We start from the raw sequence: 72,089 nt of genomic DNA, 5'->3' as shown, positions 1-72,089 counted from the left end.
CATTTCCACTCGGGTATCGTGATTGGCTGAAGTAATCTGAAGGCACCGATGTTCCGCTTTCACTTGTTGACATATTAAACATCTCGAAACAAAGTCGGAGATGTCTCGCTTCATACCATGCCACCAAAACCGACGTTTCAAATCATTGTACATCTTCGTACTCCCCGGGTGGATTGCCATTCGGCTACAATGGGCTTCATTCAAAATTATCGAAATGAGTTCAATTCTTTGGGACACACAGACGACTTTTGAACCTCAAACAATCGTCATCGTCGATTTGAAACTCCGAGTCCTTGTTCGAACACACGCAGCCCGTTTGCAACCAACTCGTCGTCGACTTTCTGAGCTTCTCGAATTTGGTGTGTCAATAATGGTTTGGCTTTCAATTCAGCCACTAACACACTGTCGGATCGGACAGACAAGTGCACATTCATCGCTCGTAAAGTGAATAACGATTTACGACTCAAGGCATCCGCAACCACATTCGCCTTTCCCGGGTGATAGTCAATGATCACTCATAATCTTTTAACAGCTCGAGCCAACGTCTTTGTCGCAGATTTAAGTCTCTTTGGGTCATCAAATATTTGAGACTTTTGTGATCCGAGTATACATGGCACCTTTCACCAAATAAGTAATGTCGCCAAATCTTTAAAGGCGAATACGATGGCGGCCAACTCGAGATCATGAGTCGGATAATTTTTCTTATGTGGCTTTAATTGCCTCGACGCATAGGCCACAACTCGACCTTCTTGCATTAATACGCAACCTAACCCAAGTAGAGAGGCGTCGCTATAGATGACAAACTCCTTGCGGACTCGGGTTGCACTAGAATTGGGGCTTCATCAAATAAGTTTTCAGTTGATCGAAACTTTTTGGCATTTCTCCGTCCATTCGAACTTAACGTCCTTTTGGAGTAACCGTCATCGGCGTGGCTATCGTTGAGAAGCCTTTACAAATCGTCGGTAATAACCTAAGAAGCCCCAAAAACTCGAACCTCGGTAATATTTCTGGAGGCTTCCAATTAAGTATGGCTGAAATTTTATTCGATCAACTCGAATACCGATGAGATACCACATGACCCAAGAAGCTAACCTCTCTTAACCGAACTCACACTTGTTGAACTTAGCATATAATTGCTTGTCCCGTAAAATTTACAAACACTAACCGCAGTGTTCAGCATGTTCGGTCTCATTTCTTGAATAGACCAAGATGTCATCAATGAACACGACTACTAATCGATCCAAATATGGTCTAAAGATCCGATTCATTAAATCCATAAATACCGCAGGGCATTAGTGAGCCCAAACGGCATCACTAGGAACTCATAGTGACCATATCTCGCTTACGAAGGCGGTCTTGGGCACGTCCGAATCTCGGATTCGCAATTGATAGTAGCCCGATCTCAAATCTATTTTCGAGAACACCGAGGCTCCCTTCAGTTGATCGAACAAGTCGTCAATACGTGGCAGCGGATATTTGTTCTTTATCGTCGCTTTATTGAGTGACGATAGTCGATGCTACAATCGCATGGTTCCATCCTTCTTCTTCACGAACAACACCGCGCACCCAAAGGCGAAAAACTTCGGCGAGCAAAACCTCTATCCACCAATTCTTGCAACCGAGCTTTCAACTCCTTTAATTCCGTTGGTGCCATACGATACGAGCTATCGAAATTGGAGTGGTACCAGTACCGATTCGATGCCAAATTCTATTTCCGAACAGTGGTAAACCCGCAATTCTTCGGAAAACATCCGGTATTCACAAACCACGGGCACAGATTCGGGTTTCTTCTCGATTCCTTGTCATCGAAAGCACGTCGCAAGGTACGCTTCGCACCCTTTTCTTACATATTTCGGGCCAACATCGGCGATATTACAATGGCAACCCTTTAAGTCCGTGGACTCAACCGGATTATTTCATTATTCGCGCACCTCAAATCGATAGTCTTGCTCTTGCAATTTACAACCGCATCGTGCATGGTCAACCAATCCAAACCAAGAATAACATCGAACTCATCGAACGGCAAAAGCATCAAGTCTGCCGGAAAACAAGAACCTCGGAACACTAGGGGACTTTTCTTGCACACTTTGTTGACAAGCACGTAATGACCCAAGGGTTTGACACCAATTACAAACTCGAGACTCAATGGGCAAAATCTTACTGGATGCTAAGGTTTCACATATATATGAATGAGTAGAACCAGGGTCAATCAAAGCAATCACATTTGTATTGAAAAGAGTGAAAGTACCGGTAATAACATCTGGAGAGGCAGCATCCTCGCGTGCGCGTATGGCATAAGTCCTAGCAGGAGCACAAGCCTCAGATCTGATGGTAGCATCTCTAGATCCTCTCGACCGCCATGACATTGCCCATATTTCTAGGTGGCCTACCTCGGCGATGGTAGCACCGGGTTTGCACTCGACTTACATTCTGTTCATGCATCCTCGGGCAATCCTTCATAAAGTGGTCGGCCGATCCACACTTATAGCGGAGCGATCACGAAACCAACAGCTCCCCGAATGCCATTTGCCACAATGTGGACACTCCGCCCTCTCTCGGCGATCATTTCCACCACCGGCGATCGAGGTGACTCGTGTGGTCACAGGGGGTCGATCGCGTCCTCGTCTAGAAAAGCCCGAAACGCCTCTAGACCGGCTCGCATCATCTCGAAATCTCTTTGATGCTTGTTGAAGAGACTTTCCCGAGGACCTCTTTCGGAATTCTCCAGTTCCCACATCAGCTTTTTGTTTCTCCTTTCTAAGCTCTTGACTTTACAAGCTCGCTCAACAAGTACTACGAACTCTCGTATCTCGAGAATGCCAACAAACATCCTTATATCATCATTCAGCCCATCCTCGGCGTTTACACATAATAGCTTCGGACGAAATGCATTCTCGCACAGTCGCTAAGCCTCACAAACTTTCGTTCGTAGTCGATAACGGACATAGAACCTTGCTTAAGATCAAGAAATTCCTCCGCTTTTGGTCGATGAATCTCGATGATATACTTTTTGAACTCGGTTTGAAAGAATTCCCAAGTCACTTGCTCTCTAGGCACCACGAAGTCGAGTACTCCACCAATAGTAGGCGGACTCAGCGTAGCAAGGAGATGGTACACTTTAAGCACTCATCGGTGTACAGGATAGCTCATCAAGCACCCGGATAGTGTTATCTAACCAAAATTCAGCTCGCTTCGGCATCATCATCATCCGTAGCCTTAAATTCAGTGGCCCCATGTTTTGAATCCTATCGATGGGGGCTTACTTGACCTTATTTGGTCGATCACCGGAGGTATTGTAGGGCGGGGTTGCATTTGTCGGGAATGGAGGTTGTGGAACGCCTTGTTGGTTCGAATGTATTGATTAAACCATTCGTTCATCACACTATAAAAGGCTTGCCTAGCCTCGTCATTAGGATTGCTGGCCATAGGTTGAGAGTCCGCCGGCGCTGTCCCTTGCGCGAGCAGGCGCCACACTCTCCACATCATCAGCTATCGCTTCGGTTGGGATCGGGATCCATTGCTATAAACAAACACAAAGTCAAATTGTCAGAAATCACCACACTATCGATTCATCATTTAATGGCATGTATAGCTAGACCCCAAACACATCACGGTAGTCCTAGAATCGACTAAACCGTGTCTCTGATACCAATAAAATTGTAACACCCCGAACCCGAGACCATCGCCGGTGTCGGACACGAGGGGTTAGCAAGCCAAGTTCACTTGTTTTGCCCATCCATTGGACATTTCCAGTCAGGCTGGAAAAACTGCGTCACTGTTGCCTTAAAAATCATATCTCGAGTTTCAAAACTCGGAAACTGGTTTCGTAAATTTTCCCTGAATTTAGACTCATATATCCATCCATGGATTTATTTCTAGAATTTTTGGTCAGGCCAATTGGTACAGTTTATTAGTTAAAGTCACCCATGTTACAGGGATCGACTGCTCTGACCCTCACGCGGTATAACTTGAATATCTCTCTGTACAGGGATTTAATGCTGGTGCCGTTTGTTTCTAATGAAACTAGACTCAAAATGGAATCTGTACATATAAGGTATGTCTCCTAATTCTTTTTGGATAATTTATAGTGAATTTTTAAAGTTGCGACAGGGAACCCAGAAACCATTCTGGCCCTATCTCACAATAGCTTTAATATCTCTTAACCTGTAACTCCTATGACCATTTCGTTTCTTCCATAAGAAAATAGACTCATCAAGGTTCATTTACATAGCTTATTCACTATTTAATTCCATTCCTATGAATTTTGGTGATTTTTCACATTCACGCCACTGCAGCTGGCAGCATCTGTTTTAAGGTAGGGCTTACCTATTTGGTAGTCTCCATGAATCAACTAGTCTTGCCATACATAGGTTCATATATGATCATTTTAACCATGCCAATGGCTGATCATATGACCAACATTCCCATTCCCAAGCCATAGCCACATCATGACACCAAATATATATATACAAACCACAATTAGTCTAAGTTCATGCTTCCCTTTTTGAGCCATTTTCGCATGGCCGTACATACTTACATTACAACATATTTAACAAACGAGAGGTAGTCCTATACATGCCATCTCAAGTTCAACCAAAAATTTATACCAAAATGGAGGCTTGATAGTGTGGATGACTTCGACTTCAACGATCCCAAATCCGATTGCTTGACGAAATCTAGAAAACTGAGAGCCAAAGCAACGGGGTAAGCATTTTTATGCTTAGTAAGTCTCAAGGAATATAATCAACTCTAATTACAGCAATACATTCACATAGCCAATTGCATCATTTCATTAATACACATTCTTACTTCACACTTCATCATTATATAATTTCACAAAGTATCAATCAATTCAATAACTGAAATTCATTAGTCGATTGAGCGAATGTTGCTCAAACATGTCGACTTACCAATGCACATATAACGTACCTTATCCTTTGGGCCTTTCGAGTGTACTAATTGAATTCATTACAGCAACCAACACTCACCTCCAGCCCAAGATTCTTTGGAATATAACCGGATATAATCACGTGCACAAATGCCTTCGGGTCTTAGCCCGGATAGAATAACTCGCACGAATGCCTTCGGGTCTTAGCCCGGATATAGCCACTAGCACAATTGCCTTGGTCTTAACCGGATATAAATTCCAGCATAATTGTCTTGAGGCTTAGCCGGATATCATTCAATTTCTCATGCACACATACATCAATAATCATTGGACATACATATTTCATTTTCGTTACTAAGGCTCAAACACAATTATAATCATTAGCATATTCGCCGGGACTTAGCCCGTGGAATTCAAATACTCATACACACATAATCAATAATCATACACATCCATATTTCATCTCACATAATTCAAGTAAGGTCACTTCTTGAGGACTTACCTCGGATGTTGTCGAACGGCTTTTTCGGCTATTCGATCACCTTTTCCTTCCCCTTGTCCAATTGTGGCCCTCTTAGCTCTTGAGCTAATTCAAACAAATTCAATTTATTAAAACCTCATTGTGCTTGCTTATGGCGAATATGACAAGGATTTTAAATGGTCATATGGCCACTCTTTAGCTTGAATACACAATGGTCATGCACATTTTATACTACATCAAGCAATTCAATACAATTTATTTGAGCATCAAGGAAATGCTAAGGCCTTCAATAGGCTACCCAAGGCCGAATATTCATGTACATGTTGAGGTCAATTTTGCACTTAATACCTCACAAAAACAGCATGCAATTTACTAATTAATGCTTTGCACATTGTGGCCCAAAACTTATAATATAGCATCAAGCACTTATATGTGTGCTAGGTCAATTGTGCTTGCAATTTCACAAGCATTCTTCCACATTTTCTTCTTTAAACCAATATATTCATCACTTAGTTCATAACCAAACATAATGTGCAATCATATATATGCATATATGAGCATGGCAATTTTCAAGGTGTCCATAGCCATCCAAAACACAAATTTTAACTAACATGCAAGAAGCATGAATCATGCTCAAGAATGCATCATGGCGAATATGACAATCATGCTCCTTTTCAACTTCAATCATGATAAAACAAAGAGAAAACTCAAAGTCTTACTCAAGAGTAGGCAATCCATCTTTGCATGCATCATCATCAAGCTTCACACTTAGCATGCAATGGCTTTATCACTATAACAACTTTGGCCAAATACCATTTCCATGGCATAACAAAGATTTGAGCCATGGCTAACATGCACATCAAGTTAGCAACCAAAACATGCATGAAACTCCCAACACAACCTCATACATACCTTAATCTTGATGCAAATTTAGCCAAATCACCTTCTAGATCTCTTCTAAACAAAGGAAATGAAGCAAAAATCCTTCTTCCTCTTAGTATTTTCGCCAAAAGGGAGAGAGCAAGCATGAACAAATTTTTTGTTTTCTCTTCTTGGTTGCACGGCAATGGGGTATGCTACTCTCTCACACATTTTTTTTTTCATTCTTTTCTTACCCATGCTTATTTGTTTACTATTTCTCCCTAATGCCCAACAAAACATGTTTCATGACATGTTTAACCCATATCTCTTTGTCATGGCGGCCATTACTTGTAAAAGGGGAATTTGACATGCAAGTCCATTATTTTGCATGCATGCTTTAATTAGTCATCACCCCTTTCCTATCGTATTTTCAAAGTTCACTACTAAGTCCTTTCTAGTGGAATTCACCTTTATAACACTAAATCAATCATCAAAAATGTCATACATGAATACACACATATTATAGGCATCAAAATAAATTTTAAATTATTGTTATGCCTCGGTTTTGTGGTCCCGAAACCACATTCCGGCTAGGGTCTATTTTGGGCTGTCACAACTCTCCCCCTCTTAAGAAATTTTCGTCCCCGAAAATCTTACCGGTAAATAGGTTTGGATATCGCTCTTTCATAGAGTTCTCGGTCTCCCAAGTAGCTTCTTCTATCCCGTGCTTGAGCCATAACACTTTCACTAGCGGAACCCGCTTGTTTCGCAACTCTTTCACTTCTCGTGATAGGATACGAATCGGTTCTTCCTCATAACTCATATTAGCTTGAATTTCAATTTCTGATGGACTAATCACGTGCGATGGATCGGATCTATAGCGTCAAGCATCGAAACGTGAAAGACATCGTGAACCTTTTGAGTTCGGGGGCAAAATCAAGCGATATGCCACCGGACCGACTCGCTCGATATCTCATATGGCCCAATGAACCTCAGGCTCAACTTGCCCTTACGGCTGAACCTGAGTATCCTTTTCAAGGCGATACCTTGAGAAACACTTTATCACCCACCGATACTCGATATCCTTACGCTTTAGATCCGCGTCGACTTCTCGACGATCGGAGGCTATCTTCAGACTTTCACGGATTACTTTCACTTTCATTCAGATCCCTAATCAAATCCACCCGAAAATCTTGCTTTCACCGAGCTCGGTCCAAAACAATGGTGTACGACATTTACGACCGTAAAGGCCTCGTAGGGTGCCATCTTAATACTTGATTGAAAGCTGTTGTTGTAAGCGAATTCAATCAACGGCAAATACCGCTCCCATGAACCACTAAACTCGAGGACGCAACATCTTAACATATCCTCAAGTATCTCGAATTATCCGCCGGATTGACCATCGGTTTGGGGTGAAAGGCGGTGCTGAAATGCAACTTGGTACCCAAAGCTTCTTGCAACTTTTTCCAAAATCGCGAGGTAAATCTCGGATCTCTATCCGACACGATGGAAATAGGCACCCGTGTAATCTCACAACCGAGAAACGCACAATTCGGCTAGTTTGTCCATTGAAAATCAGACGTCGGGGATAAAGTGGGCCGACTTAGTCAATCGATCTACCACGGCCCAAACCGCATCCTTCTTACTTGCGACAATGGCGGTCCGGATACAAAGTCCATTGTGACTCGATCCCATTTCCACTCGGGTATCGTGATTGGTCAAGTAATCTCAAGGCACCGATGTTCCGCTTTCACTTGTTGACATATTAAACATCTCAAACAAAGTCGGAGATGTCTCGCTTCATACCATGCCACCAAAACCGACGCTTTCAAATCATTGTACATCTTCGTACTCCGGGTGGATTGCCATTCGGCTACAATGGGCTTCATTCAAAATTATCGAAATGAGTTCAATTCTTTGGGACACACAGACGACTTTTGAACCTCAAACAATCGTCATCGTCGATTTGAAACTCCGAGTCCTTGTTCGAACACACGCAGCCCGCTTTGCAACCAACTCGTCGTCGACTTTCTCGAGCTTCTCGAATTTGGTGTGTCAATAATGGTTTGGCTTTCAATTCAGCCACTAACACACCGTCGGATCGGACAGACAAGTGCACATTCATCGTCAGAAGTGAATAACGATTTACGACTCAAGGCATCCGCAACCACATTCGCCTTTCCCGGTGATAGTCAATGATCACTCATAATCTTTTAACAGCTCGAGCCAACGTCTTTGTCGCAGATTTAAGTCTCTTTGGGTCATCAAATATTTGAGACTTTTGTGATCCGAGTATACATGGCACCTTTCACCAAATAAGTAATGTCGCCAAATCTTTAAGGCGAATACGATGGCGCCAACTCGAGATCATGAGTCGGATAATTTTTCTTATGTGGCTTTAATTGCCTCGACGATAGGCCACAACTCGACCTTCTTGCATTAATACGCAACCTAACCCAAGTAGAGAGGCGTCGCTATAGATGACAAACTCCTTGCGGACTCGGGTTGCACTAGAATTGGGGCTTCACCAAATAAGTTTTCAGTTGATCGAAACTTTTTGGCATTTCTCCGTCCATTCAACTTAACGTCCTTTTGGAGTAGCCGTCATCGGCGTGGCTATCGTTGAGAAGCCTTTACAAATCGTCGGTAATAACCTAAGCAAGCCCCAAAAAGCTCGAACCTCAAGAATATTTCTGAGGCTTCCAATTAAGTATGGCTGAAATTTTATTCGATCAACTCGAATACCCGATGCAGATACCACATGACCCAAGAAGCTAACCTCTCTTAACCGAACTCACACTTGCTGAACTTAGCATATAATTGCTTGTCCCGTAAAATTTACAAAGACTAACCGCAGTGTTCAAGATGTTCGGTCTCATTTCTTGAATAGACCAAGATGTCATCAATGAACACGACTACGAATCGATCCAAATATGGTCTAAAGATCCGATTCATTAAATCCATAAATACCGTAGGGCATTAGTGAGCCCAAACGGCATCACTAGGAACTCATAGTGACCATATCTCGCTCAAGGCGGTCTTGGGCACGTCCGAATCTCGGATTCGCAATTGATAGTAGCCCGATCTCAAATCTATTTTCGAGAACACCGAGGTTCCTTCAGTTGATCGAACAAGTCGTCAATACGTGGCAACGGATATTTGTTCTTTATCGTCGCTTTATTGAGCTGACGATAGTCGATGCACAGTCGCATGGTTCCATCCTTCTTCTTCACGAACAACACCGGCGCACCCCAAGGCGAAAAACTCAAGCGAGCAAAACCTCTATCCACCAATTCTTGCAATCGAGCTTTCAACTCCTTTAATTCCGTTGGTGCCATACGATACGGAGCTATCGAAATTGGAGTGGTACCAGGTACCGATTCGATGCCAAATTCTATTTCCCGAACAGGTGGTAAACCCGGCAATTCTTCGGGGAAAACATCCGGGTATTCACAAACCACGGGCACAGATTCGGGTTTCTTCTCTGATTCCTTGTCATCGAGCACGTACGCAAGGTACGCTTCGCACCCTTTTCTTACATATTTCTGGGCCAACATCGCTGATATTACAGCTGGCAACCCCTTTAAGTCCGTGGACTCAACCCGGATTATTTCATTATTCGCGCACCTCAAATCGATAGTCTTGCTCTTGCAATTTACAACCGCATCGTGCATGGTCAACCAATCCAAACCAAGAATAACATCGAACTCATCGAACGGCAAAAGCATCAAGTCTGCCGGAAAACAAGAACCTCGGAACACTAGGGGACTTTTCTTGCACACTTTGTTGACAAGCACGTAATGACCCAAGGGGTTTGACACCAATTACAAACTCAGAGACTCAATGGGCAAAATCTTCATCGGATGCTAAGGTTTCACATATATATGAATGAGTAGAACCAGGTCAATCAAAGCAATCACATTTGTATTGAAAAGAGTGAAAGTACCGGTAATAACATCCGGAGAGGCAGATCCTCGCGTGCGCGTATGGCATAAGTCCTAGCAGAGCACAAGCCTCGGATCGATGGTAGCATCTCTAGATCCTCTCGACCGCCAACGACATTGCCCATATTTCTAGGTGGCCTACCTCGAGCAAATGGTAGCACCCGGGTTTGCACTCGACTTACATTCTGCTCATGCATCCTCGGGCAATCCTTCATAAAGTGGTCGGCCGATCCACACTTATAGCAGGAGCGATCACGAAACCAACAGCTCCCGAATGCCATTTGCCACAATGTGGACACTCCGCCTCTCTCGGCGATCATTTCCACCACCGGCGATCGAGGTGACTCGTGTGGTCACAGGGGTCGATCGCGTCCTCGTCTAGAAAAGCCCGAACGCCTCTAGACCGGCTCGCATCATCTCGAAATCTCTTTGATGCTTGTTGAAGAGACTTTCCGAGGACCTCTTTCGAATTCTCCGGTTCCCACATCAGCTTTTTGTTTCTCCTTTCTAAGCTCTTGACTTTACAAGCTCGCTCAACAAGTACTACGAACTCTCGTATCTCGAGAATGCCAACAAACATCCTTATATCATCATTCAGCCCATCCTCGAAGCGTTTACACATAATAGCTTCGGACGAAATGCATTCTCACAGTCGGCTAAGCCTCACAAACTTTCGTTCAGAGTCGGTAACGGACATAGAACCTTGCTTAAGATCAAGAAATTCCTCCGCTTTTGGTCGATGAATCTCGATGATATACTTTTTTGAACTCGGTTTGAAAGAATTCCCAAGTCACTTGCTCTCTAGGCACCACAAAGTCGAGTACTCCACCAATAGTAGGCGGACTCGCGTAAGCAAGGAGATGGTACACTTTAAGCACTCATCGGGTGTGCAGGATAGCTCATCAAGCACCGGATAGTGTTATCTAACCAAAATTCAGCTCGCTTCGGCATCATCATCATCCGTAGCCTTAAATTCAGTGGCCCCATGTTTTCGAATCCTATCGATCGGGGCTTACTTGACCTTATTTGGTCAGTCACCGGAGGTATTGTAGGGCGGGGTTGCATTTGTCGGGAATGGAGGTTGTGGAACAGCCTTGTTGGTTCGAATGTATTGATTAAACCATTCGCTTCATCACACTATAAAAGGCTTGCCTAGCCTCGTCATTAGGATTGCTGGCCATAGGTTGAGAGTCCGCGGCGCTGTCCCTTGCGCGGGAGCAGCGCCACACTCTCCACATCATCAGCTATCGCTTCGGTTGGGATCGGATCCATTGCTATAAACAAACACAAAGTCAAATTGTCGAAATCACCACACTATCGATTCATCATTTAATGGCATGTATAGCTAGACCCCAAACACATCACGGTAGTCCTAGAATCGACTAAACCGTGTCTCTGATACCAATAAATTGTAACACCCGAACCCGAGACCATCGCCGTGTCGGACACGAGGGTTAGCAAGCCAAGTTCACTTGTTTTGCCCATCCATTGGACATTTCCAGTCAGGCTGGAAAAACTGCGTCACTGTTGCCTTAAAATCATATCTCGAGTTTCAAAACTCGGAAACTGGTTTCGTAAATTTTCCTGAATTTAGACTCATATATCCATCCATGGATTTATTTCTAGAATTTTGGTCAGGCCAATTGGTACAGTTTATTAGTTAAAGTCACCCATGTTACAGGGATCGACTGCTCTGACCCTCACGCGGTATAACTTGAATATCTCTCTGTACAGGGATTTAATGCTGGTGCCGTTTGTTTCTAATGAAACTAGACTCAAAATGGAATCTGTACATATAAGGTATGTCTCCTAATTCTTTTGGATAATTTATAGTGAATTTTAAAGTTGCGACAGGGAACCCAGAAACCATTCTGGCCCTATCTCACAATAGCTTTAATATCTCTTAACCTGTAACTCCTATGACCATTTCGTTTCTTCCATAAGAAAATAGACTCATCAAGGTTCATTTACATAGCTTATTCACTATTTAATTCCATTCCTATGAATTTTGGTGATTTTTCACATTCACGCCACTGCAGCTGGCAGCATCTGTTTTTAAGGTAGGGCTTACCTATTTGGTAGTCTCCATGAATCAACTAGTCTTGCCATACATAGGTTCATATATGATCATTTTAACCATGCCAATGGCTGATCATATGACCAACATTCCCATTCCCAAGCCATAGCCACATCATGACACCAAATATATATATACAAACCACAATTAGTCTAAGTTCATGCTTCCCTTTTTGAGCCATTTTCGCATGGCCGTACATACTTACATTACAACATATTTAACAAACGAGAGGTAGTCCTATACATGCCATCTCAAGTTCAACCAAAAATTTATACCAAAATGGAGGCTTGATAGTGTGGATGACTTCGACTTCAACGATCCCAAATCCGATTGCTTGAGCGAAATCTAGAAAACCGAGAGCCAAAGCAACGGGTAAGCATTTTATGCTTAGTAAGTCTCAAGGAATATAATCAACTCTAATTACAGCAATACATTCACATAGCCAATTGCATCATTTCATTAATACACATTCTTACTTCACACTTCATCATTATATAATTTCACAAAGTATCAATCAATTCAATAACTGAAATTCATTAGTCGATTGAGCGAATGTTGCTCAAACATGTCGACTTACCAATGCACATATAACGTACCTTATCCTTTGGGCCTTTCGAGTGTACTAATTGAATTCATTACAGCAACCAACACTCACCTCCAGCCCAAGATTCTTTGGAATATAACCGGATATAATCACGTGCACAAATGCCTTCGGGTCTTAGCCCGGATAGAATAACTCGCACGAATGCCTTCGGGTCTTAGCCCGGATATAGCCACTAGCACAATTGCCTTCGGGTCTTAACCCGGATATAAATTCCAGCATAATTGTCTTCGGGGCTTAGCCCGGATATCATTCAATTTCTCATGCACACATACATCAATAATCATTGGACATACATATTTCATTTTCGTTACTAAGGCTCAAACACAATTATAATCATTAGCATATTCGCCTTGGGACTTAGCCCGTGGAATTCAAATACTCATACACACATAATCAATAATCATACACATCCATATTTCATCTCACATAATTCAAGTAAGGTCACTTCTTGAGGACTTACCTCGGATGTTGTCGAACGGCTTTTTCGGCTATTCGATCACCTTTTCCTTCCCTTGTCCAATTGTGGCCCTCTTAGCTCTTGAGCTAATTCAAACAAATTCAATTTATTAAAACCTCATTGTGCTTGCTTATGGCCGAATATGACAAGGATTTTAAATGGTCATATGGCCACTCTTTAGCTTGAATACACAATGGTCATGCACATTTTATACTACATCAAGCAATTCAATACAATTTATTTGAGCATCAAGGAAATGCTAAGGCCTTCAATAGGCTACCCAAGGCGAATATTCATGTACATGTTGAGGTCAATTTTGCACTTAATACCTCACAAAAACAGCATGCAATTTACTAATTAATGCTTTGCACATTGTGGCCCAAAACTTATAATATAGCATCAAGCACTTATATGTGTGCTAGGCAATTGTGCTTGCAATTTCACAAGCATTCTTCCACATTTTCTTCTTTAAACCAATATATTCATCACTTAGTTCATAACCAAACATAATGTGCAATCATATATATGCATATATGAGCATGGCCGAATTTTCAAGGTGTCCATAGCCATCCAAAACACAAATTTTAACTAACATGCAAGAAGCATGAATCATGCTCAAGAATGCATCATGGCGAATATGACAATCATGCTCCTTTTCAACTTCAATCATGATAAAACAAAGAGAAAACTCAAAGTCTTACTCAAGAGTAGGCAATCCATCTTTGCATGCATCATCATCAAGCTTCACACTTAGCATGCAATGGCTTTATCACTATAACAACTTTGGCCAAATACCATTTCCATGGCATAACAAAGATTTGAGCCATGGCTAACATGCACATCAAGTTAGCAACCAAAACATGCATGAAACTCCCAACACAACCTCATACATACCTTAATCTTGATGCAAATTTAGCCAAATCACCTTCTAGATCTCTTCTAAACAAAGGAAATGAAGCAAAAATCCCTTCTTCCTCTTAGTATTTTCGGCCAAAAAGGGAGAGAGCAAGCATGAACAAATTTTTTTGTTTTTCTCTTCTTGGTTGCACTAAGAATGGGGTATGCTACTCTCTCACACACATTTTTTTTCATTCTTTTCTTACCCATGCTTATTTGTTTACTATTTCTCCCTAATGCCCAACAAAACATGTTTCATGACATGTTTAACCCATATCTCTTTGTCATGGCGGCCATTACTTGTAAAAGGGGAATTTGACATGCAAGTCCATTATTTTGCATGCATGCTTTAATTAGTCATCACCCCTTTCCCTATCGTATTTTCAAAGTTCACTACTAAGTCCTTTCTAGTGGAATTCACCTTTATAACACTAAATCAATCATCAAAAAATGTCATACATGAATACACACATATTATAGGCATCAAAATAAATTTTAAATTATTGTTATGCCTCGGTTTTGTGGTCCGGAAACCACATTCCGGCTAGGGTCTATTTTGGGCTGTCACACTGTTCGAAATTATTTTGAGAATTTTTATTTATTTTTCAACAGATTGAGTATTGAAGATAGATAATCAGTTTTTTGTATGTGCTTATTTCGATGGAATCATCTTGAAAATAACCGTTGGATGCATATTTGAATGTCGACAACAAATAACAATGAAATTTAATAGAAATGTCTCGTTTGATGATATGAAAGAAAGGATTAGCGCAAAAATTGTTACACATTGTGGGAGAAGGATCTCGAAACTTTTCTACAAGTTTCCAGTTTCGACAGATCCCATCAAATTCACCGAAATGGAACTTATAGACGATGAAGACGTAGAGACAATGATTGCTCTTTATTATGGGAACCGGAGTGACCAAAATATATAGATTCACTTATTTGTTAAGCTAGCTAGTGTGAAGCCAACTGAAGATCTCACTGCATATGGTAAAGAACATAGAGCTCAAGAATCATGTATGATGGCTCTATATCGTACGTTGATAGTGAATCGACTATATGCAGGATCAATATCGATCTTAATATTGCACCCGATATTAATGTGGTTGGTGATGATGGATACAATAGTAGTGATCCTTGTGATCAAGAGGTCGATAGTGATAGTGATCCATATGTGGATGAGGTCCCCAATGATATTGGCGGCGAAGACGTAAATGACAATGGAAACATTAACGCATCTTCAATTAGGAACCAAATTCAACGTATTGTGATACACGATAATCCTGGGCCACACATGTGGCTTATAGACCCCAACGCGGCAAACATAGTTGAGTTTTTAGAGTACCCTGAAATACTACTTGCTCACCGGCTGGCCGTAGATTTTGATCCTGAGGAGTAGTTTGTAGGTCAGAGATTCGAAAGTAAGGAAGAGTGCGTATTTTCTATTAAGTTGTATAGCATGAATATATCAGTGGACTACAAAGTCGTAGTGTCTAAATCAACATTATATATTAGGGAGTGTTGGAAGTCGGCAGAAGGCTGCAATTGGCGGGTACGAGTTATATTTATTCAAAATTCGTAGATGTGGGAGATACAAAAATTTGTTAGGCCTCATACATGCACATCAACACGTATGACAGAAGATCATCGAAAACTTAATTCCAAAACTATCTGTACGTGTATCATGCCAATGGTGAAGGACATGCCGACCATTAAATTTTCTGCGATCGACATCGAAATGCGTATACGATTCAATGATCGGTATCATACAGAAAGGCATGGATAGCTAAACAGATGACAATGGAGAAATTGTCTAGGGATTTCGATGCATCAAATAATGAGCTATAGGGATGGATAGTAACTATGCAAGAGTATGTACCGGGGACTGTCATTGAGTTACAGACTGACCTTATTATGGCCCAGATGACCAACTACAACCTGGAAAAAAAATTTCATCGGATGTTCTAGACGTTTGATCGATGTGTGCGCGTATTTTCCCACTACAAGCCATTTGTGAAAGTAGATGGGACCTGGCTATACGGAAAATATACACAGATCCTACTTCTTACAATTGCTCAAGATGGCAACATGGACATACTCCAGATAATATTTTTCGCCGTAGATAAGGAGAACATGGAATCGTGGGAATTCTTCCTTACCAACCTGTGGAGATATGTTATTAGCAACGATAATATTTGCATCATCTCCTATAGAGGGAAATGATTAATTGCCGCCATTAGGCATTCTGGTGTGCCATGGAGATCCGTTTACTGCATCCGGCACATTGCAACTAACTTCTGTCGAAATTATAAGAATGCAGACTGGCAGAGACAAGTTGTGAGAATGGGTAAAGGATAACCTTATCGTTTCAATAGAAGTTTTAATGTTTTAGGGCAATACTATAACTTATCTTTTCTTAATACATATGCAGCGCATGAGTTAGAGCCATACATTTTCCGCCAAATAATGACTTAACTTGAGAGTGACATGGAAGGTCAAATAAACACATCTTTTCGAAAGTGGTTGTGTACCATGGAGCCGTAGCAATAGGCTCAAAATTTTGACGAGAGCTTTTGTTATGGTCAAATGACCACAAACTTGGTGGAGGGGATTAATGTTGTGTTATTGAAAACAGACATCTTTTGATTTTATCTGTCTTCTAAGCTACATTCTACAGGTTGGCTACCTTGATGCCAAGAATGAGTCAGCAACAAGTCAATAAGATAGAGGCGGGACACGTGTTTGTCGAAGATGTCAGGGATGCAATGGTTGCAAACCGTCGGATGGCGAGGTCAATGAATGTAAAAGTATATTCACAAGGTCTTGAAATTTTTCGAGTTACGGAGACCATCGGTCATCAACCCGATATACCACCTAGGTCCTATGGAGTTGATCTTTGAAACAGCTAGCAGGAGGTTCCAAACACTTCATTATCCATGTGCGCATGTCATGGTAGCGTGTGCTAAATTCTCGCTCAATTTTGAACATTTTTTTAATGATATGTACACCCTCGAGCGCACGTTGCGTGTTTGGGAGAATGAATTTCCTGTCCTGCCTGACCTATCTACGTGGAAGGTGTCTTTAACGACTTTCGAGCTTGTCCTAAACAAAGGGTTGCGAAGGAATTCGAAAGTTCATCCACAATCATCTAGAATCCAAATGAAATGGAAATTAGGGAGAAATCAGACGGTAAGCGTTGTGGATTATGCAGATTAGCTGGTCATAATAGGAGTAAATGCCCACAGCAAAACTATATGAATGAAATAGATTTTAGCAAAATTAAACACAGTTTGCAACAATTATAACATAAATAAACTTGGACAATTACTTTAATTAAACTCAATTTATTATCAACATGTTTAATAACATTCGGAAAAATATTCCATGGCAACTCGATCTTTCATGAGTTTGGAAACTACATTAGGTCCTTTCGAAATCCTTTACTTAGTAAATACGCATTTTACTGATCCTTATTTACTAAGGGTTTCTTAGCATTCGTGTGAGGTAACAGGGACATGTTAGGTTTGAAACAGTGTAATCACACAAATCTAAAAACTATGCAGATAACAGAGCTTGGTTAGAGTTGTTATGCAACCTGCAATTTAATCGGGTTAGGATCTAAATTGAGCATACACATTTCAATTATGCGTCCATTAGTCGTCGTTTGGTTAGGATCGCTCAGCTAATTCAGGTGCATTTCAATCATGTATGAACGAAATATAGACTTCATTTTAATTGAAAACATGATCGATTGAGGCACAAACATTATAAGCATGAATCAAATAAATATTATTTAATCAAAGCAATCATCCTAGCTTAAATAAATTTAAGCTAACATTGTTGTAAACAAGAACAAAGAACACATAGCAAACACTTTTAAATTAAATTAAAAAAAAGAAAGATTAAACCCAAATCAGAGTGGCTGTCACCTAAGACTCTGACCAATGAGGCTCCTTCGCTTTGTTCCTTTGCTGATGGCTCTCCAAGGTGGCCGACCAAGGGCTCTTTAAGAGGCTTAATTGCTAAAATCTCTATGAAGAGATGATGCTAGGCGTGGGGATGGAAAATGTTTAGGAGAATTGAGAGAAAAAAGAGAATGATGAAGGATGAGGGATGATGAATGAGAGAATGAAAGGGTCTTATTTATAGGTGAAGAGAGTGGGTAGTTTGCTAAAAATAGCTGGGTTTAGTCTCTTCAAAATTTTTCCATGAGTGGCCGGCCACAATTAGTGGAATTTGAGCTGAAATTTGCTTGATTTTTAAGCAATTTAAATGCCATAATAACTCAGGATTGAGACTCGGTCAAATGTAAATCTTTGGGCAAATCTCTAATTTCTTCAACAATGAAAGGACCTTGTGTAATTAAACCAAAAAGTGGTCTAAGAGGACATCCATGTGTAGCCGAATTTGGGTTGACTTGGTCTTCAATTTGGATGGTTTTTGTAATCCAACAAAGCTATCAGACCTGTCCAAAATAAATCAATAAGTTAAAGGAGCAAAGAATAAAATTTATCCAATTTAAATAATTAATTACAACCCAAATTATTAATGAAATATTTAAAATGATTTATTAAATATAATTTTATATTTATTGTTTAATTTAATCATATATGGCTCATTTTATGTCTTAAAAATGTAATATGTTCAAATCAATATAAAATAAGCCATTCTATGCATGAAAACTATATAATAAAGCATAAAATCACATTTTAATAATTTCTATGTCCTAATTTCATATTTTCACATATTTCATTAATTTATTAAACAATTACTTAGTTTTAACAACTAATTTAAGTAAAAAGGTGATAACTTACATAGGAAAAATCCTATATATTTTTCAATTTACCGTAATCCAATGTACCTAATTTATATTACAAAGTTTGTTCCAATTTTTAATGTTGTAATGTATTTAATTTATATTACAAAGTTTGTTCCAAGTTTTAGTATTGTAATGTTGTAATGTTGCAATTAATCTAATTAAATAAATACAAAGATTGTCTTTTTTTATTTATATTTTTTAGAATAAAAAAAGTACAAACTTTGTAATATTTAAATTGTAAGAAACCCATAAAATTGATTGTTTGATGGTGTGGTCCTAGGGGTATATTTCTATGGGGGTCGACATCCACGTTGTGGGTGATCGCGGCGATCAACATCCTCTTCAGCTGCAGGTGGGGGTGTGAAAAACATGGAAGAAAAATCATATACCCTGACGCCATCAATGAACTTGAATAGGGAGGAGTGTTGTACTGCGGTGGATATGACCCAGAAGGAGTGGAGTAATGCGGTGGATACGGGCCGGGAGGAGTGTTGTACTACGGTGGTGCTGGACTAAAGATATCAAACCCGGAATGATATCTGTGTCCTGACGAGCCCGGGAAATAGTCATTGACCTGCAACTCCGGATGATAAGAACTATAAGCAAAATGTGTATGCGACCGTTCAGGCTCGGGCTCAGGCTCAAGCCCGGGCTCGGGCTTTGGCTCTGGCTTGGCTTCTATATCAAGCACTGACTCGAATGCCCTAAGTCGATGCATGTGCGGGGGGACTACAGTTGACTACCCACCAAGTAAATATGGTTTTCCCATACTAGAGTACCATTGTATGTACTCTAACGATGGTTAAAAATTGGAAGAAATATCCATCTAATGTCTCCATGCCATCTGATTATCCCACACTACAATATATTTCTAGTGCACAACCCTCCAATGATTTCCTATTTTCCTCTTTTGTTAATACCGTGAATCTTCACCATCTGCATTGGCGGATTCGGGATATACTAGATGCAACCAAATTGCTAAAGTACTCGATTCTCGTTATACCATTCGACTGTCTGAAAATTGATAATTGGTTCGTTAATACACCACAAGTGAGAATGAATATGGGCAGCTGAGGGTATAACAGCTGCAATGTTTGGTCTCCGATACAACATCCAGATAAACTGCACAATTAATAACATGGTTAAAATTTAACACTATTCGAGTAAGATATACAAAGTAATTACATGTCACAAATATTGGAATAGCTTATTCCTTCCCCGGCATATTGTTCAATCATCAGACGATATATCGGGACAGTGTATGACCTCCCGATACCCGGATAAAAACTCCATCTACAAAAACAAATTACATGTTAGAATAGTATCATTAGAATAGTATCATTAGAAAAAAAAATGTCAATTAATTACTATAACAAGTTAAATTTTATCACCTGTTCACTAGTGGAAATAAATATGCTTGGTGCCTAGCCGATGCCAAGAATGGCATCCGATAAAGAGCCCATAACTGCAACAATATAAGGCATCCGCCTATGTCTACGGCATCAGGCTTTGTCGTCCAACAAAGCTCACGATACAACATAGCCAGAACTGCGAAACCCCAACTATACGAGCGAACATTCTGCAAATCAGCTAATAGGGGTAAATACATCAAATGAACCCTGTTGTTGTTCGCATCCGACATCAATACACCCCTTATAATATGCATAATTTACGCTCGAGTTGCGTACATCACCTCCTACGCAGTGGCATTAATTGATAAATGTTCAAAATTGGCTTTCAACCATGAAAATCTCAAACCCATAAATTTGGACTCAGCATCGTTAGCGAGGAAAGGGTAGCCAGCTCAACTATAGTATTTGCGCCCGTTACGACACTCCCGTTAATTAGGACCAAGTGTGATATCCCGAATTAGGGCCTAATCGGAATAATGGTTTCGAGACCACAAATTTGAGATAGAAATAATTATTTTGTGATTATTTTAAGGTCTATGATAAGATTGCATGATTTGTGAAGAAATTCTATGCATAAAGTGCTTAATTTGAAGTTAGGGACTAAATTGAATAAGTTACAAAACTTGCATTCTAGAAGTTTCTAGTATGAAATTGCTTTGAAATATTAATTAGGAGCTCTTAAATAGAATTTTACCAATTTCTAAGTTTATGGACAAAAATTGGACATGGATGGAATTTTTGAAAGTTTAGTAAGGAAGGGCATTTTGATCATTTGGATATTAAATGAAATAAAATGGGAAAAATAACAAAAAAACGATCATCTTCTCCATAAGTTGCTGCCAAATTTTTCTCTCCACCATAGCTAGGGTTTCAACACTTTTAAGCCTTGATTGTAAGTGATTTCTATGCCCGTTTTTAATGTTCTTTACATTTTTGAAATCCTCGTAGCTCGGTTTACCTATTTCTACCAATATTTTGAGCTAGGGTCTATATTTAAAATTTTAATCATGGATGATATGTATGAATTTTGATGTTTTATGGTAGAATATGAAGTTTGAGATTGTGTTAAACAACTTTTGCTAAGTGATTTTTAGTAAAAACGAGTAAAATGACATAATCGGTAAAAATACCTAATATTCATAAGTACATGTTAGAGTGTGAATTTGATGTTGCTATAGAAGGGAAAAATGATTGACATGTCATAAAACATAAGAAAATAGGATGAGGTTTAATTTACGAGCCTTGGGGAAAAAGTGTAAATATGTGAAAATTTAGGGGCATAATGGTAATTTTGCAAAAGTTCGTATTAGGGGATGTTTTGATGAATGTGTGTATTAAATAAATTAATTTGGTATTATAGATCAAGAGAAAAGAGATTCGAGTCGAGATCGGGGGAAAAATAAAGTTTACGAAGAATAGGCTCGACTATTCTCATTTTGTATCGAGGTAAGTTCATATGTAAATATTGTAATATAACCGTTATTTTAAATCATTTAATGCTATTTATACGATATTATGATTGTTATCATGCAATTCTATGCTTTGTGGTCATTGTTGGACAACATAAAAAATTTTTATGAATTATGTGAAAAATGTGAAAGACTACCGAAGTATCGTCATTGGTATTCCAAGGAGAATTGTAAAGGAGTACGAACGAGGAAAGTCCCGTTGAACCTTAGGAATAGATTAGGATATTTGGGCATCCGAGCTCGTTGAGTCGAGTCCGAGTTCACTTATGGATGCGAATGTCCGAGCTCGTTGAGTTGAGTCCGAGTTCGTGAGATGTAACTAGGCATCCGAGCTCGTTGAGTTGAGTCCGAGCTCAGTTATGGATGCAAACGCTCGAGCTCGTTGAGTTGAGTCCGAGTTCGCTTATGGGCGGGTTACATGGTAGCTTGGCTACATATGTGGCACTTATGTGCAAATTTTCCATGTATCCGAGTTATATTCCGATGTGTTCAATGGGTAAAATTCTAGTGAAATGGAAGAATACTCAAGATGCAAGTGACGTATTGGTAAGTGCTGTGGAATGGGCACTTTGGACAGGTATGTACTTAACCCTCGGGTTGAGACTTGATACGACAACAATAATGTAGTAAGACGATGAATGATGAATAGAAATGTGATATATGTTTTGGTGATATTATGCTAATGTTGGTTGGTATAATTGCTTTGTTAAGTTATTTGTTATTTGCATGTGAACTTACTAAGCATTTATGCTTACCCCCTCCCTTCCATTCCTTATAGTTTTGACAAGCCAGTTTGGAGATCAGGACGGTCGGAGGCACGCTCACACTATCAACGGACCATCTCGGTATGGTGGCTTGCATATTTTGGGAATATGGCATGTATAGCATTATAATCCTTTTGTGTATATAATCTTATGATATAGCTCATGGATGGCATGGAAATGTTTGAGAATGATTATCTATTGGAGTGGCTAATCGAGATTATATTTGATAACACGTATGCTTTATGTGCTAATTAATCTATGAAAATCCATAAAATGGTGAAATTGGCTATAAAACAGAATCACATAGCAGCAGTGACGTGACTTTGAAAAATCACTAAAATTAGTAGATATAGAATTAGATGATGAATAAAATATTTAGTTGAAGCTTAATGAATCTATTTTCATGTGGAAGAAATAAAATATTTAGTTGAAGCTTAATGAATCTATTTTCATGTGGAAGAACCAAAATGGGTAAAAAAGTTTTATTTTATGAAATATTTATGTTTTGGTGAAATAGGGTCAGAGCAATTTCTGGATCCCCTGTTCTGTCTTTAGAAATTCACCATAAATTGTGTAAAAATAATTATAACTCACACTTTATATGTATGGATTCCTTATTGAGTTTATTTTTAAGTGAAACAAATGGCATAGTCATTGGATCTCTGTACAGGAAGAAATTTGATTTGTAGTGCACAGGGTTCAAAGTAGCCGAACCCTGAAACAGGGGAGATTTTAACTAATAAACTGTACTAATTGGCCCTACCAAAAATTCTAGAAAAAATTAGTAAGTAGATATATGAGTCTAGTTTCAGGAAAAATTTACGCAATTGGATTTTGAGTTTCATAACTCGAGATATGATTTTTTTTACAACTGTGACGCAGATGGACAGTTTACTATGAAATTTTTTTTTAACTTGTTTAAATGCTAAAATAAGTTTAGCAATGTCTCATGCTCGACTCCGGCGACGGTCTCGGGTAAGGGGGCGTTACACCAAGCTGCAATGTAACATCCTCCAGAGTGACAGTGCACTCCCCACACAGCAAATGAAAAGTGTGGGTCTCTGGGCGCTAACACTCGACCAATGCAGATATTAAATCGTACTGCAAATCAACGTCTGGATCAATGCTGCTGACCCGAATCCAGTTAACTCCAAGTATGGCATTAGTCGTTCATCTGGGGAATATTCTAAACCATTCACCCGACCCCTTAATGCGCGGTACAGGCCCTGACAATATTAAATTATAGAAAATAGTTATAATAACATAATTTATTTTCGTAAATGACGTAGATCTTTTTTTAAGGGAACTTGTGATTAACAAATAACAATATATTACCATATTATTAACTATGTTTGATATGTGACCATTGTTCTTAATCAATAAACCCATTGCAATACTTGCAATTTCGAAACAAATTTCGGTTATTAATTTTAAAGTTTGATAGATTTTAAATATTTATCACAATATCTAAATTTTATATATTGCTTTTAATTACAAAAAATACCAAACAGCTTTTGTCTATGTCATATTTTTGCTATACTACAAGAATAAAATAAATATATCTTATAAATTCCAACTCAATGGTCTCATTCACAAATTCCATCTCAATGGTTTAATCTTTTACCTACATAAAAAAAAATTATATTAAAATAATAATAAAAACATGCCAATAAAAAATATATATAACAAAAACATAATATAAACTATCTCAACATAATAAATACAAATATTTTTATTTTTTAAAATGATAATAAGTAAAATGTATTGGTTTAAAATATAATATATATAATATCATGCCAACTTAATTATTGTCAAAAATATAATTTATTTTGCATAGAAGGATTCAAAAGAAATTTCATTTATAATATTTATAAAAACATAAAATAAAATTTAGAAACATAAACTCTTATTCTCAATTATAAAATCTTTAAATAAATTAGAACATATAAACTTATTCCTAATTTATCTCATAAATTTCAACTCAATAGTCCCATTCACAAATTCTATATCAATGGTCTCATCTTTTACCTACATAAAAAATAAAAAAAAATTTATATTGAAATAATCAAAATAACATGCCAAATAAATTACATAAAATAAATCTAATCAACCTAAAACACACATAACAAATAAATTACTTAAAAAATAAAACATTATTTGTACATAACATAAATAGACTTTTTACTTCAATAAACATTAAAATAAATTAAAAATACATTATGAATGAATGAAAGTATAAAATAAATACAAACATACCTTAATAGCTCTTTTAACCAAATAATACCTTATAAAAATAAAATTAAAATTAAATCCGAATTAAAGCAATAATAATAACAACAAAACAAATTAACATTAACATTAATTTATAAAAAAATTACCTTTTCTTAAACACCTAATCTTCCTTAAACAACAAACTCTCCTTTCGTTTTCTTTTTTTTTTCCCTTCTCTTTCTTGTTTTTCTATTTTTTTTCTTTCTCTTTCTCCTTCCCTCTCTCTATTCTGCTTCTTTTTTTCTCTTTCTTGTTCCCTTCCCTTTCCTTCCCGCCCTCTCCTTCTCCTTCTCCTTCTTCTTCTCTTCTTTTCTTCAAAAACTTTCTCTTTCGGCAAAAAATGGGCATTGGGAACCATTATAAGGTTCCCAAACACACAACTCACAGGCTGAAGCCATGACCCGTTCCATTGCCTGACACCGCTGGCCGGTGCCGCCTATGGAGTGGCGTGACCGGTGGTGCTGCCTCTGTCGAAGGCGTGACCATTAGGTGTCGCCTCTTCCCTAGGCGTGACCCATTGTGCTGTCCCATCTATGAGAGCGGGTTAGGTTTTGGTTCCGATTTTTATAGTATACTAGTCGTATTTGACTTGTATTTTCTTTAAGTGCTATCTATTAAGCTGCCTCCATCATTTTTTATTTTTTGTTTTCATGAAAATTCTGTGGCTTTTTTATCAAAATAACTCAAATAATTTAATTAAGTATCAAAACGACCCACTTTTTTAATTAAACACGAAAATGACCCTAAATCTACAGTAAAAATTGGTGGAGCCAAATTATATGGCACCACCAACTTGCCACATCAGCAGGGAGCATAAAAAAATTAATTTTTTGGTGGAGTCATGTAGAATGGCACCACCTATATAAATATAAAGGAAATATTGCAATTTCTAGAAAAATAGGGGACTTCAAAGCAATTTTCCCTTTTTTGGTGGAGCCAATTTAAATGGCGCCACCAGACTCTGACATGCTGCTTCTGATTTTTTTTTACTTTTTTTTTTAACTTGTCTTTTTCTTTATTTTTTTTTTCTTTTTTTAAGTTTTATATTTTTTTCTTATTTAATTTTGTTTATTTATTTTATTTAATTTTGTTATTAATTTTAAAAATTTTGAAATGTATATTTAAATTTTTTATAATATATATTTTTAAAATTTTAAATATTATTTTAAATTATTTTTAAAATTTTAAATATATATTTTTGAAATATGATCTTTCAAATTTAGACATATGATCTTTCAAATTTATTATTTTTTTATTTTTAATAATATAAAACATTTAAACATTTAAAATTTTAAATAAAATTTTAATAAAAATTTAAAAATATTTAAACATCTTTAAAAATAATTAAAATGATAATTTAAAAATTCTATGTAAAATTGATATTTTTAAAGATATTTAAACCTTTTAAAATTTTTATAACAATTTTATTTAAAATTTTAATTTTAAATAATATTAAAATATATATTTAATATTAAATTTAGAAAATTAATATCAAAAATATATTTTAAAATTTATAAGAAATAATTTCAAATATATATATTTAAAATTTAAAAAATAATTTAAAAATAATATTTAAAATTTTAAAAATATATATTATAAAACATTTCAAATATACATTTCAAATTTTTAAAATTAATAAAATAAAATAAAATAAAATAAAATAAGAAAAATATAAAACTTAAAAAAAAAAAAAAAATTAAAGAAAAGACAAAAGATATAAAAAAAGTAAAAAAAATTAGAAGCAGCGTGTCAGGTCTGGTGGCGCCATTTAAATTGGCTCCACCAGAAAATGGAAAATTATTTTGAAGTCTCCTAATTTTCTAGAAATTGCAGTATTCCCCTTATATTCATACAGTTGACGTCATGCTACATTGCTCCACCAAAAAATTAATTTTTTTATGCTCCTTGCTGACGTGGCAAGTTGGTGACGCCATATAATTTGGCTTCACCAACTTTTACTGTAGATTTAGGGTCATTTTCGTGTTTAATTAAAAAAATAAATCATTTTGATACTTAATTAAATTATTTGGGTTATTTTAATAAAAAAGCCAAATTCTGTCAGAATCCTAGGATGGTGCTGCCTATACACCACCCTCCACCTTTTTGAATGTACATTTTGGTACATAATTTTTTAAACATGCCATTTTGGTATTTTTTAAAATTTTATATTATATAGGTAAAAAACCCTAATAAAACATATGGTTTTAAAACTAATTACTAATAACACATTAAATATGTGTGTTATTTTTTAATAATCTTATTATAGGTTCTTATCATATTTAGTTTTTTTTTAACATAATGTTTAAAATTACCCATAACCCCTCCCCAGCCCATAAATAGAAAAATAATAAAGTTCAACGCTTTAACCTATGTCCTCCTTCATTGGTAATAATACCAATGCTAATCAAGCTAAGACTCAATCAACAAATTTGTGTATTATTAAAATGAAAAAAAATTAGATCAAATTATTTATCATAGTAATGTCATCAATCTTAAGTCGTTAAATTAATTTGTGATACCAACTCAATCGAATACATTATTAATATATATAATTGAGGGAAGTAATTTACATGAGTTCATATCTCACCAAATACATAATTTTATTTTTTAAGTGAAAATTAATATATCGATAATATTACTTATTTTAATAATAAAAGAATTGATGATCTGATTAAAAGTCACACCAGATAAAAAGATAATATTTTTTCCCCAATCTTATAATAAACCAACCACCAATAAATCACAGTAAACTCAATAAGATTTTACAAATACAAACCAACCAATAAATCACAATAAATAATAATGCAATATACCGTATAAATTCATACACAGCATAAATAAAACATATAAAATAAAATAAAAATAAGAGCGCACAAATCCATAAAATTCATATTATTGATGATGATAGAAGCGTTTATAGCTAAATACCTTTAATTAACCCCAAAAAACAACGTGCTGAAAGTCAAATTTTTTCTGTAAAATAATATAGCTCTATGCCTCGAATAACCTCAAATAAAACTTAATAACCTAATTTACTTGTCCCTAAACACAAAAATCAAGCTATCCCATGCAATTTGGGGATAAACTTTGCAATAATATCTTGAAAAAGTGGTGGCACTGATTTATATAGCTCAAGTAAAAAAACAAGTGGGAAAGAAAGAACAGAGGGTTCCCACTTTTGAACCGTATGTTTACAATTTCGTATTTACAGAATGAAAATCGAGGAAATAAAACAATAATATTCTCTGTAAGCCTGTAATTTGGCTGCCATATGAGTTTGATTGCAAGGCAGACATTTGAGAATTCGTAAGAATATTTTGGGGTCAGCTTCTAGCACTTAACTGTACCAAAATGGGATAGAAAAATGTGTAGGAGGAAGTCATGTCATTGTCGCTTTCTTTGGTAAAGTGAATAACCAATCAGAGCAGACATCAAAAACGTCCAAAGCACCTGCAATAAACACAAAAGTAAGAAGTGATTGGTTCCATCAGCTACAATCAAGCAGGGGGAAATAATAGAAGGAAATGGTAGGGAGAGTACCGTATTTATGGTATGCCATCGTTCAAGCCTTCGAATCCGGCATTGCATGTCTTCTATTATGCCATCCATTGGAGAAACCTCCCTACTCTGTGACGATTCTGATGGTGTACTGCCACCCTGTTTGGTCCACTAAACCATTATTAAATATAAAGAAAATTGGTACCAATCTTAAATGGAGCAAATTCTACCGCATAAAAACTAGATTTTTAGTAACATGCGGACTTCAAATTATCAAGAATATGCAAATAAAATTTACGTGTCTGTCATCTGATTTTCAAATCATATCCTTCCGATGCTATTCGTAGAAATCAAATCTTTGTTGAGAGGCAGATTCTAAATAACCATGGATATGTAGATTGCCATGGTAACTCTGATTCTTATTCAGCATAAACATTAGATGAAGAAGTTTACGTTAGAGGCTATCTAGAATATCGACATGGGCTGATAGCTTAATTTTGTTTAACAATAAACACCTGGGATTGTATAGACTCCACAAGTTCCTGCAACCTTGCAGCTTGATGAGTGTGAATTCCACTGTAACTTCTTTCCACAAGAGGTAATCTTTCCAAAATTATTTGGAGATAACTCTACAAGATAAATATGAGTCCTATCAAGTTTAAATAATAGACAAAAATGGAAGAAATACAGAAATATCTCACACAAACAAAGGCCAAACCTTTGTCGTGTATGACCCATCCAGTTTCAATGCTGAACCCGCAGCTGCCACAGCCTCTTTATTGACCCCTTTGATCTGTAGGTAAGGGCTAGGGGCATCTTGTAGATGGTCAACCTCAATAAGAATCTAAAGCCGGCACCGAGTGCATAAAGACAAGAGCTCATATATGTCAGAAATAATTGAAGTTAAAAAAATCCCACACCTATGAACACTGATTGACTCATGTTCAAGAATAGCCTTTATCCAAAAAAAAAAAAAAAACAGATAAATAAAATATAAATGGATAAGAACAGTGTGGTTTTCAATGGTATTAGATACAGGTGTAGAAGATTGAATAATAGTTTGGCAACTAAATCCTTCACACTTTCAAGGTGAATCAATAAAATATACTCACAAGAAAGCAATACTCAGAGCTAGCAAAGACAAACTAATCCAGAAGATCCACATCATATTATTTTTCATTTTAATAAAAGACAAACAGGATATAATTTTGTCCAGAGTTACTCAAATCAAGGTTTAAAGACAAAATTCAACTAAATTGAAGTAGAGGCAAACTTCAGAGATGACCCAGAGTAGAAAGGAAAATTCAGCATTAAATCACAAGTTAGAATGAAGTCAGAACATTGAAAAACTAGAAGCCTACGCTTTTGGTCAGAACTAATTTTTTTAATTTAAAAGCCACTCATGTTAACACAAAATGAGTATTATAAAATCCAAACTAATATTACCTTGCCATCTTGGTAGATCAGTGCAGATGCTTCAATGTAGGCTACAGCTTGATACCTGCCATCAGGGAAGGAATAGAATACCCAATCAATCAATCATGAACTTATCAGTGAGTAATGCATGGAGGAGGTAAAAAGAAAACTGAAAATAGCAGAGTATGCCTAATACAAAAAATTTCCAAATATGTAGGGTCTGAAAATCAAAACTACAATCTATACCAAAACAGATGATGTGAATGTTTGAGCCCAATCATCAAGAATAGCAGTGTCAGCAGATAAGACCCAAGAAGTTGAATATTTTATGCCACTTTTTCATAAGTTACCACTCGTAAAACTACACATCCATTAGAGTTTGCAAAACTCATACAGAAGAATATCGACTTTGATGAAATATGTGAAACCCCATATATTTTGGGGATATTTTATAAAGGTATTTAGGTAAAAAAATCTTATTTAGATAGATAAGAAATTTTTTAAGAATAGTTATTTTATCTTTTAGTAGAATATTTTATTTTATCGTTTAGTAGTTTATTAGAATAAGGGAATTATTTTCCCAGTTAGGGAATTATTTTCCCAGTTAGGTTATGACTCTTTCCTCAATTTAAATTTAGTTCTTCAGTTAATAAAATACAGAACAGTTTTATTAAATACTCTCTTGAAAACTGCATCTGAGCTAGGTTAAATCTCCAGTAGCATCATGGTTAAAACAACTTTCACTGGAGATAAGAGATCCAGCAATCAAAAGGAGGTAGAAAGTTCTACCGTTGAAACAATTATCGAGAGTGCAATGACTCAAGGGACAAAGGTGCCTCACCTCTCTTTTCAACTGACATCTCAGAAGTTGAATTGCAAGAATTATCTCGAATGGTCGCAACCCATAAAGTTAGCAATTGATAGGCGTGGAAAGCTAGGTCATTTAACTGGAGAAGTCAAGCAACTAGAGGTGGGCGATCCAAAGATGAGCAAGTGGAAGTCAGAAAATTCTATGATAATTGTGTGGCTTATTAATTGCATAAAAGCATCCATAGATAAACTTTTTCTTTTTCTCCCGATTGTTAAAGATGTTTGGTACGCTGTGAAAGACACCTATTCAAATTTAAAAAAAGCTTCACGGATCTTTCAGTTAAAAATAAAACTTTGGAAGGCTAGACAAGGGGAAAAGGAAGTTGCTTTTTATTATAACGAGATGATGTCTCTTTGATAAGAACTGGATTAGTGTTATAATGATGAATGAAAATGTCCCGGAGATGGTGTAAAAGCTATTTAAAAAAAAAAAAAGAGAATGAGCAAGCATATTTATTTCTAGCTGGTTTCAATAAAGAATTTGATGAAGTGAGATATCAAATCCTAGGAAAAAAATTGCTTCAACACTCCGTGAGATCTGAGGTTAGAAGAGAGAAGACAAGAAGAAAAGTAATGTTAAGGCCAAGATTTGAAGCTAATGATGATAGTTCTACTCTTGTAATTGTTAAAAATAATGATAACAGTGACAAAAGAAAAAAACCTTGGTACGACCACTGCAAAAAATATTGGTACACTCGAGAAACATGTTGGAAGCTCCATGAAAAACCGACGAATGGAAAAAAAAAGGGGTGGCAATGGTCGTGGTTCACAACCAGATGATAGTAGAGCTTTCCAAACGACTAATGAAAATCATGAGTAGCAAAGTTCTCTAGAAGAGTCTCCATTCACTAAGGAACAATAAGAGCATCTATACAAGCTTTTTCAATCACCACAGTTTCGGATGAATTCTTTTGTTCCTAACTCATCCAATAATCCTTCTTCCTCCTTTGCCCAACTAGATACTGATTTCTCTATTTTTTTCAGTGTTAAACCTTGTAAAACAAACACTTGTAAAACAAACACGTGGATTGTTAATTCTGGAGCTAGTGATCATATGACTAGTAGTCATTTTCTTTTCTCAACTTACACACCTTGTACAGGAAACAAAAAGATCAAAGTAGTAGATGAGCTGTTCTTGACAATAGCCGAGAAAGGCACTATCAAAATTTCAACTTCCTTGATTTTACATGTGCCAAATCTAGCTTGTAATCTCATATCGGCCAGTAAATTATCCCAGTCTTCGAATTCTATATGTAAATTTCAGAATATGGTCTTAGGGAGAATGATTAGCAATGCTAAAGAATCTGTGGAATTTACTTTCGCAATGCTAAAGAATCTGTGGAATTTACTTTCTTGATGACAACCATCTAAGTCGACCAACAACTACTCTTATGTTTAAAATCTATTTCTAGTTTTGATAAAATTACGATTTGGGGACACCCTAATTTTTACTATTTAAGATATTAGTTACCTAATCTATTTAAAAATAAAACTCCTTCATATCACTATGAATTTTGTGAATTGGCTAAACATCATTTGTCATTCTTTTTACCTGAAAAATATAAAGCTTCCAAACCTTTTTCGTTAAAACATAGTGATGTTTGGGGATCTTTGAGAGTCTCAATTTTTTTTGAAAAATGTTGGTTTGTCACATTTATTGATGATCATACTCACATTTGTTGGGTGTTTTTATTAAAAATTTGTCTGAAGTTAAAAATGTGTTTCAATCTTTTTATGCTAGTAAAAATATAATTCGGTGCGAAAATAGATGTACTTTGGAGTGACAATGGTAGAGAATTTTTTAGTGACCAATTAGGCATTTTCTTAATCAAACATGGAATAGTCCACCAAAACTCTTGTACAAATATACCACAACAGAATGGGATTGCAGGAAAAAAAAACCGCCATCTTTTGAAAATAACTAGAGCCTTGATGTTCACTAGTCAGGTACCACGTTATCTTTGGGGCGAAGCCTTATTAACAACTACATATCTTATTAATAGAATGCCCAGTAAAACTCTAAACTATAGAACTCCTTTCAATCTTTTTAAAGATAACTTTCCTAACTCTAAATTGATCATAGATTTATCTCTCCGAGTTTTTGGGTGTACTGCTTTTGTTCATCTTCACAACCAAAATAAACTAGATCCTAGACCCAAAAAATGTGCCTTTGTTGAATATGCTTCTAATAAAAAGGATTTCAAATATTATTATCCAATTGATAGGAAGATTATTGTTACCATGGATGTCACATTTGTTGAAACACAATCTTACTTTGATTCTAACCTTCAGGGAGAGAATTATATTAAGTAAGATTTAATAATTAATCAAGAAAAGACTAGGATTATACAACATAGGGATTCTAATAATGGGGAACGCGAATTTATGATTAACACATAAACTAATGATGTTAATATTGTTAACAGAAAGGAGTATGAAGGTGTAGAGTCTAATCATGAAAACAAAGAACAAACAAAAGAGTTATTGGTTTACTAAAGAAGAAATGGAAATCAAGAAAGTGAAATCCACCAGATTCATCACCAAGAATCCGACCCGCAAGATCTTGTTAAAAGTCCAGGTAAAACTCATAATCCAACCAATGAATTTTCTGATTTAGATATTCCAATTGCTAAAAGAAAATGTGTCAAAAATGTTGTCAAATATCCCATGTTTAACTTTGTGTACTATAAAACATTGTCTTCAACATTATCAGCCTTTGTTTCATGTCTCGATACTGTGAAAACACCCAAAAATGTGAAAGATGCTTTACAAGTTCCTAAATAGATGGAGGCCATTTTAGAGGAGATGCGCGCTTTTGAAAAAACAGGTACACGGGAAATAGTGGAATTACCTATATAAAAAAAAACAGTGGGCTGTAAATAGGTGTGCACAACCAAATTCAAACCAAAAGGATCTCTAGATAGATACAAAGCCCGAGTGGTGGCTAAAGGGTACACTCAAACATATGGGATAGACTATCTTGAAAAATTTTCTCCAATAGCCAAGTTAAATTCTATTAGAATTTTTTTATCAATTGTTGTTAATCTTGATTGGTCTTTACAGTAGCTAGATGTGAAGAATGCTTTCCTAAATGAGAAACTTGAAAAAAAAGTTTACACGGATCCTCCAAGTTTTGAAGAAAAATTTGGAACTCAAGTATGTAAGCTCAGAAAATCTTTGTATGGTTTAAAACAGTCTCCTCAAGCTTGGTTCGAACGGTTCACTCTAGTTGTTAAAAACAAGGTTACTCACAAAGGCAAGCTGATCACACAATATTCTATCGACACTCACAAAGAGGTAGAATAGCAGTTATTATAGTTTATGTCGATATGATTATTACAGAAGATAATGTGGATGAAATAAGGCGTCTCAAGAAGCATCTAGCATTGGAGTTTGAGATCAAAAACTTCGGTCACTTTCTTGGAATGGAAATTGTTCGATCAAAAAAGGTCTTGTGGTCTCTCAGAAAAAATATGTGATTGGTCTTTTAAAAGAGGCTAGGATGAGTGGTTGACGCCTAGCTGACACACCAATTGATCCAAATGTAAAATTCAAAAATAAAGAAAGACGACTAGTTGATAAAAGGCAGTACCAGAGATTAGTTAGTAAGTTAATTTACTTATCACATACAAGGCTAGACATAGCTTTTGCAATAAGCTTAGTGAGTCAATTTATGCACTCCCCAATGGAGGAACATGAAGAAACAGTGTTTTGGATTCTGAGATACTTGAAGAGCTCACCTAGTAAGGGCTTATTCTTCGAGAAATCTAAACAAAAAGGAATTGAAGCTTATATAGATGCAGATTGGGTAGGCTCAACAACAGATAGGAGATCTACATCAGGATATTGTACATTTGTTTAGGGAAACCTTGTGACTTGGCAAAGCAAAAAACAAAGTGTTGTAGCAAGTAGTGCAGAGGCTGAGTTTAGATCGATGGCTCAAGGAATTTGTGAAATGATGTGGTTAAAAAGAATTATGGAAGAGCTGAGGAAACCAATAACTTCACCAATAAGTTGTACTGTGATAGCAAAGTTGCCATTAGTATTGCTCACAACCCAGTCTAGCATGACAAAACTAAACATGTTGAGATTGATAGACACTTTATCAAGGAGAAGATTGAAAAAGGCCAAGTGTGCTTGCCGTTTGTTCCTTTAAAACAATAGACTGCTGACATACTCACCAAAGGGTTCCCTAAGACAAGCTTTGATTTTCTTGTAAGCAAGTTGGGCATGATTGATATAAATGCACCAACTTGAGGGAGGATGTTGAAATACGTGAAACCCATTTATTTTGGGGATCTTTTTTAAAGTTATTTAGGTAGATAAATCTTCAAATAAATCAATTGAGATTTTTTAGGAATATTTTATTCTATCTTTAGTAGTTTATTAGAATAAGAGAATTATTTTCCCAAAGTTAGGTTATGACTATTTCCTCTATTTAAATTCAGTTCTTCAGTTAATAAAATACAGAACAATTTTATTAAATACTCTCTTGAAAACTTTCAAACTTAACTTCCTCTCCCTTTAATATCCAAAAGTTTTGTTCAACAGTACCTCTTAATCCCCCTTCTCTTTTTTCAAGAGAAGAAAAAGAGAATTGTAAGACCTTTGGATTAATCCTGGGAAATGACTGCTCAAACCTCTTTCTAATTGACAATAAGAGGCATTAACATCACAATACAAACCATTTTTATTCAATACCTATCATAAAATAACATTCCGTTATAGCAAAATTCTAGTGAACATCAACATTAATATCTAACTTACCCAAGGTTAAGAAGGCCAGACACTGTACTAATGCTAATGTCAAAATCCACTTTGGGCTGAATGATGAAATTCCCCTCCCTAATCGGCTAACAAAGAGAATACAGAAGGAATCAAAATATCAGCTATTTGCTACAGTATTAGAAAAAGCAACTACATTGCATAGGCTAAAAGGAATTTTACATAAATATTACTACTCACCTCTCGTATTAGTAACGCAAATCTGCCCTCACATATTCTGACACGTACACAGTCACTCTCAGCTATGTGCCCATTTGCAGGAGTTCCAGGAAGCCTTAAATATATATCAATGAAATTCTGAACAGAACTACAGAACTTCGCAGAGTCAAGAATATTTAAAATATCTTGATAGGCCACCTGATACCATGAATAAGTAGGAATAGCTTGTCAGTAACAAGGCTGGGCCATGAGTTTTAGATCATAGTCTTTATAATACTTACTTGTTTATTACTCTTCAAAACGAATAGTGAACTCTCGGGAGAAAGAACAGGATCAAAGTCATTTCTAATTTTGAGCTGCAATAATATGAAAAACCATTGCAACACACAATTCACTTTGTTGTCAGAGTTGCTGCTCAAAGAACCATACCTTTGCATGCATCTATGTAATACATATTGCCATGAGTAGGTTAAATACATACAAACAGTAAAATACTTTACCAACATGTGTGCCTGTTCAAAAAACAGAAAGAAATACCAAAAATTTTCTGATATGTCCAAGCACGTGTACTAAAAGCTTGAGATATTCATAGACTACTGACATGTGCATGAACAAGATGCGGTTCAATATGCTGCTGGAATATTGGAAACACTGTCATCATGATCTCATTTTGGGACATAAAACACCCCACTCTGCTTTTGTCTCTTTGAACTCGAGAAATCAAGTGTGAATGAACACCTCCAACCTGGTTTTGCAGCCAAAAACCAACTTAATAGCCCATTTTTTCCCAAAGAAAACAAGATAATACGTACATCACAAGAAAATATCAAGCCCTAAAGGAGGATTAGGGAAGTCATCTTACAACAGCAATCCACAAGTCAAGGGATTTCCTGATTTCAGGATGCAAAGCATAAACCCCCTCAAAAATGATCTGGTCAACAGAAAAAAATAAATTTGAAAAGTTATACAAGTTTTAATCCAAATAAAGAGAACAACTCAGAAAGAGTTTCAATTGCAGAACAACTATCAGGCATCTTGGATAAGAAAGAACAAATAGTTCACCTTAGCAATCCATGTTTCATATTCTAAGTAATTGATTATTTTAGCTTGTTATATTTCAATAAATATAATCATTAAAAAAAAAAAATCTTCGACAGCACTGAAATGAACATGTAACAGACCACACCACAATCTTCAGAAATTTCAAGCTCTTTGAAACAACTACGAGAACCAGTCTCCAAGTTGAATACAGGTATTTTTGTCTTTCGACCATGCTTTATGTCACCAATGTTCTGCACAAGACAAATACAACCGTGAGGCATTACTGATCAGTGCAAAACTTTCTGGTCAAAATCACACCCGCAAGGTATGCAAAATATTAATAATATGCATTTCTTTCATCTATATCAACATCTGGATACCATCAAGCTCTCCTTGAATGAGTTAATTTCGTATATTTTATATGGTTTTTACTATTTTTAAAATGAAAACAAAAATACTCTAGGTGACTGCTTTTATTTTCAGAAAGTAAAAGAAAACACAGTTTTCACAGATGCTGAGAACAAGAGTTTATTGCTTCCAATGATTTTGAAAACAATGTTTCCACTCCCGCCGATATTTATAAGAGGAATGACATTAATATAACATTTTGTTATGCAATAACAGTAAAATGAATGTTTTAATTTATAAAAAGCGGCCAATAAAGTAATATAAATATACTACAACAAATATATAAAGAAATGAAATATATATAAGTATAATCAATATTCTAAACAGAAAAATAAACTACAATAGAAATTATATACTTCCTATAATAATAACTAATTGTTTGAACATATTCAATTCAATCTGAAATGTCAAATTAAAATCTGTCTACACTGAAATTAATATGGTACCATATAAATTAGACTTTTATATTTTTATATGTAAACGTGGATGTTGTTTAGATAAATTATTCTTTATTATCATTACAATTTACTATTCATTTCTACATGGTAAAAATGAATATTACAGATAATATTTCATGTATAGTATACACATTAACTAGAAGTATTGAAAAAGGTAGTATTTGTCAAATACATTTCATAATTAAAAGAAAGAAAAAGAATAATTAAACACACACATATGTAGGTACATATACTTTATATATATGACGACAACTTTTTCTTAATGTCCTACATCTGAAATTAAGTAATACAAAGTTTATTGATAGAAATAGACAATTGGTGTTACTAAATGATCAATAAGCTCGTGAAAATTAAGTGAAGCCAGAACTGCAATTTAGTTAACCACGTAATCTTAATCTTTACAAACCTTTAGTTAAGCTAAGTTTCAAGCTGCATCATTTGTCACTATAATGGTTCAACTGAAGTTCAATGCCTCATTCAGCCCTAATCCTTAAGACATGTATTATAATTTAATCAAATTACACAAATATAGAAATTTACCTTAGAAAGCAAAGGCAAATCGAGAGAGTTAAAATCATCGTATTTGAAATCCTTAACTTGCTCTGGTTTAAAATAGCTTTCAAGGGAAACTACTTCACAACCAACAATATTTGCCGTTTTATGTGCCAAGCTAGTCTTTCCGGATCCACTAGGACCACCTGCAAAAGCAGGTGAGTTATCAACAGCATATGAGTTTTGCAATCAGAAGGGACAATAGCGATTCTGAAAAATGACATGAACTTATTTCTTTCTTGTTTCATAGGTCAAGAACTTGCAAGTCATTTACATAGTTCAGAATTCACATAGTCTGCCAGGTAAACCAAGAAATATGAAGAAGCGTGGATTAGATTTTGAGACGCTAATTCTCACATTTAACCAAGCACTTAAATAAAAAAATAGGAAGAAAGCATTGGATTTCAAAATTGCCAGAAGATTTACAGTACAGGAATTAAGATCCATAAAATGTGACAGTGGCAAATAAAATTCTAAATCCTAGTGAAAGCATAGTATTACTACTTTTCATATTTTTTTAGTGCTGATTATCATGCGGTAATCTAAAGAGAGCTAAGAAAACTGTTTGACCAAAAAGTAGCCCACACACTTTCAAAAGTCAAGCCAGCCAGACTCTAAGTTAATGAAAAGAACCATCCCTGCTAGGATTAGTTTCACACACTCAAAACATTATTTGAAACTTCATAAGAGGTTCATATGAACAAGCAACTAAACTAGAGAGACATAGGAAAGGAATATGATAAACCAACCAAGAGAGGAGGGAGGGAGAGAGAGGAGCATTTTTTTTTACTATTACCAATTCCAACTATAACTGGAACACTTTTATTCTCCAACAAAAACTGAAAATGAAAACCAAAAGAAAGGGCATCAGCTTTGGACATGACTGGTATTCTGATCACAATTTAACAGTACAAGCCTTTTCATTATAAGAGCTCTTCCTTCATTACCTGGATTCCCTGCACAGCAAGGAGCAAGCCTCGGTCCAAGTCATATGAATCAGGCATTGGAGCAAGTTTCATTGTATCCCTGAAAGCAGAAGAACCTGTAGCTGCTACATGAGAAAGTCTACGCATGAAATACATTGAAACTCCTCCATGATGTACTTGAGGAAAGGAAATACTTAAGTTATCGAGCTGTCCACATAGAGGAGGCATACCTACTAAACCGCCATGTGAACGATCTGATGAGGCAAAATGCCATGTTGGTAATACAGGCTCCATTTTTGATTTTGTTGGAGAGCGAGTCCAAGGCTGAGCTAAATCCTCTAGCCGGGAAACAAGGTTTGGAGTGGTACGAATAGGCTTTGGTGCTGCAATGTCTTTTTCTTGATTATGAGAGACAGATGTGGCAGAAACAAGTGGAGGAGTATTCAGGCGTGGAACACCTGAAAGTGGAATTGACTTGAGAAAAAAGATAACCAACAATAGTAGCATTGACAGAGAAAAGTTTGATAGAGATCATGTCTAATGAACAACCTTTTCTTTCAAGAATCATTTCCAGATATGATTTAGTTAGCCATTGTCCAGTAATTCCCATCCGTAATGCTTCTGCTCCAACTGTCTATGCAACAGTATAGCAACCAAATCAAACATAAGTTTTTCATCAACTGTTTTTACATAGACTGGTGAAGATGGGAGATTATATTCACTTGCTAACCCAAATTCTTACCACAAAAAAACCAAACACAACAGATAAAGATTGGAACTTTGCAAGAAGATAACATGTAATATATTAGACTTGGACAACATACATGTTTAAAATAAAATCTTGGAACTGAAGCTAAACAGTAAAGTTGACAACTTGACATATAACAAGCAGATAGAACATGAATACAAACATACAGCAAAGAAGACATCTGAGAATCAAAACACAGTAGATATAACCTATATCAGTAAAATGGTAGGCTAGTAGCAAAGCCAATGAATTTTGGTTCAAATAAAACAAGAAACATTTTAAGTACATTATAGATGGATTGACTGATTGCATTTTGGCATTTCAAAAAGTGTTTAACATCTTTGAATTGAGAGAATAATAACCCAGGTCATTTCAGGCAAGGACAGCCATAAACAAGCACCCCAGCTTAGCAGGAACCTCCTAAGCTTTCAAACATATAAATGGATGATATGTTTGACACCTAAGCAGAGGTAATTTCAAGAAATACAGAATCCCAAGTTCATGAAATTCATATTTAACAATGTAATCTATATTCCACAATTGTGTATAATCCAAAAAAGAATTAATTTAAGGCTTTGCAAGCAAAAGCTTCTAAGCCCTCTAAATTTCTTCCAGTTTTCATAATGTTCTTGTTTTCTTGCAATAAAAAAGAATCAACGCACAAAATTGAAAGAAAATAAAAGGAAAAGGGAAAAAAACAAAAACAGAAAGAAATTCAAGGTCAACATACAAAGAAGACAAGAAATGGCTGCACTAGAAGAAAAAGAAGGAATAAAGCATGTAAAAGTCAGTCAAAGCACACTGCAATTCTGGTTCTCATTTTAAGTTTTCAGTATGATACTTAAGCAATTGCATCTTGTCACTCTCATTTAAAGCTGAACCAAACAATAGAAACACTTTTCTGACTGGTCATTTTTTTTTACATATATCACTTATATCAAGGTCAGCTCTCAATGAAAAGCATCTAGAAGATAGCCTCGATTATTAAGCATGACTAATGGACATCTCTTCACAATTATCTCATTTATCAAAACTCACCTAAAATCAAAAAGCAACACATATACAGACATGGAAGTGTCAGTCAAAATCCACAAATAACTGACAAATAAGCAACATACGTTGAGAAAAGAACATTTTGCTGAAGTGTCTTCCAATCAATGCAAATTATATTAATATTTTCTGAAGGTAAATCGGGAATACTTGACAAAAATATAACGCACTAAAGAAAATCTGAAATGTTTCCTCCTGGACGAAATTAAGTTCATACTTTCCTATCTGTGCCCCTAAGCACCAAGAAGGTTTCCCCAAGCGTATCAATTGTTTCAAGTGACAGGGAAAGACTGCCAATATTAACTGATGTTGATGCCCTTTTATAACTGACTACAACATTGTAGCCCAAAGCCAGGAGTCCACCAAGAGTCATCCGTCCAACCTGTTCAAAATTAGATATAAGAATGGGTAAAAAGAACCACATTAAGTTAGAGCAAATGAGCTAACTATGAGATGATTTGCAACATAAGTTTCCACCACAAAGAAGCATGTCTTTTATACAATTAGAAAGATAAAAAGTAACAATCCTAGAATACAGATTGAGCTCATTTTTTGATGGTTTGTTACAAACACTCCTAAATCAAAATGTCATATAATATCTTTTTAAATGATTCAGAAGAACAAGATTGAGGACCAAAAAAAGGTGTTTTGATCACCAGAAACCTTACTTTTAAATCATATTGCATATTGCTATTGTGGCAAAATACTAGTTGTATTATTGCACAATATTGCTCATTTCACAAAAAACAATTAGCGTCAGCTACTTATTTCATTCCATAAGAAAAAAACACATTTATTTAATTGATAAAAAAAAGCATCCTTAATTTAAAGAGTTGAAAACTTGAGTATAATAACACCTATAATAAAAGGAATGAAGACAAAATAAAGTTATTGGATATAAAATGGAAGAAGTTAGCAACTTATAAAAGCTACTGCATCAACTACAAAATTAGTAATTTTAAAAGGGAAACACATAACCATACAAAGTTTCAATAGCCAAGGGAAGACATGAATCCTGCTTCCACCCCAACCCCCTTAGCTACACTACTGCATGTAAAACCATTTCAACAGTAACACAGAGAAAGAAAACCTCAATGACAAATTAGAGAGCAGAATTTTTCAGTTTGACAACAACTACCACACTACAACTGCAATCAAGGACAGAAAGCCTGACCTCAAATTCAGCTTTTGGTCTGATGATGAAATTTTTGTCCACAATTCTCTGATCCCCAAGTGACAGATAATATCGAATACCAGATTGTCGCACCTTAATCCAATCATTTATCCGCGCTTCTTCATTAGCCGATGGGGGTCTAAGGTACATCTCAATGAAGCTAAAGCAAAATGAAGTTTTCATTTTATTCCCAAAACTTTAAAAGAGTAAAGCCCTGAGAGACATATATAACTAACACTCTGCAAATAGATGGTATGTGATAATAGTCAGAACCACTCACTTATCAGTTTGTGCCTCATCTTTAAGGAAAAAGGTAGACTGTCCATCAGGTGACTGCCACAGCAATATAATGTCCAAATGAGACTTTAAAGGGGGTAACTGATTAACAATGCAACAAAAAATAACTAACTCTTAATTTTTATGCATTAAAGAAGAGGAATACCTATAGGTTTGTTCCAGTAACAGTTCACTCAAGACAGCCACCGATAACCAACTAATCAATTTTTTTGTTCATTTCTTTTTTTTCTTGGGCAGGGGGAAATATATTTAGAGTTTTCTATGTTGTTGTGTCCACTCCTTCCCATTTTTTTCTATGTGCATGTCCACTTATAACTTAATACGGCAAATCAATTACACCTTTACTTTGTCTTTCACATATGTATATGAAAGAACTTGTCCGACCAATAGTAATATCAAAATGGCTACAAAACTTCAGTTACACCTAATTGCCATATGCAGCTCAGTTTTTAAGCAGAACTCAAGATCAAGAAACTTTACGGCAGCTCACATATTCACCACTTAAACTGCAATAGCCAGTGTCCAAAGTACAAAACTTTGCAACGAGAAGATATCCAAGGTCCAAATATGAGCTTGAGAACAAATTACCAAATAAGTCTAAAGTCAATCAAGATAATTTCACAGTGTTTATGAAAATGTACATTCTTTCTTGACTCCAAACACATTTATGAATTCTCTATTCATCTTTTATGTATGGCAATGCTGAGAATTTTATGTGACAATAAGATACAAAGTATCACATACCTCACTTCGGCATTTCAGCTTGTAGATTGCTTCTCTAAATGATGATACAAAGCTGTTGTTAATTCTAATCTGCATGATAAACTCCATTAATGAGGAATTGCCAGTTAAATTCCAATAAGTAAGAACATAAAGAAAAACAACAAAAACAGAAGAAAAAACCTGTGCATGATGAAGGTCTGGCTCAATGTGCTTTCTAAACAAAGGGAAAATGCTATCAATAAGGTAATCCAGTGAGCAAGAATCTCCTATATCGTATCGAACCTTGGAAAGAAGACTAAAATGAACACCACCAACCTGATACACAACGAAATATTCAGAAGCATTATGTCAAAAGCTGATGAAAAAAACTGATAACTCCACCAAGGCTTTATCAAACCTAGTTCTTAGGGAAAGAAGATATTACCACTGCAACCCGGATATCAAGCAGAGAGCGCAATTTTGCATGCAGAGCATAAGTACCATCAACTATTACCTAACAAAATGTATGAGCCTTTTAAGTCCAAAGCAGCCATAATATGAGATAGATCCTATTTTTACACTTCCTTACCACACCAGACATAGCACTCTTTATAGCTTTGGAGCCAACACGTTTCTTTTGATGAAAATCAAATACTGGTATCTTAGTATCTTTCCCTTCTGTCAAATCCTGTGCTCAACCAAAAACAGAGGGCAAATATATATGCATTTAGAATGCCCCAAACATACTGAGATGCAGATAAAATTTTACCTAGACAATAAATGAGATGAATATATAAGCAAAAAACAATTCAGTCATATGTTAACTTAAACAAGTCTGCAAACAACAGCCATTCACTGAAAAATTGCATTTACCAGCAACTGGCCGTTTCCTTATGTGCTCAACATATGAAGAATCATGTGGTCAACGTCAACATTAAAAGCAATACTTTTCAATATACAGAAGTGAAAAAATAAAACCTAAGTTTTAAATTTAATTGATAAATGTTATAATAGGATTAGGTTTAAAAGCAAAACTAAACTGGTCTGCTACTTTAGAAAAAAAAATTGCATGACCAATTAGTTATTTTCAATACGACTCATATGTTACTTGGAATCTAATAAAAAAATACCAGAACGTATAAGTTGTTTAGTATTTTAAAATGAAAAAGAAATAAATTGACTAAAACTACGAAACATATAACTAAATCCAAATAACAGTTTTATCAGGCAGAAACTGTCAGTATGGTTATAGAAGGACAGTTTAGGAACACAAGCATTCATGTCCTGTGTCCAAATTTTTTTCCAAATCCTACATATATACACCACAGGTTACAGAACACTTTCACATACTTATCCATCCCTCAATAATATTTTCCCCACATCTTTAAACATCAAAAGGATGTTGAAGGACTTGTAGAATTTCTAAAATGGTTCAATTTAACCAAATAGATACATATTGAACCATTATAAAGAAATGTACAAACCTCAAGATTTCGGATCAATGCATCAAAATCTATTGAATCCAAATCAGTCCCTTCATCAGTTCCACCCCGGTAGTTCTCCATTGGTATAACAGTGCAACCGATAACAGATGCTACCTTCTCTGCTAAGCTTTTGGAAATTGGAACCACCAAATAAACACAAAAACATTATTATAAGAAAATAAAATAAAAAAAAGCATGCAGCACCATTTGTCCTGCTTCTTACAAGCTTTCTTTTGAAAAGCAAATAGATAGATAATTAGTAGAGGGAGAGACGCCAGAAAACTAAACAGAATCAGAATAGCATGCATACCTAGTTTTGCCTGATCCACTGGGACCACCAATGCCAACCGTGACAAGACCCTCCTTTTTCTCTCTGAGTTCTTGTATGGATTTTACAAGCAAATAATAGCCATGATCAAATGACTGCATCATTCCAACCCAAACAATCATCACTCTCAAAATAAACTTTCAAAGAACATTAACAGATAAACTCAAACAATAAACAGAGTGCAACTAAGAAGTTCACATGAGACCAAATACTAGTACTTCAAGATCATACAGGATGAACTTGACATAGAAAATTTTGAAAACTAGGATTCAGAGCACCACAATATAAAACATAAGCAACCAACACAACAATCAAATATGCTTACCAAAAGTCATTAACCAAGTTATTCAAAGTTCAAGCCATACACGTATATATATATATATATTGATACCAACAATATGGTTTAGCTTTGTCAATGGAGTTTACCTTAACAACACAGGAACCAGTGAAGGACAAGAAAAAGAAGGAAGATAACAACTTCCAAACATACAAGAAATTTGACGAAAATTTAGGAAAAGAGTGTGTGTATGTGTGACATATTTACGATGCAACTGATTTTTGCTTAAGTAGCATATTCAACCCTAATCAGCACAATCTCTGGATTGATAATTGTCAAGTTTATTTAGAGACTTCCATACTTGTATCAAGAGTCGAAGCCAGAAGACACCTTGGATGATATCATCTAGAATTTATTGTTTTCTAATAATAGGAAAATCATCAATCTATCAAGCAGCAAATTGAGCAATCATCAATGACAGAGGCAGAATAAAAAGATTGAAATAATAGGTTGACATACCATAGCTCAAAATGACATTAAGTAAAATGAGACACTGTGAACAATCACAAATTCCAAACATTTTTACAAAACAAAAAACACTTAATAAAGCACAAATAAAGCAAATGCTGATCATGATTCAATAACATAAGTAGAAAGAAAAAAGGAAAACGTATTTGTTTCCTAGATTACCCAAGATTCAGTACTTGTCTTTTGAACCTACAAAACAATAAAAATGTCTAATAACAGAAATTCTTCAGAACCCAAATTTCATTGAAGAATTAAAAATTACCCAACAACCCTCGAAAAACTAAGAACAACTAGAACTATTTTCTTTAAAACAGAAATTGAAGGGGTACTGACCACATGAAGAGGGAGAGATTGGAGAATAGAAGAAGAAGACGAAGTTGAAGTTGAAGGTTGTTGCTGGAAATAGTCTCGTCCTCCTTCTTGGAATACTCTTTGGACAACTTCATCATCCATTAATTTTCCTTTCTTTTTTTTTTTTTTTTGCTCGAAAAGAACAAAAAAATTCAGGGCTTTCCTTTTTTTTCCAGCAATACTAGTCTGCACTGCAGTTTTCTTTGCTTTGCGTGGGAGGAATCGATCATCAATCAAATGAAATCTTTCTTATTAAAAAGGAGAGAATAAAATTATGAATTTTTGAAAAAAAAAATTTGTTCTCCGTCTTGCCTTTAATTTTTTCTTTTTACGCTTTTCGTTGTCTGAGGCTATTTGCTCCCGCTTGTTTTCCTCACCGTTTCTTTTTTTACTTCCCTGTGCTATTATTACAAGATTATGATTTACTCGTACACGAAATCTATATAAATAATTTAATTTAATTTAAGTTTTAGAAAAAATAAATTTTAATTAAAATGTTAAAATTAAAATATTTCAAATTATTATATTTTGGTTTCGAATATTATCAAATGCGTTTTCTTAAAGTTTATATGATTTAAAATGATAAAATTAACTTTGTAATAATGTATATTATTTTATAAGAGTTTTTGATAATTATTTAAATGAGTTTGGATCACACAAACTTAATCAACTTTTCTCATAAACATTATAGAATATAAATTATAAATTACAATTTTTTTAAAAGAAGTGTTTCATTTATCCCAACCACATTTAAGTATAAACAAAATGGTCCAAAGCTCAGAAAGATAATACATTAAAATCAACGACACCAAGCCTAATCCTTGTAATAAAAAAAACCCATTTGTCACCATTAAGGTTAACAACAATGAAGGGCTGAGACGTGGTCAAAAAAGCTCGATCATGTGAGACAACTCTAGTCTCAACCAAGACATCCACCACCAAGGGAGAGCATAAATCAAAGCAAGGACCTAAGGAATGGCCATCGTTGCCACCATGGACATCGTTAGGAGTCATTGACATAAGGAGATTCGAATCCTTCAAAGAGGCATCAATATCTAAAAACAATAGTTTGGTGTAACTAAATCAACATTATCATGTAAAAGCCATCGAGGCTTGTCAGAGATAGTGCACCGCCAAACATAGGGACCTTGCTGGAGTGGAAAGAAACATAAGCCAAGAAGACTCCTAGCCAAAGAAAATGAGACAAGCTTTAAGGGAAAATCGTAAAAAGACTAAGAGGTAGCTAAGATTCTCTTGTCCACCATTTCGATGACCAAAAGCCTAAAGGGATGGGGGAAATCTTGATATTATTCTTTCGAAAGACAATAAAAAGCATAAAAGAAAATAGAGGTGAAGGGAAAGAAGCCTATGCTGGCCGACCCTAAAAGCAGTTAACCCCTATTAGTTAATTATTAGATAGTCCATTAATTTTACACTCTTTGTAATTCAGTCCCTAGAATAGAATATTTAATTTTCTTGCAAACTTATCTTATTATGAGTTGTCATACTATAAAATGGTATTAGTAGTCGTTTAAACTCTATTGTGTAGGCTAGTTATTATTCAATCACCTTTTCCTTTATGTTTGACCCCTTGGAATACTTCGTGTTCCAGTAGAACTATAAATATTGCAACTGACAGTACACATTTACAGTAAAATCAGGCTTTCAAAATTATTATATAAAATTGTTGTTTTAATGTGTACACGCGTAGCCGGTCAGTGTCCTAATCACCTATGCCACTGCATTATTTCTTGATTGATAACCTTATTACCTCCAAAAAAAAAAAGCTTGAATAGAACCACCACTACCCTCCAACATATATAAGCCATCATGCAAGTTACCATTGCCAATAAGCCATCATGCAAGTTACCATTGCCAATCTTCCTTCCTCTTTGAAGGTCCTAGAATACACAATAATCAGGAAAAAACTCAATTTTGCAATTTCAGGTATTTTGATGGCACTAACAGATAAAAGGTTAATCAAAAAAAGAGGAACAGGTAGTACAGAGCATATTTTAATATTGCGTGTACAGTTGATAGAACCTGATCCAGTTACAGGAGTAAAAGACCCATCGGCTATCCTGACACTATCTTTTGTTTGACTTAGAGAGTATAAAAAACTTTTAGAGGAACTTGTCATGTGTCTATTCGTACTAAAATCAATAATCTATGAGTCAATATTACTGTGAGAATTAAAGACATTACTTGACTTGAAAAAATTGGACGTTGGATTCGAGGAAGAGTCAAGTTGGGACAGAAGACGTCTGAGATGTCGAATTTCATCCAAAGAAAATATTCCAATGGATGCAATTTCTGTAGATGGCTTTGTAGCCTCAAACAAGTTAGCTTGACCCTGATTTGACTTATTTTGTTTTCCTCCATGGCCTCTGGTGGGTCAACCATGTAATTTCCAGCACTTGTCCCTAGTATGTTGTGGCTTCCCACAATAATCACACTACAGATTATCTTTATTAAGGTTACCATCTTTCTTTGGCTTTTGAGAGCCATTAGCGATCAACCCAACCTTCTTAGTTGGTGTTGTATAAAGCATAACACCTCTCTTTATTTCTTCTTGGTGAACATTGGAGTATGCATCTTGGAAACACTAATATATAGTTTTTTTTTCAGCACCTTTTGAGCCTTAATTCACGTAGTTTCTAAGTAAATTATGTCAAATTTATACTTTTATTATAAAATAATTAAATTGAACTTAATTATGAAACATTTTTAATTTTAGTTATTTTTATACTAAATTTGCTTAATTTGGTCAATTTTTTATAGTTTTGCACAAAGGGTGAAAGATCAGTTCGACGGTCATCTTGAGAAGACTGGATTGCTAAAGCATTCTTCGGAGCATCTGGATTGCTAAAGCATTCTTCGGAGCATCTAACACGTGAAGATGACTGATTATTTTATATACATGGATACCCCAATTTAGCCTTCTTGTACTCGTAAAAAAATCTAATTAATCCAATAAGAATTGGGTTAAAGTTACTCCAAGCCTGATGCAGAGAAAGGGGTTCAATTTTGCTAAATTAAAGAGGATTGATCCATTAAGGGCAGAGTAGCCCAATGCCAACCCAACAGTTTCCCAAATTAGGTAATTAAGCTGAATATAACAATTGCAAAATAGCCCTTAAACCTCTCTTCAAATCACGGTCCAACCCTTCCTCTTTTCGTGCATTTTCTTTCTAGCCACAAGCTAAAAATAATAAACTATCTCAACCTCTCCTTCCACCTAGCATGGCCAACCATAAGAAGGGGGATTGGCTACTACTTTTAGCCAATTCAAGTTGCCATTTTCAAGTATAATTACCCCCTTCACCTACTCTTTTCTCATCCCACACACATTCACTCATCCATCTCTTGATTCACTCTCATCCTCTTCTCTTCTCCCACTAGCTTTACCTTTTCTTTTTCCACCCCCTCTCTTGAAAAAGAGCTTTGCATAAGTCTTGGAAGCAGCCTTATTCAGTGTTGTTGGAGAAATTTGCTTGGTTGTGGTGGTAATCCAAAAGAACAAAGGAAAGAGAAACGAATCTTGCCTCGAGAACGACCAGAATCGACTAAAGTTTTCTCTTTCTTTTTCTCATCTTTTGTTTTGTTCAATTCATAACTTGATTTCAATTAAGCATTTGATTTTTAATAATATCATGTTAGCTTAAATATATTTGTGTTGTAATGATCTGATCTCCATGGTTTGTTTCATTTAATTCTGTTAAATGATGTTCTGCACTATTTGATCTATTTATTCATACAGGTAAATCAAGAAGAAATTTTTATTGCATGATTTATGTGAAAGAATGTTTGAGTTAATTAATTAATTAATTTAAACAAGGTTTTAATTAATCGACACAATACTTATATGGTATAATGTTTAATCATTTAAAGAATAAATATGTAATAATACCAAACCTACTATTGCCTTACATAACCCTATAAATTATTTTACTTATGAAATCAAATCTATTAAGCATGGAAACATGTGAGGTAAGTTTAATAATTAAATAAGTAAAATATTTTACTAAGTGTGTTGAGATTAATAAATGTTCGATTTACCCACGAATTTGCCATAACATCTTTTAAAGAATTAAACGATAATAAGCTAGGAAGGATGATTATTCTAACACTTTTATGCTAATTGTGGTAAACTCTTCAATATTTGCAATTTTGTGTCATTTTTTATATTTTACTTAGATAATTGTTAATTTACTAAGTTAGATAGTAATTCTGTAACACCTTAACCTTTATCCGTTGCCAAAATAGGGTTACGAAGCATTACCAAAATTTACAGATCAAATACCGTAATTTTATATCATTTAACATCCATATCGGAAATCAATCATGTTCAATCATTTTGTCCCTTATTTGAAACATCGAGGCCCAAAATAATCATTAGAAATAAGTCGGGACTAAACCAGGTACTCAGAGAATTTTTTCGTGAAATTTCAAATTTTTTCCTAGGTGCAGGGGACACACGCCCGTGCGGCCAAGCCGTGTGGTTCACACGGTCAAGAGACACACCCGTGTCTCAGGCCATGTAGGCATTCAAAGTAGGGCACACGACTATGTCCCAGCCCGTGTAACTCTTTGACTTGGGACACACGGCCAAGCCACACATCCATGTGTTAGGCCATGTAATCATACTGACTTACATTAATAAGGTACAAAGGTCACACGGCCAAGCCACGCGCCCGTGTACTAGGCCGTGTGGATAATTTTGAGCATTTCATTTCTCAATTTTTAAAATGCAGGGGACACGATCAGACCACACACCTATGACACACAGATGAAACACACGCCCGTGTCTCTACCCGTGTGGACTAAAATAGGCCATTTCCAAGGCCACTTTTCTTACCCAAATTGTTTTCCACATACATCAACACTTTAACACATTCACAAGGCAATACCAATCATTCAAATCAAGCTAAAACCAAGTTTAGTACATATTATAACATCCCATATATCCAAGTATTCAATTACCCCTGATTGAACCAATTCACATACCTGCATATCTTACCAATTATACTAACTCAAATCAATTAATAATGAGCCTATATATTTTTTATCATGTAAGACTTATCAAACACATTAAGACTATATATAAGCACATCAAAATATGTCATTCACAAGCCATTCCAATGGCTAGTTACAACCAAACATTTACATTGCCATCATTGGTCATATTTAGTGAAGAGGGGTGGAACTATCAGACAGCAAAATAGGGGTGATTTTAAAGAATAAACTGTACTTATTGGCTAAACCAAAAATTCTAAAATTTTTATGGTAAAAATATATGTGAATGTAGTTTCTATAAAAATTAGTAGATCTTAATTTGGAGCTGTATAGCTCTAGATATAAATAATTTAGTGACTGCAACTCGAGAAAATAGCTTGACTTGAACATATGCAAAAGCGCAAATATGGTGGTATTACCTTAAGAAGCAAGTTGATAAATTGCTTATTAATTTCATACGGTCTTACTAAGTTATAAAGCCTACTTCCTTCCTTTCTTTTTCTTTAGTGTTAACAGGTTAGCTTGGGGTTGGAGATCGTCAGAGGCAACACCACACAATCAAACCATTACATTTGGAATATTAATATATATATATGTTAAGCGCCTTCAAGTGAGTGGCATGTATAGGGACTTGGTTTTTTTTTATGATATGTGTTAACATGACTAGCCAAATGTATTGGACTATATTGAGTTATTTGTATATGGCCATGAAGGGTGGCTCATATTGATTATGGTTTGTGAACCTATCTATCTATGCTATGTTCTAATGCTGGTGATGTGATTATGCTTGTTGGCTACATATGGTTGGTGTTATGAAATATATGCATGATGAATGTTTTATGACCAATCTAAATAGTTATGGCCATGGATTAAATGTGTAATATGGAAATAAAGATGTGAAGGATTAAGGGTAACTTAAAGGCTTGGAAAATAGCCTAAGTGTTGGCCACACGGGTTGAGACACGACCGTGTGTCTTAACTGTGTGGGGGACACGGACTTAGCACACGAGCGTGTGTCTTGGCTGTGTGGTTTAAATTATTTGTTGACATCATAAATAGAGAGTTACACGGCTTGAGGACACATGCGTGTCAAAAACACACAGGCGCGCCCTTGTGTCCACACGGGCGTGTGATCCTGTTTCTTGAGAAAACTTTTCTAAGTTTTTCCCAAAACTTTCCAAAGTTCTTGGTTTAGTTCTAGACCTCTCCCAATGTATGTTTTGGGCTTCATAGACCCAAATAAGGGACGATAGGAATGCGTATAATTAATGTTTTTTGTTTAAATGAAATTTTATGGCCCAATATTACATGACTGTTTGTGTTTAAGTTCAGTAATGCCTTATACCCTGTCTCGATGGAGGACATGGGTAAGGGGTGTTACACATGTCCTTGATATACCCGTTGAACCATTTGGAATACTATCGGATACTTAGGAATCTAACACTCTAAGTTCCAATACATAGCCGAAGCTATCTCAATCTCATATCAGATGTAATGCTCACTCTCGAGCTATCAACGGGTTTGCTCGTACACGCTAACGGTCATGACATAGCTACACGGTGCTACTCACACAAGCTGATGAGAATCCATAACACATGTCGAATAACTGAACCACCGGTGGGACGTACGGACCAACACCCAAATCTCATAACCCCTAATGACATGTCATCTGTATCCTAATCTATTCCTAAGGTTCAACCGGGATTTCAGATTTGACGAATCATTGTTGAACATATCCGTAAGGTCATATTCACAAATAATTTAATAATAAAGCATTTAAAACTCAATTATATTAATGTTTATTAACATACGAACTTACCTCGAATGCAAAAACGATGAAATGAGTCAATTAGTCCAACACTTTTTTTCCCCCGATCTAAATCCGAACTTCATTTTTCTTGATCTATATAATATCAAATTTAACTTATTCAATTATTATTCTATTCAATTTAGCCCAAAATGCATATTATGGCAACTTTACACTTTTACCCTTAATATTTCAACAATTTTACAATTTAGTCCTTATCTCATAAAAATACAAATTCATGCAATTAGGTCCTTGCCCACGCTAGCCAAATCCCATATAGACCCATAGCAACCCATATTTTTTATTTATTTCACAATTTAACCACAAATTTTACACATTTCACAATTTAATCCCTAATTGGAAATTTTATCAAAAATCACTTTACACATGTTGTTTATCTAACAACAAGCATACATTTTCTATCATCAAACATCAAAATACATATGTATTCATCAATGGAAAAACCCTAAACCTTTAAATTTTTTGCAAATTAGTCCCTGGGTAGCTAGATTAAGCTGCAACGATCATAAAAACATAGAAATCATTAAAAACGGGACAAAATTGAATTTACATGCAAGCAAGGATGAATGACCAAATTCTTCAAGCTATTCCCATGGTGTTTTAGGTTGAAAATTTTGGCTAAGGGAGAAAAAAATGATGATAGTCTTCGTTTTTGTCATTTTACTTATCTTATTAATTAAATTGTTTATATAACCTTATACATTAACCTTTAAAATCATTTAAAAGATGTCTATAAAAGTCCACTCATAATAACAATGGTTTAATTACAACATAAGGACATCTGATTTAAGGTTCCATATCTATTAGACACCTTTAGCTATTAGAACTCAAGTTTTACACTTTACACGATTTAGTCCTTTTTATCAAATTAAGCACTCAAACGATAAAATTTCCTAACGAAATTTTTACACAATAATACTATCATGTTGTAGACGTTAAAATAATAATAAAATAAATATTTTAAACTCAGATTTGTGGTCTTAAAACCACTATTTTGATTTGACTAAAAACGGGCTGTTACAACTCTTTTCTCCTTTGAAATTTTCGTCTCCAAAAATCTTACCAAAAAAGAGGTTAGGGTACTGTTTTTTCATAGCTTCCCCGGGTTCCCACGTAGCTTCTTCAACCCCATGACATTGCCACAAAACCTTCACTAAGACTATACTCTTTAATCTCTCGAGCCAGAATTCTGATCAGTTCTTCGCTATATGTCATATCAGGCAGAATTTCAACCTTTGCTGGAGAAATTATGTGTGACGGATCTGATCTATATTGACGTAACATCAAAACATGAAATACATTGTGGATCTTTTCTAATTATGATGGTAAGGCTAGTCAATATGCCACTAGCCCTATTCTTTCGATAATCTCATACGACCCGATAAATCGCGGACTCAATTTGCCTTTGCGAACAAATGGAAGAATCTTCTTCCACGGAGATACTTTCAAAAATACTTTGTCGCCGATTTGAAATTCAATGTCTTTACGTTTCAAATCCGCATATGATTTCTGTCGATCTGAAGCTGTTTTCAAACTGTTGCAAATTACTTTCACTTTATCTTCGATCTTTCTAACCAAATCAACCCCGTGAATCTTTTTCTCACTAAGCTTGGTCCAGTACAACGGAGTTCAAAATTTGTGACCATAGAAAGCTTCATACTGTGCCATCTTTATGCTTGATTAAAAACTGTGTTATACGCAAATTCAACCAACAATAAATATTTCTCCCAATTTCCTTCAAATTCTAAAACACAGCAATGAAGCATATCTTCAAGAATCTAAATTACTTTCTTGGACTGACTATTGGTTTGAGGATGGAAAGCAGTACTAAAGTGCAATCGCGTACCCAAAGCTTATTGCAATATTTTCCAAAATCGCGACGTAAACCTTAGATCTCTATCCTAAATAATAGAAACCAACACCCTATGTAATCTAACAATCTCAGAGACATACGTTTCAACTAATTTATCAAGTGAATAGTATATACGTACCGGAATGAAATGTGCAGACTTCGTCAGTTAATCAATGACAACCCAAATAGCATCTTTCCTTTTTGGAGATAGGGGTAATCCAGATACAAAATCCATCGTAACTCTATCCCATTTCCATTCTGGTGTCATCACTGGCTGTACTAGTCCCGAAGGCACTTGATGTTCAGCTTTAACTTATTGAAAAACTAAGCATCTCGACACAAACTCTGAAATGTCTCGTTTTATACCTGACCACCAATATAATTGTTTCAAATCATTATACATTTTAGTACTTCCCGAATGAACAGATAAACAACCACTGTGTGCTTCATGCAGAATTTTCTGAATAAGCTTGGAGTTTCTTGGTACACATATTCTATCTCAAAACATCAAAAAATTATTGGATCCGATTTGATGCTCTAAATCAGAAGTAGATTCGCACTGTACTCTTTTAGCTTGTAATTCATCGTCACATTTCTGAGCTTCACAAATTTGTTGAAGAAATAATGATTTAGCTTTTAACTTAGCTAAAATCGAACCATCAACAAACAAGGTTAACTGTGTGTTTATCGCCCGTAAAGCAAATAAAGATTTTCTACTCAGAGCATCCGCGACTACATTTGCTTTCCCCGAATCATAATCAATTACTAATTCATAGTCTTTCAACAACTTGAACCATCTTCGTCATTGAAAATTCAAATCTTTCTGAGTCATTATATATTTCAAACTCTTGTGGTTGGTAAAGATATGACACTTCTCACCGAATAAATGATGCCGCCAGATTTTCAACACGAACACAGTAGCGACCAACTCCAAATCATGCGTTGGATAATTCTTTTCATGTGGTTTCAATTTTCTGTAAGCATAAGCTATTACTTTGCCCTCTTACATCAAAACACATCCCAAACCGTTCAATGACGTGTCGGTAAATATCACAAACTCTTTACCTGATTCAGGCTAAACTAAAACTGGTGCCTCAGTTAACAATGCTTTCAACTATTCAAAACTCTGTTGGCATTTCTCGGACCATTTGAACTTCACATTTTTCTGTAACAATTGAATCATCAGTGTAGCTATCATCGAGAACCCTTTTACAAAATACCGATAGTAGCCAGCTAATCCCAGAAAACTTCTAACTTCGGATACGTTTCTTGGTGGTTTCCAATCAACAACTGTTGAAATCTTGTTAGGATCAACTTGAATACCTTCCGCTGAAACAATATGTCCCAAAAATCTAACCTCTAGGAGCCAAAACTCGCATTTACTGAATTTAGAAAACAATTGCTTATTGCTCAATGTTTGTAATACAATTATTAAATGTTCAGCATGCTCAGACTCATCTCAAGAATATATTAGAATGTCATCAATGAATACAAAAACAAATGTGTCTAAATACGATTTAAAGACCCAATTCACGAAACCTATAAAAACTGCAGGAGCATTAGTTAATCTGAAAGGCATAATAGGAAATTCATAATGCCCATAGCTTGATCTTAACGCAGTCTTCGGCATATCCAAATCTTTAACGCGCAATTAATAATAACCTGATCTCAGATTAATCTTCAAAAATACGGTTACTCCATTCAACTAATCAAATAAATCATCAATTCTCGGTAAAGGTTACTTATTCTTAATTGTAACCTTGTTGAGTTGATGATAATCGATACACAATCTTATCGAGCCATCTTTTTTCTTTACAGATAACACTGGTGCACCTCATGGCGAAAAACTAGGTCGTACAAAACCTCTATCTGTTAACTCTTGCAACTGAAATTTCAACTCTTTCAATTCTATCGGAGCCATTCTGTACGGAGCTATCAATATCGGTGATGTTCCCGATACTAATTCAATATCAAACTCAACTTCTCTGATCAGTGGCAACCTAGGCAATTCTTCTGGAAACACATCTGGATGTTCACAAACTACTGGTACTGATACAATTTTTGATTCAGACCCTTTTGTATCTAGTACATACGCAAGGTAAGCATTACAACCTTTTCTCAGATATTTTTGAGGTAACATCGATGATATCACAACAGGTAATCCACTCGACTAATCAGATTCAATTCGAAGGATTTCATTATTCTAACATTTCAATTCAATAGTCTTTCGTCTACAATTCACAGCAGTATCATGCAGAGTCAAGCAATCCATACCCAGAATCACATCAAATTCATTAAAAGGTAAAAGCATCAAATTTGCTAAAAAACAGTAACCTCGAGTCATCAAAGGACAATTCTTGCAAACTTTATCAACTAGGACATGTTTGCCTAAGGGGTTCAATATTTTAATCACAAATTTGGTAGACTCAACAGGCAAATTCTTAGTAGACACTAAATTCATACAGACATATGAATGAGTATATCCAAGATCAATCAAGGCAATTACATTAGTGTCATAGAGAGAAAATGTACCGATGATAACATCTAGTGATAACGATACTGAAGTAGCTTGAGCTTTAGGACTTGTATATTGTTTCCCACGATCTCTATTAGAATATTCCATTGAAGTATTCGGATGACTATACGAATCCCATGATTTCTTTGATGAAGAGTGATATGGTTTACTCATTGACCTCTTTCTCGAGCCTCTAGCCTCGAAATCAGCTTTTCTCTTTTCTTTGCTAAGTTTCTCAGCTTTACAAGCTCTATCAACTAACACAAAAAATTCCTTCAATTCTAGAATCTCGACTAACAGTCTGATGTATTTGTTTAACCCGTCTTCAAATCATTTACACATAATTTCCTCAGTGGAGACACATTCTCGATCAAATTTACTGAGTCTCACAAACTCTCTCTCATACTCGGTCACGGTGATTCTACCCTGTTTCAACTCTAGAAACTCTTTTCGCTTTTGATCGATAAATCGCGGACTAATGTATTTCTTTCTGAACTTGGTCTGGAAGAATTCCCATGTGACTCTTTCTCTCGGTACCATAGATATCAAAGTATTCCACCATTGATATGCAGTGTCTCTCAGAAGTGATACAACATATTTTACACATTCAGCTGGTGTGCAAGATAGTTCATCAAATACTCTGATCGTATTCTTAAGCCAAAACTTAGCTCTGTCAGAATCGTCATTAACGGTAGCTCTAAACTCTTCAGCCCCATACTTTTGGATTTTATCAACTGATGGCTTACTCAATCGTAAGGGTTCCAAACCTTAAGGAGCTACGGGGACTGGTTGGGGAATAGGTGGGGGTGAAGGTTGCTGAGCAGCTAGATTAGTTCGGACAAACTCAGTAAACCATTCATTCATCATTTGGAAGAAGGCTTCCTAGGCCTCTCCTCCCTAACCACCCAATATGGGTCTCGACTCAGATTGCGCAACTCTGTGAACGGAGTCTGGCGCATTACTCTCAACATCATCAACCACTTCTTAATTGGGATCCATTTACTATAAGAAAAGATGTTTTAAATTGTCAGGATATGTCTCACTATCACAGGTTATATATGGCATGTATAGCTAGACTCTCACACATGCTACGTTAGTCCTAGAATCGACTAAATCGTAGCACTAATACAATAAATGTAACACGCCTCACCTGTATCCGTAGCTAGAATAGGGTTACGGAGCATTATCAGACTTATTACACAATTAAACATACAATTCTCATATATTTTTCATTTTCAATTAACTAATCACAATCATACATCAAGTCCCTAATACGAGCCTACGAGGCCCAACACATGCTTTAGAAGTGGTTCGGGACTAAACCAATATCTCAGGAAATTTTCAGAAAAACTTAGATTTTTTTTCAAAATACAGGGGACATACGATCGTATGACCCGGCCGTGTGGACATTTGAAATGGGATCACATGGCCTTGTCCCAGCCCGTGTTCGACCTTGTATAACTCTCTGACTTGGGTCACATGGCCAACCACATGCCCGTGTGACCAGCCTGTGTGCCCTTCGAAATGGCCTCACATCCCCGTGTGCCAAGCCGTATGCTAGGCCGTGCCAAACCATTAGGGTATACTGACTTATGCCACACGGCCAAGTCACACACCCATGTGTTGGGCTATGTGGAGCATATTTGTAACACCCCATATCCATAACCCATGCTGGAGTGAAATACGAGGTATTACCTAACTCGATCTCATGCACACAAACGTTCACAAGTCACCCAGACTCGGTCCAATTTAAAACTTTTTTTATTTCTACTTTAAACCTCTTGTTATGGGCCTACGAGCCCCTAATCAACCATTGGGAACTATTCGGGATCGACCCGAACCCTTAAACCATCTATAGAAAATTTGACTTTGAAACAGGGCACATGCCCTTGTAGAGGGGCAACGCGCCCGTGTGTCTATTTCAACACGGTCGTGTTGGTGGCCCATGCGACTTACACGGCCTAGGTAATATAGGAAAACGCCCGTGTTCTCCACCTATATGGAAATAATTCTAAATGCACACCTACAGGGGTTTTCACATGTCTCTAACCCGTGTCCTTCACACGGCCATGACATGCCCGTGTCCTAGCCTATGTGCGAAAACATAGACATTCTGTTTCTGACGTCAGCATCCCAAAAAATATCACAGGGCCAATACACACGCCCGTGTGCTAGGCTGTGTCCATCACACGGCTGAGACACACGGCCGTGTCTCTGCCCGTGTGTTTACTATCATGCATACTAACTCGAAATTTTTATGTGCAAGGGACACACGGTCGGACCACACGCCCATGAGGTAGACCGTGCGTCACACGTGGTATAGACACAAGCCCGAGTGTCTTCCCGCGTGGACAAAATAAGGCTATTTACCAAGCCTATTTGCCACCCTTACTTACACAACCTGTATAATAGCAACCACAATCAAGATAAGACTATCCCAAGTAACCAAATCAGGCACAATAAACAACATTCCATGTGTGCATTTTACTCATCTATGAAGATAACATCTTTGTATATAAATCAAAATGAACATTAACCATCATTCGAGGCTTAATACAAAATGTGAGATTTATCCCAACCCAACACATTTGGCCAAATTGATAATAACACAAAACACAAGTCTAGTTCCCTTTACATGCCATATTCAAAAATATAAATCAAACTATACCGAATGCTTCGATTGATAGTGTGATTGATATCTCTGACTTCCGTTGATCCTTGAGCTAGATAAGCGGAACTATAAAAAGAATGGAAAAGGAGAGAGAGTAAGCATAAAGCTTAGTAAGTTGCACATAAATAAATTTACAACATAACTTTACCATCCATCAACAAGCTCATAATATACAATTCGGCATAAGTAACACTTACTCATCAATATTCAGTACATATCGTATATCATAAAATTGAGTTCGCATTATATATATATATATACCAAACAGGTACCTGTACCACTCATAACACGATTATACTTTCCTAGTTAACTTTAAATTATACTTTCACTGTTGAGCCATATGGAACATTATCGGATACTCATTTAGCCTCAAATATGGGGTCAGACATCGACGCCATGTCCCAGACATGGTCTTACACAAGTTCTAGTATATCTGTGCCGCTGCTATGTCCCAGACATGGTCTTACACTGACACATCTCATAGCCGATGCATGTCCCAGACATGTCTTACACTAGCTTACGTCTCGAGGCCGATGCATATCTCAGACATGTCTTACACTAGCACTCATCTCAATACCGATGCCATGTCCCAGACATGGTCTTACACTGGCTCTCATAATGTGGTCGATGCATGTCCCAGACATGTCTTAAACTAGCTCACAATAACCTACATGTTATGGCATGAATATCTGATTTATTTCTTAGGTTCAAACGGGAACTCCACTATCTCTATTACTATCATGCTTTCTCAATTCCACAATCAAGCAATTCATGTTATATTAACCTCAAGTACAATTCAACACATATGTTAACATTGTAGTTGTATTATTTACATACAACTTACCTCGGATTACAAAATGTGGCGACTAGTCAATTTAGTCAATTTGCTTGGTTTTCCCCCGGTCTAGGTTCGGATTAGGTATTTCTTGATCTATAATAGCAAAATGCACTTATTTAGTCACTAAATAAAATTAAGCAATCGAAAATTCATATCTCTGGTAAAAAGACCATTTTGCCCCTAGATTTTGACAAAATGACCATTTTACCCCTAGGCCCAAAAATTTATTTTTATTGAATTTCTTCATATCTTAAGCCTAGCTGAGCCCTTTTTACTCTTATAGCAACTCCAAATTCCTACTATTTCACATACTTAACATCTATTTTACAACTCATGTAAAATAGTCTTTTTAGGTGTTTTCATGCTAACACCTTTCACAAAAGTTGTTCATAACACACTCAAGACCTATTTTCTTCCATAAAAGCTCAGAAAAAATTACAAATTCTTTCATGGAAAAACCCTACACTCTTGATCATTTTGCAAAATAGTACCCTCATTTGAAAGCTCATGCTTCAAGGGTATCAAAAATGCAAAAATCATCAAAAAAAAGTATGTAAATCACTTACTTGTAAGAGGAATAAGTTGCTAAAATTTTTGAAGCTCAAAACCCCCCAAAAATGGCTAAAAAATCGGTGGTGAAGAAATGGGAAATAGGATGATATCATCTTTCTTTTATTTTATTTCTATTTTAGTCAAATTAGCCACCAAACCCACCAAACTTGGACTTTTTGACCAAATTACCTCCTATGGCTGGCCATGCACAATCATAGGGTCTAATTTCCCTTTAAAGACCCCCAATTTAGGTTCTCTAGCTATTTGGCACTTCTAGCTATCAAAATAGGTCTTTTTCATTTTATGCGATTTAATCATTTTTCTCAATTGAGCTCACGAACGTCAAAATTAACTCACCAAATTTTCCATGCATTCATATAATCATGCTATAACATCAAAATAATTATAAAATAATTTATCAACTCCAGATTTTTGGTCCCGAGACCACTATTTTGACTAGGCCATAAATCGGGCTGTTATAATACTGACTTGATTTCTAATTAAACACCAGGGGACACATGGCCGTGTTTGTAATAGCCCAAAATTGGGTCTAGTTGGAACAGAGGTTTCAGGACCACAAAATCTGAGATAGAAATAATTATTTTATGATTATTTTGAGGTCTATGATATGATTGCATGATTGTGTGAAAATTTCGTGAAGAAATTCTATGCATAAAGTGCTCAATATGAAGTTAGGGACTAAATTGAATAAGTTGCAAAACTTGCATTCTAGAAGTTTCTAGTATGACATTGCTTTGAACTATTAATTAGGAGGTCTTAAATAGAAATTTGACCTATTTCTAAGTGATGGAAAAAATTGGACATGGATGGAATTTTTGAAAGTTTAGTAAGGAAGGGCATTTTTGGTCATTTGGTAATTAAAAGAAATAAAAAGGGAAAACAAAGCTAAAATTGACTCATCTTTTTCATGGAGGCCGAAATTAGCATGGGGGAAACCATGGCTAGGGTTTTCAAGCTTTCCAAGCTCAATAGTAAGTCCGTTATAACCCCGTTTTTCAAGTTCTTTACGTTTTTAGAATCCCGGTAATTTGATTAAGCTTATTCTAGCAATAATTTAAGCGAGGGTTCATATTTGGAAAAATACCCATAGGTGAAATGTGTTTATTTTGCTGTTTTATGATAGAATATGAGGTTTTAAATTATGTTAGACAACTTGTGCTACTCAGTTTTGAGTGAAAACGAGTAAAATTAATCGGTAAAAATACCTAATAGTCATAAGTATATTTTAGAGTGAGAATTTGATGTTTCCATAGAAGGGAAAAGTGATCAGCATGTCATAAAACATAAGAATAAGGGATGAAGTTTAATTCCCGAGCCTAGGGGAAAAAGTGTAAATACGCAAAAGTTTAGGGGAAAAATTGTAATTTTTCCAAAGTTTGAGTTAAGGACTGTTTTGAATAGTAAATTAATTAAATAAGTAAAATATGATGCTTTAGATCCCGGAAAATGAGATTTGAACCTAGAATGAGAGAAAAATCGAAAATTGGGAAAGTTGGTAAAATGATTGTTTTAGTATCGAGGTAAGTTCATATGTATAATAAGCATTAATTTATCCATGTTTCAATGTAAAATTGATATATTTATTATAATTTTGAGGTGTTGAAAGTATGTAAGTTGGTATGATAATAATACTGACAATAATCTTTGTAATTTATATTTGAAAGTTAAATTTAGTGAATTAATTGAATTATGTTAAATTAAATGATTATGGTGACAAGTTTATGAATTGATTTAAAAATATGTCTATAGTACATGAAGTGCATTGAATTATCATACATAAATGTGATTTCTATGATTATGGATATTATGGGAAATTGTAAGTTCATATGATTTTTAATAAGGCAATGTGTAATTTAATGTTATTACCTTGATATTAAATGAGATGTAAGTTTATATGTAAGTAATACATCAATATTACTTGTATTATGATATTTTATAATAATATTAGAAATATGTTTGTGGATAATTACTTGATTGGTGAAATTGTTGGAAAAGAGAGAAATCCGGTTGAACCTTTGGAAAGATTGGATGATCTGAGATAGTATGTAGCTAGGTCACATGTATGGTAATGAGTGCACATCATGTGTACAAGAGAGCTACAAGACATTATGATGTAGCTAGGTCGCATGAGTGATACTATGTGTACACCATGTAGACAAGAGAGCTACGGGATATATGTATCTAGGTCGCATGCGTGGTTCCAGGTGAAGGACACCATGTAGACAAGAGAGCTACGAGATAAATTGGCTAGGTCACATGGGTGGTACTGAGTGTTCACCATGTGTACAAGAGAGTCGAACTCTATGATGGGTGGAGCTATGTGCTGAAACCACCAAGTATCGAGGATTGATCTGAAGTGTTCAACGGGAGACTCTCTATGTATTGCTTTGTGAGTTTTGTGATGAATAAGTGCATGAACTTGGTTATGTGAATGATGTGTTCATTAAGTGACCAGGATGTGGTAAAGTTATAAACAAGTAAGCTATACATGAGGATGATTTTATGGTGACCTTGTGATCATGGGCCTATACTTGTGATGTATGAAATATAGTGAAAATGATTTGTGATATGTATGTTAAAATGAGGTTAATGTAAAGAAAGTGTGAAAGAGTGAATTAGCAATAAAACTGTTTTGGACAGTAGCAGTGACGTGATTTTGAAAAATCACCAAAAATAGTAGAAATTTAATCAGAGACTGAATAAGATATCAAATTAAATCTTAATGAGTCTGTTTTCATATAAAAGAAACAGATCAAGAAAAGGAGTTCTATATTTTGAGATATTTATGTTTTTGTGAGACTGGTTCAGAATGATTACGTGATCCCTGCTCGAATTTGGAAAATCACAAAATTTGGATAAAAATAATTAGAGGCTTAAAATTATATTTTTAAAATCCATAATGAGTCTATTTTCAAGATAAATCAACAAGAACATTATCCGAGTTCTGTACTGTGAGATAATTAATTTTTAGTGAAGAGAGGTTGGAACTGTCAGAATGTGAAATAGGGGAAATTTTAATGAATAAACTGTACTAATTTGCTAAACCAAAAATTATGAAAATTTTATGGTGGAAAGATATGTGAGTCTAGCTTTAGGATAAATTTACGGATCTTAATTTAGAGCTCTGTAGCTTGAATTATAAATAAGTAAGTGACTATGACTCGAGTGGACAGTTTGATGTGAGCATTTATTAGTAAATTGTGAAATCGTACTTACAAGAATGCTATATACATTAAGGATGTGGAATGGAGAGGAGGAGGAGGGAAATAAATATATGTGGAATACATGGAAACTATGGTATATGAAATATTGATATAATGAAATAAATGATATGTGTTTATAAGAAAACAGAAAGAGAATGATATGTGTCATGACATGTATATATATATATATATGACTAGTCTCAATGTAATGCTTGTAGGGTATAGAGTTGAATTAAAATGTTTTAGGCAAACATGTTATTTATGATCTGAATTGTGGTTTTTATAAAGATATGATCTAGTTTTAAATATGAATGCTTGATGATTAAGCTGAAGATATTTGGTAAGATGATAATCTTGGTATAAATGTATAAGTGGTACTATAATAAACAAGGTAAAATGAGTATGAGAGACACATGTATGATGATATACAAATGCTATGTTTGTGGTTTAATTGAGAATATTTAATCATTAAATGAATACCATGTTATATGCTTTTGATTTTGTATAAGTGTGTAAGAGATTAAGGTTGACCAAAGTTTGGAAAATAGCTTAGGTATATTCCACACAAGCAGAGACACGACCATGTGTCTCAGCCGTGTATGGAACATGACTTTGGGACACGGGCATGTGGAGCCTTAAAGCATGAAATTTCCAAGATTTTCCTAAGTTCTCGGTTTAGTCCTGAACCCTTTCTAAAGTATGTTTTGGGCTTCGTAGACTCAAATAAGGGACTATGTGTAAGTGAATGAACGTTTTGAAATATGAATGAAATTTTATGGCCCATATTTTAGTTTAATGTTTGTATGTTTGTCCGGTAACGCCTCGTACCTTATCCTGGCCTCGGGTACGGGTAAGGGTGTTACAGTGTCACTTGACCGTGTGTCACACACGGCTGAGACACACGCCCGCGTCTCTACCCGTGTGGACAAAAATAGGCTATTTGCCAAGCCATTTTTCTCACTCAAACTTTCAATCACCTACATAAGCAAATGGCACAAAGCATGGCATAAATAGGCATTCCAACCAATCTCAATAAAATCTATTTCATGTTATTTCCGTACCAAAAACTATAATGCTCATAACATCATAAATTGTCTATGCAAAACTTGCTAATCACAGTCACAGTTTTTATCATTAACTTCATACATACATTATCTTGCCATAAAACCATAAGCATATCAACTTCTAATTTCAACCATTTGGTTTCCAAAATCCCAATTCACAAACAACCATTCATCACAAGTATCTACATAGCATTTACCAAGAGCATGACAAAGGCCAATTTGTACATATATGTACATCACCAAAAATACCAAAATAAGCCAACTCTCATGGCTATACACAAAACCAAACACTTAACATTTACAAGCCAATTCAAATGGCTAAATCCATTACCAAACTATATACCAAAATGACCATAACTCCTATATATGCCATATAACCAAATACATAAGCTCAAAAGTATCAAAGTAGAAGCTCGATACTGTGATGCAATCTCCAACGACTCCCAATTCGAGCTAGCTTCGAAATTCACTATAAAACATAGAAAAGTAAACAAAGTAAGCTATAAAGCTTAGTAAGCTCATATGCTAAGTAAGTAAAACTTACCAACCAAAAATTCAATAACATAAACATCATATAATGAGATTCAAATTTGAAGCATAATTTAAAACATGTATTCAATTCAACGATTCAAGACAATTTCCATCATCTTCTTCAATTCGATAATTGTATAGTTCCCGTACATACCTATACAAACTCGTATTGATCTCATACTCACCCATATCCTTGATATACCCGTTGAACCATTTGGAATACTATCGGATACTCGAGAATCTAGCACTCTAAGTGCCAATACATAGCCGAAGTTATCTCAATCTCATATCACATAAAATGCTCACTCTCGAGCTATCAACGGGTCTGCTCACACAAGCTGACGGTCATGACATAGCTACACGGTGCTTCTCACACAAGCTGACGAGATTCTACAACACATGCCAGATAACTCAGCCACTGGTAGGACGTACGGACTAGCACCCAAATCACATAACCCCTAACGACATGTCATTCGTATCCTAATCTATTCTTAATGTTCAACTGGGATTTCACATTTGTCGAATTGTCGTCGAACATATTCGCAAGGTCATATTCACAAATAATTCAATAATAAAGCATGTAAAATGCAATTATATTAATGTTTATTAACATACGAACTTACCTCGAATGCAAAAACGATGAAATAAGTCAATTGGTCTAACACTTTATTTTTCCCCCAATGTAAATCTGAACTTCGTTTTTCTTGATCTATATAATATCAAATTTAACTTATTCAATTATCATTCTATTCAGTTTAGCCCAAAATGCATATTATGGCAAATTTACACTTTTACCCCTAATATTTTAACATTTTTACAATTTAGTCCTTATCTCATAAAAATACAAATTCATGTAATTAGGTCCCTACCCATGCTAGCCGAATTTCATATAGACCTATAGCAACCCATATTTTTCATTTATTAACCACAAATTTTACACATTTCACAATTTAATCTCTAATTGGAAATTTTATCAAAAATCACTTTACAAATGTTGTTTATCTAACAACAAGCATACATTTTCTATCATCAAACATCAAAATACACATGTATTCATCAATGGAAAAACCCTAAACCTTTAAAAGTTTTGCAAATTATTCCCTGGGCTAGCTAGATTAAGCTGCAACGATCTCAAAAACATAAAAATCATTAAAAAGGGGACAAAATTGAACTTACATGCAAGACCGAATTTTTCAAGCTATTCCCATGGTTTTTTAGGTTGAGAATTTCAGCTAAGGGAGAAAAAAAAGATGATATTCTTTGTTTTTGTTATTTTACTTATCTTATTAATTAAATTACCTATATAACCTTATACATTAACCTTTAAAATCATTTAAAAGATGTCCATAAAAGCCCACTCATAATAAAAATGGTTTAATTACAACATAAGGACCTCTACTTTAAGGTTCCATAGCTATTAGACACCTTTAGCTATTAGAACTCAAGTTTTACACTTTACGCGATTTAGTCCTTTTTATCAAATTAAGCACTTAAACGATAAAATTTCTTAACGAAATTTTTACACAATAATACTATCATTTTGTTGACATTAAAATAATAATAAAATAAATATTTTGACCTAGGATTTGTGGTCTCAAAACCACTATTCTAATTTGACTAAAAACGGGCTGTTACACTTATAGCAATAATTGAACATGCATTCGGATCACTTAGCAAAATTTCCAAGTTAAACACGTAGGTATCGATACTAGAAAATGGGTATCGATATTTTCCTTGCACGATATTGATATTGTATGAAAATCGGTACTAAATCAACATTTAGTTTTTCACACAAAAATCATACTGTCGAAAATTATCATTACTTGTCATAGAGTGTTGATATATTTACCCCGAGTATCAATACTCGTGATAGGGTGTTGATACCAATTTACAATTCTAACTTTTGCACATTTCAAAATCATAGAGGTATCATTTTTACAACATGAATATCGATACATCTACTTCAGATTAGAAAAATACAATATTTTTAAGCATATAAGTCATTCCAACTTGTACCAATTCATCATGTTATCATATCATCATCAAATAAACATCAAAACGATCGTAGTAATAGTCTCAAACATCGAAAGCAAGTCTGTGCAATAATCAACGTAATATGAAACTAATCTCATAAACTTAGGAACAAATAATCTATGGAAGCATCCAAAACATCATGGTAAATACCAATAAAAGTTTACTACATTGCCTTATTCCCAAAACATAAACAAATAACTAACACCTACGAAATCACGAAAATGGACTTGCTTGGATCACCCCTCGGAACCACACCGCTCAAATTGGCACTTAACTACTCTACAAGGGTTTAAAAGGAGTGGGTGAGCTTAACAAGCTTAGTGAATGCCTAGAACAACTACCATGCAAACAATTCATCAAGCATTAATGAAACAACAATATAGCACAACTTTAGCAGATCCAATTCTAGTATCATATTATACTCACTCTTGCATTATTTACTAGTTCATTTACATGGTAATCACATTCACTTTTAAGCATATATCACATTACACATGTAATCACATAACATTTAAGCATATATCACAATACACATATAATCACATAACATTTAAGCATATATCACAATACTCAAAAACATGTTTATATATAAATTAACACTTGAGTTATGAAACGTAACAGTAGGCACTATCACCACTCATCGGATACACGAATCTCCAACACACCACATAAACTCATAGAGTCAAACATGTCCCAAAAGTGAAGCATAAAGCTAACGTTCTCCTTATTTCCCTTTACATGTCCCGTTGAATGGAGGTTAGCTCATATTCCCTTATCCCTCCAACATGTCCCAAGGCCCCAATGCCAAAATCATTATACATATAGGTAAGTACTCACAATCCTATGGCATGTCAACTATATTTAATGGTTTCAAGATCACAAGGCCAAAATATCCGAAATCAAACACATATCAGTTACCAATTATCTGTGCATTACCACTGAATATTTGCATTTTTATCAAAACACTGTCACTAACATTTAACATATACATAACAAGTACACATTTGCATTTTCACAATAATTATCATAACCACATATCACATGATATAGCATCTCATCTCAATTCACATATTCATAAACACATAAGCACATAGTTCACAAGATAATATAGGTATGAGAAAGCTTACACTCAGAATTTAGAGTAGGGGTTTAAGCTACTACTAAATTCTCAAATAACGCATTGAATCATGTCTACAAGCAAGTATTCCAAACACTCACCAATATTTTTTCACCGAAAAGTCGAAAGCTCAAACTAGCCTTTCCTAACTCGTAGATGGTCTTAACGAATCCGAATTCAACACAATAATTCACACAACAATACATTCAAAAATCAGCTAAAAACTCACCATGAGCAACCGAAACACATAAGTCTAAGCTAAGTTATCATGTAACCAAAACCTTTAACATAACAAACTTTAAATCTAAATATCTCGGTCTATACTCAATTTTCCACCTAAAACCAATTCCGTTCATCTTATAGTTCACCTAGGACTAATTCCCAACCTTTAAACTACACAAAATCACCCACTTAATGGTATCAACATTTTGGACAAGTTCATGGAAATTTTAATGAAAATTCATTAAAACTCAAGAAATCTAGAACGGAACTTCAAAGTAAGTTTATAAACCTTCTAATAATGTAAAAAATAATTGAAAAATACTTTAAAACCATATTTTTACCCGAAATCTACCATTAATGACCCAATTTTTGGCTTCCATTTAAAACATGCGACTTAATGGATAAAAATTCTGTTTATAAGATCAGATATCATTTAAAACTAATTAAGAATTGAACTGTTACCTTAGTTGATCGAAAACCCGAAAGACCCAAAAATTCAACAATAGAGAAATCTATGGTGTTTTTGGATGTTTTTCTTGAAACACTATGGAGATTTATGGCTTGGGGAATGATAAAAATCTAAGAAATTAAGTTTGAGAATCAAAATTGAATAAGAGGAGCTTTGGAATGCAATGGACGGCAAAACAGAAATATGGACAAGAGACTAACTTAGGTTTTATAAAGATGAAGGGGAAAATAGGGTGGAAAAATTTGGTTTAATTTCCTTTTAAAAACACTAAGTTTTGACTCTTTTACAAACCAGTTCTTATTTTCAAAATTAAAGGTATTTAAAATCCATTTTCAGAAATTGATTTAATTTTCTAAAAACCATAGTAAAAAACATTTCTAATATACCACGTCGCAAAAATTTTGAACACTCTAAGGCTAAAATTCCTAAAATACCCTAAAACTCCTAGGCCCTATTTTTGGGTGCTACATATTTATTTCACATATCAAATTTTTAACTCTTTACAATTTGGTCCTCTTTATAGTAATTTTACTATTCTACATCTATTCACTCATCAATCGATGATAAATAAAAAATTTTCACTCCTTATAATTTAATCATTAATTTCATAAAATTCATTAATCACTAAATTATCACTTTATAATTTCTTACAGTCCTAACATACATTTAATTATATATTCGCTACAAAGTACAATAAACATATTCAATAATCATAATAATATCTTATTAATTATTTCATATTAAAATTCAAATACTCAAATAGTCAAATTAAAATAAACCAACTTGAATTCAATTAAGTACTTACCTATTTCTTCACTTAAAATTAACATTTCTCCTTACTTTCTCAAGCTTTCGCTTCACTTTCATCTTCATCTAAGTTATTTCGATGATTGAGAATATTCTCATAGCACTTTAGGATATGAAATTAAGATATTTTTTTTCTTTTTCCTTTTCTTTCTTTTTCTCATTCTCATTCTTTCCTTTCTTTCCCTTTTATTTTTTGATGACCCAAGTTGTTCCTATTCAAACTTCCAATTATGTAGAAAGTTTTACACTTCTTTTTCAATTTAATCCATTTATTATATCATCCAATCAAACTTCAACACTTTTAAACCTTAATTTCCATAAATTCTCTCTCCTTTACACCTCATTGCATAGAAATTTTAATCCCAACATTATGTCTCCAAATATAAATTAAAATGGAAAAATAATATTTAGGTCCTTCCACCATAAAGATGGGAAACTTGTACTTTAGTCCCTATATTTTTTATTTTATTCAATTTAGTCCCTATTTCAATTTTCCATTTCCAAATATCAATACATATCCCTATCACATTCATCAAAAATAATTATTCACTTTCACCTCCTTTCCAAAAATGGTAAATTTGCATTTTATTCTTTAACTTTCAAAAATTTGTAATTTAGTCTTTACTAACTTTCATTATTCATAATTTCTCTTTAAATGCTTAATTAACATTTAAAATACTTATTATTTCTCAAAGACTAAAATTTTTAGGGTATAACAACAAGAACCACCAAATAGCATCACTAACTAGCAAAGTGTCATTTAACTACACTAGTTCAACAACTACTGCATGCCAGGAACCCAGGATGATCGAAACCAACCGATTATTACGAATACAGATAAATCCATCGAATAGAAAGAGTTGATAAGTAGTAACGTCACACCATTTGTGTCACTTAAAGATCAAGAAAAATAATCATTATTAGATGAGAGATTACAGATGATAGAAGATATGGAAATGCTTAGTGGAATAATTGCAAGAGAGTTAAGCTTGGTACCTGATCTGATTAATCAACCAAAGTTCAATACTCTTGATTTTGAGAAGTATGCTAGGACAAGTTACCCTATGGCCCAAATTACAATACTTTATAGAAAAATGTTTTGGCACGTGAATAATGAAAAAAAATCTTGATATGTTGTTTTCAAGACAGTATTATAGGATTTAGAGCAAGATGGTATATCCAATTAAGCCGGAACAATATACAATCATGGAAGGACCTGGCTAGAGCTTTTCTAGATTAGTATAAACATATCCTTGGTATGGTTCCAGATTGCGTCTCTTTGTAGAATATGAGAAAGGAAGCTACTAAGAGCTTCAAACAATATGCACAGAGGTGGAAAGACATGGCAGC

General features: G+C 35.2%; 1 protein-coding gene across 3 annotated transcripts; it reads right to left on the bottom strand.

Moving 5' to 3' along the window:
* Positions 1–27,824: 27,824 nt before the first annotated feature.
* On the bottom strand, positions 27,825–46,412 carry LOC108464027 (uncharacterized). Of its 3 annotated transcripts, none has more exons than XM_017764090.2 (26): positions 45,982–46,412; positions 44,826–44,938; positions 44,516–44,642; positions 43,621–43,719; positions 43,477–43,545; positions 43,233–43,367; positions 43,074–43,142; positions 42,313–42,365; positions 42,033–42,192; positions 41,076–41,240; positions 39,610–39,694; positions 39,291–39,518; positions 39,082–39,185; positions 38,931–38,973; positions 38,123–38,280; positions 36,857–36,967; positions 36,538–36,606; positions 36,277–36,420; positions 35,957–36,031; positions 35,697–35,873; positions 35,499–35,584; positions 29,892–29,946; positions 29,164–29,289; positions 28,961–29,074; positions 28,488–28,604; positions 27,825–28,397 (listed from the first exon to the last, which is right to left on the bottom strand). In XM_017764090.2, the coding sequence occupies exons 1-26, from the start codon at positions 46,099–46,101 to the stop codon at positions 28,332–28,334; spliced, it is 2,868 nt and encodes a 955-aa protein (XP_017619579.1). In that variant the 5' UTR covers positions 46,102–46,412; the 3' UTR covers positions 27,825–28,331. The 3 variants fall into 3 exon arrangements, with proteins under 3 accessions (XP_017619579.1, XP_017619580.1, XP_052881594.1); XM_017764091.2 differs by having other exon boundaries at positions 39,082–39,182; XM_053025634.1 differs by having other exon boundaries at positions 39,082–39,176.
* Between the last annotated feature and the right edge of the window lie 25,677 nt (positions 46,413–72,089).

This window comes from Gossypium arboreum, chromosome 3 (genome assembly GCF_025698485.1).
Source record: "Gossypium arboreum isolate Shixiya-1 chromosome 3, ASM2569848v2, whole genome shotgun sequence".
Lineage (NCBI taxonomy): Eukaryota > Viridiplantae > Streptophyta > Magnoliopsida > Malvales > Malvaceae > Gossypium > Gossypium arboreum.
The sequence above is the reverse complement of the archived record's forward strand: the minus strand, read 5'-3'. Positions and strand labels throughout refer to the sequence as shown.

Bases quoted from the DNA above. Each gene is read 5' to 3' on its own strand.
- LOC108464027 (XM_017764090.2), bottom strand. From the start codon at position 46,101: ATGGATGATGAAGTTGTCCAAAGAGTATTCCAAGAAGGAGGACGAGAC. The intron at 43,143-43,232 runs GTTTTTTCTTCT...TTTATCATGCAG, and splicing joins CAGACCTTCATCATGCACAG to ATTAGAATTAACAACAGCTT. The intron at 36,421-36,537 runs GTAAGATGACTT...CTGCAAAACCAG, and splicing joins TTGACTTGTGGATTGCTGTT to GTTGGAGGTGTTCATTCACA.